The sequence below is a fragment of the Nicotiana attenuata genome, chromosome 3 (genome assembly GCF_001879085.1).
Source record: "Nicotiana attenuata strain UT chromosome 3, NIATTr2, whole genome shotgun sequence".
Classification (NCBI taxonomy): Eukaryota; Viridiplantae; Streptophyta; class Magnoliopsida; order Solanales; family Solanaceae; genus Nicotiana; species Nicotiana attenuata.
Window position 1 is genome coordinate 51,844,763 of NC_031991.1, and position 72,089 is coordinate 51,916,851.

Sequence of the window (72,089 nt, forward strand, 5' to 3'; positions counted from 1 at the left end):
TTTTAAAATTTTATGGTTTTTTCAATTTCTTCTATCTAATAGAAAGCAAAAAACTAGCACGTATACATACAACATACAATTATCCCCCCCACCCCACACTTTAAGTTGTGGCACGTCAGCATGACATACAATTAAAAAGCATAAGGTAGAGAACTAGTGCACACATTCACGCAGACATCTTCTTCTCAGCCTTCTTGGGGTACACCCCATACTTATCTTTCTCAATCACTGCAGTTTTCTCTTTCAAGTTCTTCACCTTCCACTCAACACTTGCAGATAGCTTCTCCTTTTTCACCGTCATTTCTACATTCATCTCGAAAGTCATCGTCTCCTCACCCACTCTAAGTATGAGTTTTCTAGCATGTATATCTAATATTGCTTTACCCGTTACTATGAATGGCCTTCCTAGGATAAGGGGGACCTCCTTGTTATCTTCCATCTTCACCACTATGAAATCTATAGGAAATACAAACTTATCTACCTGCACCAAAACATCTTCCACTATCCCCTCGAATGTTATAGTAATTTGGTCCGCCAGCTGCAAAGATATTGGCACTGACCTTATCTCTCCAATATCCTTCTCTAGTTTCCTGTAAATAGAAAATGGCATTAAATTAATCGAGGCACCAGAATCACATAAATATTTATCAACGTTAAGAGTGCCTAAAGAGCAAGGTATAGTAAAACTCCCTGGATCTCCACACTTTTGTGGGAGCTTGTCTTGCAAGATTGCACTGTAATGCTCTATGAGCTTGACCACTGGTATCTTCTATCTTCCTCTTCTTTGTATGGATATCCTTCAAGAACTTGTCATAAGCTGGCATTTGGGAGAGAACTTCTGTGAATGGCAAATTTACGTTAACCTATTTCAGCATATCCAGAAATCTCTCAAACTGCTTGTCCAGCTTTTCTCTATAGAGCTTTTGGGGAAAAGGTAGAGCAGGCATGTGCTTGCTTTCTTCATTAGATTCCTCCCTTCTCAAAGTTTCCTCCTCCTTCTTTTTCTCTACTCCCTTCTTGCCTTTCTTATTCTTCTTATCATCTTCAATTTTCAGCTCCTTCCTACTTTCTTTTTCAGGTATCACCTCTTTTTGGATTGGAGTGGGATCTTTCAACACTTTTCCGCTTCTTAAGGTCACAGCATTTACCGTTTCTTTGGAATTCTTTTCTGTATTAGCTGGCAGAGTACCTGGGATTCTCTCAGATAATATAGTTGCAATTTGTTCCACTTGTCTCTCAAAGTTACACAAACATGTCCCAAGTTCTTTGATAGCTGCACCATGAGCATCCAGCCTCTCATCTGTCTTGACAATGAATGACTTCATCAAATATTCTAACCAAGACTAAATTGGCTATTGAGGCAAAACTACGGCCTTTGCTGATTTTGTAAGCCTGGGCTCCTTGTCCCTAAAATCTGGGGTTGTTTTGTTGCGGTGTACTTGATGTACCCCAGGTGAACTCCATGAATAACCGGGGTGCTTCTGACCCATTGCATTGAAGTTATAATTCCGGACAGCATTAACTTCCTCAATTAAGGCCTGACACTCATGAGTTAGGTGTCCTCTTCCACATATGTCACATATTGCATGAGGCTCATTATGTATCGAGGCTAAGGTCAGCTTCCTTATTTCTTTGGCCATGGTGTCAAGTTGCACCTGCACAGATGTGTTAGCATCAACTTGGTGAACACCATTTGATCTTTTTCTTTCAGCAATCTCAGAGGGCCACTGATTTTCATCTTCAGATAACTCATCTAGAATTGTGACTATCTCCTCTGGAGTCTTTTTCATCAACAGGCCTCCAGCTGCATTGCTCAACGTTCTCCATGAGGCTGGTGTCAATCCATCCCAAAAATCCTAAAGTTGCATCTAGAGTTCAATTCCACTATGTTGACACTTTCGCACTATCTCCTAAAACCTATCCGATGCTTCAAACATAGTTGCAGTCTCGTTCTGGCAGAAGTTATGGATTTCTCTTCTAAGCTTGACCGTTTGAGCTAAGGAGAAATATTCAGCAAGAAATTTTCTGGTCATCTCCTCCCACGTTCTAATTGATCCCTGGGGCAAGCTTCGAAGCCAGTGCTTTGCATCATCTTTGAGTGTGAAGGGTAATGCCCTTAAATAAACTGCATATTGTGACACACCATTGTATTGAAAGGTGTTCATAATCTCCTCGAAGTCCATCACATAATTGTTTGGATCTTCGTTCAACTTTCCTCTGAAGACACAGCTGTTTTGGAGGGTTTAGAGCAACCCTTGCTTCAGCTCAAAATTATTGGCTGCAACTGAAGGTGGTCTCACACTTGATAAGCCTTGGTTATATACCGGTCTAGCATAATCGCCAAGTGGTCTCCCAGCCGGGAGCTATGTTTCCGAACTGATCTGGAACCAAAGGCTGATTCTGAGAAATTCTCCGAGCCCTCTCCTCTTCGTAGACAATTTATGCATCTCGAAGAGCTGCTTCCTCAGCATCCCGAGCAGCTTTTTCTCTTAGATTCGGCTGCCTCTCTCGCAGCCAAATTGACATTATCATCATCTCCAGCCATATTTTCTTTGGTTGAGGATTGCCCAACCGTCTCTGTATTCTCGGGGAGATTTCTTTTCTTCCTCAACTGCCGCAGTTGTTTCTCGATTTTTGGTTCGTATGGTAGCAATCCTTTCCCAGAAGATAGAGTCATGCACCAATCTAACATGTGCATGCGCACAGTCAAGGAGCACCCAACCGTAAAAAGAGAAAAATAAAATAAAAGAAATAAATTCCTGAATTAGAACTACAAACTATTTCAAAGACTATTAATTTCCAATCACCGGCAACGGCGCCAAAATTTCACGAGCGCAAAACACACACTTAAATATTCTCGCTAGTCGAATATAGCAAAATATAGTATCGTCTCCACAGGGATTGGAGTTAAACAATATTATCGTAGTTTGTAGCTAGATTGCTATCCAAGATGCTCAACAATTTAGAACAATGTGATTTAAAATTAAAATTAACTAAGAGTATAAATTATTGACTAGTGACAATCAACGCAAGTAATGAGCAAAAGAAGATATCAATGGGAGAAAATAGGGTTTTGATAGGACAGGTGGAAGATAATTGGCTGGGACTAACTCTAGATAATTCACTTCAATGTTCAAGTGAGTCTCTCGAATTCACTTGGTTATTACTTCAATTATTTAGTAGAAACTCCTCTCTCGATTAAGTCTCAATCTCACAAGATGAACTAAATTAAGCACGTGAAAATATGCAAGAATTCGTAGTGGAATGGTCTTTAGGAGAACCTCTCTCGATTATCCTCCTAACTAGGTTTAATCAACAATTCAACTAGCCCATTCTGATTACTAAGAAGAATTAATGAATTCAACCAACAAAATAGAATGCAAAGATATCACAAGTTATGCCTCGCTCGATTACATGAACTAGTGAACATAGATGCAACGATGAAAACATCCAAAACGATTCAATACATTAAAACTAGGGTTATAATCCACAAACAAGTATCAATACACCAAATCCATAAAATCGTAAAGAGAACTACTCCATAGATATGGAGCAATTCATCATAAATATGTTTAAGTTAAAGGAAAATATAAAACGATCCAAACTCGTGTCTTGAGTGAGGATTGAATGGTGAAATCCTTGTGCTTTTGCTTTTCCACCTCTTCCTTAGCTTCCTTAGGTCTAAGATATGTCAAAAGTCCCAAAAATAATATTTTTACATATATTTATACTAAGTAGGCTCGGGCTCAAACGAAACCACCTTCTCCTAGCCGAAATTGGATTGCTACTCAGTTAAAAAATGCACAGGCGGGGCGCATGGGGCGATGCGCCATGCGGTGTGGTAGTGGAGTTTATCAGGGTGCATGTAATTTGACTGGCAGCAGCAATTTGGGCAGCCGCGGCACCCCACGCGCCGCGGGTGTGGAAAATTCTCAAAGTCCGGCTTTTTCTTGACTTTTTGATATCCAGATGTGGTTCTCCACCCCCGAACGTGATCCCGGCTTGAACCCCTGGACTTTTACTCAGACTTCAAAGCTCCAAATAGTTTGAATTTGTTCCATAATATTTACATCACTCGAAATCACTCCTACAAGGCATAAAACACATAATTAGTGTACAACACTAGCTATTAAAGTTCAAACTCAATTAAAGTGCCGTAAATTAGAGTGTAATAAGCGACTAAAACTCGAGATTATAACCTAAAACCAATGAACACTAAAAATTTGTTCCGATCAAGCCCTCAAATCGGGCTCTGTCGCAACTAAATCAATAAGCAGCTGAAGAACACTTTGAACAGTAATTAGAGAATAAAAATTGACTTTTATAGATTTGATATGCGTGCCAACAGTGATCTTAAAATTAGAAGGTTCTCCCCTTTATATAGTACGTAGGGGAGTTTCAATCCCTAAATAAGATAAAAATCTTTATCTTCTAGTAAATAGTGATATATAGTTGATATCGGGCGAGATTTGCGCCGTAATATCCGGTTAAGGGCGGATATTTCGGCCCCTCGTTTGTCCTGTCTAACCGTATTTCCCTTAACCTCGGTTCTTTACTTTGCTCGAGCTCAATGATTGGCCACGTAGGATTCTTGGCTCACCATTCGTCCTCTCGGGCTCTGATCTATGGGAGCCCTCGGCTATACCCGAGGCCATATTGGCTGGCGTTGTCCTCTCGTTCCTTTACCGAGAAATCGGGGGTAATTTTATCTTACACGGACACATAGCTAAATATCCCCGTGCTCTTTTTTCCTATTTTCTTTGATCTTTCATGTCTCGCTTTCGAAGCCACTGGGGAGAGAGAATGAACGATCGACTGCTATCTTCAGACTTTAATATCAGGACCACCTTTAAAGTTATTCGGTCTTGTTCCAAATCGGCCATTTATTCAACACTGCTACCACACTCTGCACGCATTTCATCAGCCAGCAGAAGTGTTTTTTCAGTTTATTAGAGAGAGTAGTTGCATCTTAACAAACTCAAAATGGCTTTCTCATTACCAATGGTTTTGCATGGGATACATTAACAGAATATTTGAGGAAAGAAATTAGACAAAAGATCTCAAAATCTATCTTTATGTTGGCTCTAGAATTTGCTCCTTGCGTATGTGCTTTTTTAACTCTGTATATAGGTGTCCGCTCTTTGTTTAATTAGCTTTCATGTGCACTGGATGCTCGAGCTGCAGGTTACCGCTCTTCAGTGCAAGCGACACTGACCTATTATCACAAGTCAACTTGTATATGTGAATTTGGGTCTGAAGCTGTAGAGGTTCTAAAGTTTTACTTCTTGGCCCAAATATTTTAGCGACATAAAAGTAGTGCATAACAGCACTTTGTATGACATGTTAGAGGCCCTGAAATTGTTGGATTCTGGTGAGACGGACTTGTTAACACCAATAGAGCTGATGTCTCGTAATGTCCTAGATATATGGGATATAATTGGCTTTCTAGGAGCTGAGTTACTCTCACAATTTGCCAGGGTCGTTTGGTAGGATATATAAGCAAAAATGATTCTGGGTTAAAAATTTAGTACCGCCTTATCCCTTGTTTGGTTACTCATCCTGTGTCAGTTCTTCCGGAATTAAAAATAGTACGTGATAACTTATACTTGTCAGAAGGTGGAATCGTAATCCCAAGTAAGTTATCCGGGATAAAACAGTAAAATTAACAATCCCAGAATTAATACAATATACCTAACAGTTAATAAAAAAAATATTAGGATAACTTATCTCAACATAACTAATTCCAGTATAACTAATTCTAGCATAACTTACAAGTATCTATGTTTCCAGTACTGCCCCGCATAATTTCTGGGTTTATATATGGTAATCTTGGTGTGAACAGTTGCAATAAATTTCCTCCCTGCTTGTTAAGATTTATTAGAAATGGATTTGAAATGAAAAGACTTAGAAACTAATAACAGCATCCTTAACCAAAAATTGAAAAGGAAACAAACAATTGAAAAAGAGACGGAAGAACAAGAATAGGCACAAAATGGGATAGTTCAACTCGTTAGTGAATATTTTTGCGAGTGATTTGTTCGATTTAGGAGTGACAAACGAGCGGGTCGGGTTGGATATGGTTCGGGTCGAAACCGAAAAATAAAAAATGGATAAATTATCCAATCGACCCATATTTAATACGGATAAAAAAACGGGTTAACCGACGGATAATATGGGTAACCATATTATCCATAAATACTTGCGTATGATCACTTTTAGAAGAATTCTTAGTATCTCTAACTTGAACAACTCTCAATTTAAGACTTTACAAATGTAAAAGTTAGACTCATTGGTTAACCATTGGTAACTCATTGATTATCATTTTCTAAATGAATAAATATGGTTCTTATCCATATTCAACCCGTTTTTAAAAAGTTCATTATCCAATTTATTTTTTAGTGAATGATATATGTGGTTTACTGTTTTCTTTTAACCATTTTGCCACTCGTAGTCTGATTGGAAGTAGAGGGTTAGAGGAGTGGTACAATAGTTTAGTCATAGATCAGTGACAAGAATATTCCCACCTAGCCATTAATACTCATTCATGCTTTCTCTATATAAATAGCTCGTTTGGCCAAGCTGTAAAAATCAGCTTATTTTGAGAAGTGTTTTTTTTAAAAGTGTTTTTCTTAAAAGTACTTTTGGTGAGAAACAGTTTGTATTTGGCTAATTAGTTTGAAAAGCACTTCTGAGCAGCAATTAGTGTTTGGCCAAGCTTTAAAAAACTGCTACTAAGTGTATTTTTCTCATAAGTGCTTCTCAAAAAAGTGCTTTTGAAAATAAGCTACTTTTTTCTACTTCTCCAAACATGATTTTGCTTCTCCTCAAAAACACTTTTTTTCCTTCCAAAATCTCGGCCAAACACCTCAATTTTTGGGCAAAAAAAAAACACTTTTGGCCAAAAAGAAGCTCGGCCAAACATGCTAAAAGCTAATAACACTATAATAAGATTTCCAATTATTTCTAGTAAAATGTCACAAAAATATCGGTAACATCTTTTTCAAGACTACTTCAGTCTTCACCCTTGTTCTTGTCAAATTCAAATTTAAGTAAATGTAAAATATAAAACAAAATTCATTGCATGTGACTAAATTCATTACAACAAATTCCAATTCCGGAATTAACTTAGGTCTAATTGCAATCTTATAGACTAATAGTCCTTCATACTAACCCGAAGGAAAAAGAGAGAAAAGTGAAGGCAAAAGCACAGTGAAACTTGAGAAAAAATTACAGAAAGTAAAATCAACTTTGCATTGCATAAAAGATTCTAGGTACAACAGATTATATCTCTCAGAATGTTTTTTTCCTGCTCTTTTCCTATTCAATCAAGTCAGCTCAACTGTACCTTAAAACTCTTCCTATTTCCCGTCTAAAAACTCTTTCCCCTACCAAGAAAACCAATTTTTTTTATAAAAAAAAACAAGCATATCCAATTAACTTCCTTTTTGCTACATCAAGTAATAGCTCCATACTACTATTGTGCACCAAAGTCCCACAAATGGATAGTGGCACCACTGGAACAAGCTGCTAAATACCTTTCATCTGCAATTATAGCATTTATATCACCAATTCTCTCCCTAATACTGTATAGATATGCTCCATGTTGTATCTCCCACACCCTAATCACATTCCCTATCCACATCAATGCATACCCTCCATTCATGCACCCAACAATTCCCCTTTGGTTTGCTCCTCTAACATTAAACCTGCATATTTCCTCCAAATCGTCCGCCCTACGCACGCTGGCCACGTCCCGGTTGTCCACGGCCACCAGCGTCTCGTTTCGGGCATCAAATGATGCCACTATGTGACCTCTTCGGAATGGTTGTGCTCTTATTATTATGCCCTGGTTTTGCAAGTCAATTACCATGATCTGCAGGCTGGTGCATGCCACGGCCGTCTCTTGGGTTGTCACCCTGATTCGGCCCACGAGCTCGGTCACCTCGGTCAGTAGGTGCCAACCCATTAACGCTTCTGGATCTGTCAATTCACCACCAACAAAGAGTAGCTCTTCTGTTTCCTTATTCCATATGTGAAATGCCCGCCCTGGAACACCTGAAACAAATGCAAAACAAAGTACATTTAAAGTTCTACGAATCTGTTGTAACTAAAATTTGTGCACTAGTGCCACCGAAGTAATTTGCCTACTTAAAGTATCTGTGTAGTTCCTTCGTCACCCACTTAATTTTTATAGTCAGTTGATCAGATTGTTATAGTCTAATTATAAATTCTAATATAAAAGGAGAAATAAAAACATTTATTTACTTCATTTCTGACCGTAAAATATTAGAGTAAATATACTATTACTACTTGCAATACCGTGAAGGGGTTAAAAAATAAAAAAGTAAAAAAAGTTGTAGCTAGTGGGAATACAACCAATGACCTTGCAAAAGTTTTGAACCCCCTTAGACTACTAAATCATGCTTTTAGGTTCAAAACATAATATATAAAGGTGAAAAATAAATTTTGCCTTATAATAACATAACAGTATAATTTTTCGGCCTTCCGCCCCTAAATCGGCCCTTCTTGCAATTGTGACCTTTAAAGTCTACAAGCCTAGGTCAAGAATTTGACCTTTCCTCAAAGGTCTACTAGAAGTGTTGGCCTAATTAATCTTTTCCCGATAGCACACAAATCAAGAAGTTACGATCCTTACCTTTCTTAATTTAAAAAACACTCCACACTTTTATTTTAAAAATTCAAAACATTTAGATCCTCCCTTTTAATTTGCTACTATCCACACTTGACATTTACGTGACCCAAAAAATAGACAAGTTATGAAAATTAGAAGAATTACCTGCATATAAGCCAACCCACCACTGGTCACAGCCAGTGAAATCAACCAAAGCACCATCATTAACTACGTCCCCTAAATGAGCACGTCTAGGTGGTGCAGCATCACCTATGACCACCACATGAATATCACCATCAAGAGAAGCAAACACAAGTTGAACATCAGACAAAATAATCCCAGAAACAGCTCTAGAGAATCGGCCTAGGCGATCACGGTGATGAGGGTGGAAGGTCGACAAATGTAGCCTTGTAGGTAGATAAAATAATTGAACCGAGCCGTCGGAGAACCCGGCGGCTAGATGGTGGTCAGACAAGGCTAAACGTCGACAAAATAGGCTGTCGATGTTGTTGTTATTGTTGTCGTCATTCTCGTTGTTTTCTGGCACGAAATGGAGGGTATTATATGTGTATCTATGGTGAAGGAAATTATTGGCTGTTTGGTGCCAATATATGTACTCCTCCCGCCATGTTTGACGGAGAAGGTTGTGGCGGTTCCATATCCGGCGGGTCAGGTTTTGCCATAGTAGATCGGAGTGTGACACTGCTTGCCATGTTGAACAAACCTGAATTTAGTGGCCATTATAAAATTTATTAGCAATTTCATAATCATACCATATGAAAAAGAAGAAAATAAGAAAAAAGCCCAACAAAAAAAAAATATTTGAAATCTTGATTATGAGTAATGAATGTTAAAGGCTCCATATAATTATACATAATAAAAATATTTCTGTCACTAAATAGTACAAAGTTAGAGTATAAGGCACATGCCACCATAAAGCCAAACTATGGTGTTTGTAAAGAGAAAGGTAAAGAAAAAAATACTAATAAAAAGGAAATAGTGTTTGTAATGCACTTTAGTATAATTAACGAAAGAACTAATTAGTTTGGGTGGATTCCGTCTCGAAAAAGGGCATATCCACCAACTATTTGAGATCAAGGACACATATGGGCCAAAGTCTTAACGAAGGGCAAATATGCTCAATTTCGTATAGCATAAGGGTATATATGGACCAACTATATGACGGTAAGGACATATATGTGCTAAAGTATAAACGAAGGGCAAATATACTCAATTCATATAGTACAAGGACATATTTGGACCTTTTCCAATACATATATATATATATATATATGGAGAGAGACACTCATAGACACACATGTAAAATCACAATTTTGAGGGCACTTTCACACTTTCTCATTGAAGGCATGCCTAACATGCTAGCTCACTTTATTTTCGAAAAGTTTTCACTTTTTTCTGAAATAATTATTTTGCCATAGAATTTTCAATTTTTGAAAAACTCAAAAAGGCTATTTTTAAAAAATTTCACTTAGATCACTCACAAAACTTCAAAAACAACCCAAAACTATATTTATGTCCAAACACAACTCTAATTTAAAATACCATTTTCACTAGAAAAAAAAAACTTTCTTTTGGAATTTTACGGTTCTTATGTCCAAATCTAATGAAGAAGAGAAGTGGGAGGATGGTGATGCATGGGGGAAGTCAGAAAGGGAGTCAGGAAGTAGTAGGGGCAGTAGTAGGCAGAGTAGAGGTAAACATGGTAGTCAGTCTTAGGGTACTACAAGATCTCATCATATGTCTCTCTACTACTGAAGAAGAAATATACTGACAATTTTCCTCCTTTTAATGACACCATCCAGGCTTAAAAACAAAGGTACTGTTAACACACACTAGTACGACCCTTAAATGCCTATTTAATTACCTACATCTCTCTACTTAATATTCTTGAACAATAGAAAGGGAGAAAAAGATTATCTAGTTGAACAAAAAACATTGGAAAAAAGATAAACCTGTGTATTTTAACATGTCATAACATTTTATGATTAAAGAATCCTTACACACATAAAGCTACAATATTTTTTATATTTTAAATAATTCACTGGTTGTCTATCTTAAACATTTATAAATCACATAAAGAATTGAGCTTTTATTAACTTGGAACGTGTGATTCCCCAGCCCAAAGTCTTTTTGGAGCAATAAACAAGGAAGAATACAGAAGGGACAAAGACACTCTTGAGGAGTCAAAACTGACAGAAGAAAAAGAGATTGACTTGTAAAAGAAACTCCAAACATATATATACAAAAAATTAAACAGGACAGTGACTAGTTTCTTGTGCACTTTTGTGGTCCACACATACACGAATACCATAAGCACGAGCATATCAGCCTCATCAAAAATCTTATACTATACTATACATATAAACATCGGATTGATGTTATAACTATTGCTTTCGATATAGAGACGAGACCCCCTTATCCTTTCTTTCTTTCATTTCCAAGAAAGGTAGCCTTATGGCCTTTCTCGTTAGAAGCGTCGAATCTTTATACTCTTTTTTGCATTTGTAACAACTTATATTTGTTTCTTTGACCATGGGTTCTTACTTCTCAAAAATATGGTCTTCTATACATCTTAAATTATATCAACAAGAAGTTAAAGACTACAATTTTAACCTATATTGTGTAGTTAGTGGTACCTATTAATGAGAACCTTTAAGTTAGTCTATCTAAAAATATACAAAAGTGACACAATAAATAGAGAAATGGAGCGACTTCCAATATTTGAATTTAACAGTTTAATTTTAGGATGCCAAAAATAGGGAATAATTCGGGATAACAAAATAGTCCATATATATAACAAAAAGATTTGGAGCATATGAGCTTAAACTTGGCATTAGTACATATTAAAAAAACAGTGTGATCTATTTACTGTCCTTTAGTTGCAATCTTGGTCCCACTTTTAATATACCTGAGAGAATGTGGGAACAAGAAAACATAATATAAAAAACCCAAAGGATTATGAGGAAAGATCAATGTTTTTGTCCCAATGAAAATGAGCAATAATTTCGGAATTTTTCTTCTTCCTGTCTCCACATTTGGTTACCAGGATCATACAATACAGGAATGTTGGAAAATTAAAGAACAAAAGTAAAAACTCTTAAGAGAGAGAGAGAGAGAGTACTCATAAGCAAAACCAAATAGTGAAAATGGTATGAGTACTTGCCCACATCTCTAACTAAATATACACATTCTGTTGGCAGTGTTGAAAAGGATCGTGCAATGAAAGGGAAAGGAAGTTGAAGAAACCAAAAGAACCCTTTTCCCTTATGACTATATGCTAAAAAGAGGGCCATCTAAGTATGGATAATCTAAAGGTGAAAATGATGGCAGCCTTACTATATATTCCCGTCAACAAGCACAAAATGAGAAATTGATGAAAGGAAAAAACAAAATTCAACATAAAGCTTATAAAAATAAGTCTGATCCACAAGTACAACCTTCCTCAGACTTAATAGTTTTAATGCTCAAATTCTTCATCCTGCAGGTCATGATACAGCTACTGCCTAGCTATTTGGACATATTTACATCATCCAGTACTTGCAATATTTCCTTTATGCATCGATATATGATTTCTTTTTACTTTTTCAGAAAATCTTTAATGCAAATCTGCATCTTTGCTATGTAACTACAGCCTATAATTCTCAGGTTCACTGGTCAAAGATATGCACAAAATCATCTTTAAACATGTTATTATGGAAAAATGATTACGCTAAATGTGACCAAGATTTTCATCACATCCTAACAACAACAAAACCTTATGTAATCCGACATGGCGTCTGGAATGTGTATGCGGACCTTACCCGAAAGACTGAGACCCTCAACTCAAGAGAGACGAAAAAGAAATACAGTAGCACCAAACATACCCGAAAGACTGTTTCGGTTAGACCCTCAACTCAAAACAGACGAAAAGAAATACAGTAGCACCAAACATCACAGCCTAACAAGAACCGCAAATAATACCCTAAATTAATTAGTCACCTGAAAAATAACAGATAGGGCTTGAGCAGCAGCCAAACGGCCAATGGAACGAGAAGCATCAGTGGCAACAAGCAAAGCCAAATCCTCCACGAAAGGCTCTGGCCAAACATCATTTCCAGCACGTCTACGGCTCCTAGAGGAAGAAGGTTCTTCTCCTCCTCCAACTCCTCCTAAAGATGAAGGTGGTGATGATGACGACGACATATATAATTAAAGAACGAAAATTTTTGGCTTTGTAACGGAAGAAAAGTACAGAAGTGAAATGTTAGCTAGAGACAAAAGGGTATTACAAGTAAGCCAAAAAAAAAAAACCAAGAAGGGCTAAGAATGTGAGTCTTGAGAAATAAAAGATCCTTCTAACTACTATTTATATAAAGAGAAGGGAGATAAGAAATACACAGAGATATAGGGTTTTCTTGAATGAATGAGTATAGTGTGTGTGTGTGTGTGTTTTGTATGTACAAAAGAGACATAAATTTTTTGGACGTTTCTTGATTTGTCAACACTTGGCCTAGAGCTCTCCCGTCCTGCTAAGACGGCGGAGGAAAACACTCTTCGGACCTCTGAGAAAATTATAACGGAAGGAAGAAGATGAGAAGAAACTGATGGTTTCTTCCATGTTTCATAACTTGAAGTCTTTTTCAGGTGGTAATTCGATACGTCCACTCGCTTTCTTCCTAGAAAAAACCCTTTTTTACTCCTTTGATCAATCGATTCTCTGTACTTTCTTTTTTTCCTTTCACTTAAGTGATTTTTTTGTACTTCTATGTTTACTAGAAAGTAGTGATTTTTTTTCTTGTGTTATTATGGACTAATGGAAAATCCAATTTCTTTCTTCTTTCGGCTCTTTTTTTCCCTCTAGTTTATTGTTTGCTTATGGTACGTGTAACCATTAATTCATAATTAGAAACTCCAAGTTTGTCTTCCAATCACAATAAATTTAAAGCATGCATTCTACTGCCATAAGTAAATACTTTTCTCTTTATAAAAAGAAATAAAGAGTACATCACTCTTTGAGTAAATTGAATATTAAATTCTAAAGTAAACTATAAAAAACATCCTAGTTTATTTACAAAGATAAAATATGGTGTTTATACTTGTAAAAAAAACGGCAACCTGGTGCATTAAACTCCCGCTATGCGTGAGGTCCGCGGAAGAGCATGACCACAAGAGTCTATTGTACGTCTCACCCTGCATTTCTGCAAGAGATTGTTTCTACCTGCTGTTTATTCGAAGAAAATTGATTTAAAGAAAAAAGGAAGCCCAATTCTACTTCGACCCACAAATATGATAGCAATTTCGTTTGGCTATTAGCCATCACCTATAAGTAAGGGTGTTAAACGGGTGGGCCGGGCCAGACTGGGTTGGGATATTTTGGACCCGTACGGGTTATGGTCCGGGCCGGTTACGGGTTGGGGCTTACCGGGTTTTACGGGTTCGGGTTCATCCGGATAAAAATCGAACCGTACGGGTTACGGGTTGAGGGGGCCGGGCCGGGTTTAGTGTATTTTTTAATTTTTTTTTTTTTGTATTTTGTATAACTATTGTAACTTATATTAATACAAAGTATTGGCACTTACATTTGCACTACTGCCGCACCGGCTGCCCTTTATTCGTGTTTATTTGATTGGTGAATGGCAAGTATGAGAAAAATATATATACTAAAAATAGATAATAATATTAACGAAATAGAAGAGTATTTTAATAAAAAATTTTAGTACAGATTAATAAATATATCTGAGTGATAATCTTAATGATTAATACATATAAAGTTAAAAAAATTAGGAGAGCCGTAAGGAAAATTATTTTCGTTCATAAGTGAGAAAAGCATTTTCGTTCTTGAAAATTTTTTGTGGTAACCAAATACAAGAAAAAATAATAGCATATATAAATTATTTTGTTCCCTAAATCTATTAACTATCAGGTTCCCACCAAATTTTGAGGAGGAGAAAGGGCGTTAAAGGGCATCCAATTATCTACTTGAACATAAATATTTTTGTTGTTTGCTTCAATCTCCTATATACGTCAAGCCGTCAGATCTGGCCCATATTAAAAAAAAAAAAAAAAAAATTTACCGTTATACCGGTCCGGGCCGGCTAACCGGTTCACGATCACTGTTCACTTAGCGGGTTGGACTGGTCCGGATAACCGGTATTTCAAACTTAAACGGAGCAACCAGCGCGACCCCCCTAACCCATCCCAACCCAGCCCACTTTAACCGGTCCGGGCCAGTTCCGGTTTTAACCGGTCTGGGCCGGTCCGGAACCGGGCTGGCCCGACCCGTTTAACACCCTTACCTATAAGGGATAGTTTGATTTGAATACGGCTTATGCTGGGATAAGTTATGATGGGATTAGTTAATTCAGGATTAGTTATCCTGGTATTGATTTTTATCCACTGTTTGATATGTTGTATTAGAAATGACAATTGCAAATTTCTAAGAAGAAGGTACAAGTTATCCCGGCACTAATTACCCCACTCCCTACAAGGTATAAGTTATCCTGGTACTAATTTTTATCCCGAGATAACTTATATCAGGTTTGCTAACCAAACAAAGTATTAAGATGGTATTAAAATTTTATATCAGCGCTATATCTACTTATACCTCGTACCAAACGAACCCTAAAGAATCAAAGTGTAACCAGTTAAGAAGATATATGGAAGTCACAATAAAAGAAATAATAAGTGGTGATTAAAGTAAAACAGTATTTGCATTATAAATGTTCAAAGTTCTACATATAATACCTTCCTGGCTTCCTTTATCTTAGTCGGGCCTCTCCCAACCTCAAAAAATAATCTTATAAAGCATAGTCGGAACTGAATTTCATTTTTATGTTGAACATCTAAAGTAGTTTGATGAAAGACTACATTGAAAATCATTATTAAGTGCACACATAATTTGAATAGAAGAGTCAGAAGAATTTTATGTTTGAAAGATGCAACTTATTGTGCTTAATTTTACGTTGATTATTGAAAATGAACATTCAAATCTCGTAACAATTCTCGGTGTATGCAAAAGCAGTATCGAAATTATTTAATTATCTCTAATGAAAATTCCTACTATTTGGTATGGTAATGGATATATACGAGGACCTCGGGTCTTGAAAAAGTCTTGAGCTAATGTCAAGCTTAAGAAAAAAGACAAAAAGAAAGAGAAAATAATATATTTAGTGGGCGTTTGGATATAAGAATTGTAAAATTCCAAAAAAAAAAAAAAGTGAAAAAAAATTCAAGTAAAAATGGTATTTGAAATTAGAGTAGTGTTTGAACATAAATATAATTTGGGTTGTTTTTAAAGTTTTGTGAGTGAACTGAATGAAAATTTTGAAAAACAGCTTTTTAGAGTTTTTTAAATTTTCGAAAAATTCCAAAATTCATATTCAAGTGAAAATTAAAAATTTTATGGCCAAACACTGATTTCGAAAAAAGTAAAAAAATTTCGAAAAAAGTTGAATTTTCTTTTAGATCCATACGGGCTCTTAATTAATGATTCTTCTTCACTCCTCCCTTTGGGAGTTCTTGCACTGTTGTGGGACAATGCTTACTTTTATGAAGTATAATTTTTTCGGTGTTTCTTTTCACCAGTTCAAAGCCTAGAATATTATTGAGAAAATTTCAGAAACCACTATGTTTTAGTGGTTATTAGCTAGTTGTAGCTAATATTTACTATATTATTTCTTATAGCTATGTTTTTAGATTTTTTAGAGTGTATTCGATGTATTTAAGTTACTGCATTCATGAATACAGTAGCATTTTTCGGCGTGAAAAGCGGATTACAGCTAGACAAATTATTGTATTCGACTGTATTCACGGCGTGAAACAGGGAATTACAGCTAGACAGATTATTGTATTCGACTGTATTCACGACGCAATTCATCGTCTATTCAACTGTTTTTAAACTAAAAGTGAATCAATTAACATAATAGACTCCTAATATAACTCAACAAACTCAATTATAAATACAAAATTTGTATTTTCAGTTATTAAAAAGATTCTCAACCGAAAAACACCCCAAAAATATAGCAATCTTCAGAGAAATTATATAATTACATTGAATATAGTTAAATACATAAAAATACATTGAATCATGAAGTATAGCAGGTCATCTAAGTGCAAAAACATATGAATATATACTTCAGATACATTTGACTACATATATACATCTGAATACATAAATTATATTAATTTTAAAAAATATATGAATACAATCATGGAATATAGCGAGACAGTGAATACAATGAAATACAGCGAGATACACTGAAATACAATGGAAAAAAAACGAAATACATGAATACAACGAGATACATTGAAATACACTTTTAAAAAAAGGTAACAGAATCTTCAAGTTGCTCAGCCCCAAACTCCGTCGTCTTATTCAAGAACAACCCTAATATCGCACCTCACGTGTATGTTCCTTGAAGGCACGAATCGGGTTGTTGGTGGGAGGCAAAGAAAGGTCGTAGAGTGGTGGAAATCAGGCAGACTTCAATCCATATTTTTACCATTTCAAGAAAAGCTTTCTGCTTGATTGATACAAATTGTGACAGATTATGTGCTCCTCAAAGGTTCTTTCCTTGACTTTTCCAGTAAAGACTCCAATTTTGCCCATCTTTATCATTGATTCTCCAAAATCCTTGAAGAAAGTAGATGCAAAAAAATTCCTGTTGACTACTCAGAAGAACGATCGGCGGAGGAACTGATGAGAGAGAATCCATGAATTTGTTTCACGGAGAAAACTAGCGTTGAGAGAGAGAGAGAGTTGAGAAAGAGAGGGCAGCGTATTTTATGGCTTAAGGGTTGACCATAAATAGATATTTGGCTATAAAAATCAAAAGGTAGACATGAAATATAATTTTTTAAAATGATATTTATTTAAAATAAATAAGGTATCAACCTTTGCTATAGGTGGTAACTATCAACTTTGCTGCTTTAATTCAGCCAAAAACTAATTTCAAGTTGAAAAGGCACGAAAAATCTTATAGTCCTTTTATCTTTATTCAAGATGTTGCATTTAATTTGACCACAAATGAAATGTATGATGTTTATTTGACAAATAGTCCAGTAATAGTTTGGAAAGACATAAAAATGATAGTTGAAAAGTTATTTCAGTTGAAGAATAAAAAGCTGAAGAGTATATTTTAAAATGATGTCACACATTTGAAACGTATGAACAAATAAAGAGCACAAAATTGAACATGAATATATTGTTTTGGACTCAAATTTTCAGTGTCACGCGATCTCAAATGGTGTCATTAGACGATTAGTGTGGAGAAGGAGAATCTTCTTCTCTTTTATGGATTTCAAGTTTACTCAAAGAACGTTTTCTATACTAGTCGCGAATGGTAGGATTTTTTTTTTTTTTTTTTTTTTTTTCTAAAACATCTATCTTCTACCGCTATGTAAGATTGCATTAGTCAGCAGGCATCTACAAAAAACTAATCTTGACTGACTATGCTATGTGCAAAACTTTACAAAAACAAGGTGTAATTACATAGCCTTTACAATTCTAATAGATTATCAAAAAGCAAACCTCCTGTAGTTGTGCCTGAATGAAACCATTTCAAAGGAGTCCATTCTATATGGACCTTTAGCGTAGTGAGGTAGATCAGAAGAAGAATGAAGGGTAGGGAATTGCACTTAGGTTAACATTGGTTAATTTTAATATTAAAAAGTTGATAAAGAGTGTTGCAGTAAAGTAAGCGAGTAAAGGCCGAAAGCAATAAAAAATGCATGAAATAACTGGATTGAATTGTATTGTTGGTAATAGTATGGCCAACTGCTCACCAATTTGCCATGAAGCAGCAGAGTCATTGCGGTAAAAAGTCGGTATAGCCTCGTTAACTACAGTAATCTTTTCAATTGCACCCATTTTTAACCATGGGCTGAATCATACAACTACATTCTATCACGCCCAATTTTGCTGAAACTCAATATCAGTATTTTAAAAAGCTTAAGCGTAAAACAGGATGTTTTACATAATATAAAGTGAGGTGTATGTATACATGCAACATCGGGGATAACGCACACCCGATTTCCCAGTAAATAAAACGAGGTGAGGGCATGAACACGTGAGATCGAAATCGAAGCTGGGAATTCTTTGTATCGAGGCCCGTGAAAAATGAATGAAGTGCTCACCATTGGACCTGATAAAACGACGCACCTCGGACTCGGAACAAGTTTTAAGACTTCGGGAAGCACAACGAACAGTTATACACGACGGGTAGAGGGCCTTGATATTCGCAACCAACCGGATATCACCGCGCGGATCTCGCTCGATGACGGTTAGGGATCAGCAATTAATGAGAAAGAAAGATTTTTACCTTTTTAAGATTTGTACTAGGGGTGAAACTCTCCTACTATATAAGGGAGGAGCTTTTCTTTGATAACACATGTTGTAACACGCAAACCAAGACAATACAAATTCATTTTTCTGCTTTCCAGCTATTGTAAAGTTCTTACGTCACCGTTTGTTCTTTATTCACAATTGGCTTCTAACTAAGGATGCGATTAAGGGCAAAACCACTGTTCAACCTAAGTTTGAATTGGGCCATAACATTACATTTGGTTTGATTATTCATTTTCTCTTTAACTCATTTATCCAATATTGTTGATTATCTGTGTTGAATCAATCCACATGTCCTTAAAATCGCGTACAAATTTAATTGTTATTCGTTTTAAGGGTAAACAGTTTGGCGCACACCGTGGAGTAAGGATAACAGTGGTGGTTTGATACAAATCTCCATAACACACTCTATTTTATGCTTGTTCTTTAAAGTCTTAATTTCAGGACAACTTAAAAATGTATTCTCAATCTGCCCACTTGAACATTGACGCTGAGTCTGGCCATCATGGCGAAAATAATAATCTGGTGCGTAGCAATAAGGTGCACCCTATTGATACCATTGGAGTCCCGGTTACAGATCCGGTCGATGCCAACTCACAGGTGGCTATCGACGTTAATTTGCTAACTGATCCAAAAATAGTGTTCGCGGAGGACCCCGACCAACAGCTCGAGAAGCGCCTGAAGGCGAAGGTGATGGGTAAGCCTGTGGCTAGTCTTCGAACTGTTGCAGGCTCAATAGGAAGCGATAGCACCGCTACAGAATCAAGGCCACGCCCCTAGCAGGGTCGAGCCCGAACTATCCCGGGAAGCACCAGAAGAAACGAACAAACCACCGAGAGACGGGGTGAAGCTGAGCCCGGGGTCAACCTCGAGATAATGAAAATGCTTGAAGCATTAACGAAGCATGTGGAATCAAGTGAGAAGAAAATTGAGGCCAATGACAAGAAGGTGGAAACGTACAATTCCAGGGTCGATCAAATCCCGGGAACACCCCCGATATTGAAAGGGCCGGATTCCATGAAATTTATCCAAAAGCCTTTCCCTCCGAGCGTGGCACCAAAGCCGATCCCGAAGAGGTCTTGTATGCCCGATATTCCAAAATATAACAAACCACGAATCTGAATGAGCATGTTACCTCCTATACATGTGCCATCAAAGGGAACAACTTGGAGATAATGAAATCGAGTCGGTGTTACTGAAGAAGTTCGGGGAGACTTTGTCCAAATGAGCGATGATATGGTATCACAACTTACCCCCAAATTCAATTGACTCGTTTTCTATGCTTGCAGATACTTTTGTGAAGGCCCATGCCGGGGCTATCAAGGTCGAGATAAGAAAATCTGACCTTTTCAAGGTTAAACAAAGAGATAACGAGATGCTCGAGGAGTTCGTGTCAAGGTTCCAGATGGAACGGATGGACCTGCCTCCGGTTGCAGATGATTGGGCCGTTCAGGCATTCACTCAAGGACTTAATCTCCAAAGCTCCTTGGCTTCATAGTAGCTAAAACAAAATTTAGTAGACTACCCAGCGGTAACTTGGGCCAACTTCTACAATAGGTACCAGTCAAAGATTAGAGTCAAGGACGACCAACTCGGAGCCCCTTCTGGGTCTGTTTATCCCATCAGAGCTGACGACAGATCTAAGAGAGCTGGCGATCATGAGCCAAGGCCGATCCGGGATCGGTACCAACCCTACAACACAGACCGAAGGGGAAATAGGTTCGGGCGTCACCCCACAAGGAACGAAAGAGAGGCGATCGAGGGCCAGTAACTGAGGTCTGATGAGCAAAAATGGTTTCGACAGGCTACTCGGGGGTAGGGAAGCGCAAAGATTATTAGTGTATAACTTCAATGTTGATACTACCAACATCGTATCACCCATCGGGCGCATCAAGGAAACCAAGTGGCCTCGATCATTGTAGTATGAACCTACCCAAAGAGATCCTAACTTGATGTGTAAGTATCATGGCACTCATGGCCACAGGACTAAGGATTGCCGACAATTGAGAGAAGAAGTTGCTCGGTTGTTCAATAACTGTCACCTCCGAGAATTTCTGAGTGATCGAGCCAAAAACTACTTCAGGAACAGGGACGCCAACAAACAAGCCGAATAAAAGGAGCCTCAACACGTCATCAACATGATCATTGGAGGGGTCGATGTCCCCCAAGGCCAATGATAAAGTTCACTAAAGTATCTATCACAAGGAAAAAACACACCCGAGATTATGTCCAGAAGGAACCATTTCGTTCAGTGATGAGGATGCCGAGGGAATCATGCAACCTCACAATGATGCACTGGTAATATCCGTGCTTGTCAATAAATCTCAAATTAAACGTGTGTTGATTGATCTAGGTAGCTCGGCCAGCATCATCAGATCGATGATCGTAGAGCAGTTGGGGTTACAAAACCAAATAGTGCTAGTAGTCTAGGTGGTTAACGGACTTAACATGGCATGTGAAACCACTAAATAGGAGAAACCCTGCCGGTGAACACCACAGGGACGATCCAGAAGACAAAGTTTAACGTGATCGAAGGGGACATGAGGTATAACGCTCTATTCGGAAGGCCGTGGGTTCACAACATGAGGGAGGTGCCCTCGACCTTGCACTAGTCGTTGAAATTCCCTACACCGGGAGAAATCAAGATGATTTACAGAGAGCAGCCAGCTGTAAAGGAGATGTTCCCAGTGACGAGGTAATCCCGGTGCTTGCAGTTTCAACGTCAAGGAATGTGGATCTGGCCAAGGAAGAATCTAAATAGCAATCACTGATGCCAGTCTCGATCGAACCGTAGAAACAAGGAATAGACGAGGAGGAAGACGTATGCAAGTAATCGGACAAGGACGAATGTGTCTATTAGGTCTGAAAGTAGGTGTTGCACTTTTTTTCCCTTGAACCGATTTTGTTGGACCTGGAAAGTTGTGTTGTTAGTCACCACGACTATCTGCTCGTTTTTAGCTTCAAAGACCTTTACATTCTTAACCTGTTTGGCGTGTTCCCGCTTTAGGGTCGAGGTTTCCTTCTGAGCCTTCTCTATCTCAGCTTAGAAAATCGGGAGGTCTTTAAGGGCCTCGTCCTGTTGCTCACTAAGAGCCATGTACATGTCCTTCTTCCGGACCTACTCTTTGAGCTCGAACTCGAGCTGGCTGATTTCCAAGCATAACCAGAGGAAGCTTTGGTGAAGCGCTGAAGCCAGTAAAATGATGAAATTAGTAAGAGGCATCAAAGGAAAACCTAAATGGAATTCATAAAGGGGTATGAAGGTGTTAATGCCTTACTCGGTTCAGCACCTTCTACGCCTCGTTAAAAAGACTTGACGTGCCCACCTCGTTCATCTTTATCTGGCCCCCCCGATCACCAGGCATCGGAGGTAGCTGGCTACATCCACCGAAGCAGACATAACCCGAGCATCTTCCGAGATTGTGAGAACGATTGTTCTCTTGCGCCCGAGTTCTACACTCGGCGCAAGAAATTGCTTCACTAGTTTTGGGATCGAACTCGTCCCGCCAGCTCTCGAGGGGCACGTCCTTCTTCGCGATCTCCAGGTGACTCAGCACGAAAATTCCCTCCAATGTGGGCATGCCCATGCTGTCAAAAATGGAGTTGAGGGGATCATCTGAACCCTGTACTCCTTCAATTGACTTTTCTTTGCCCGCTTGGGCCTCTTCGAGAATGAACTCGGTATAGGAGGGTGTCTCCATGATGTCAATCACATCGGTCGCCTCTTTTAGAATAGGAACGATTTCCTGGGAGGTTGGAGCCTCCATCTCCCCCTCAGTTTCCCGAGTCAGAAAGGGATCGACCTCGTGGCCCCCTTTATCGGTAGTCGCCTGCTCCCCAGTAGGGGTCGATCCATGGGCAACGAAGATGTCATCTTCTTCGGGCTCATCCCTGAGCCGGTAGAGAAAGTCGGGGTCCAGTACTCTGGACTTGGTATTCTTCTTCGGCTTCCGGACCCGGGTGGATGCCTCTTCTTCCTCTTCACCTTGGGATCCGGGGAACCCGAGGAATTTCTTTTCCTCTTATTCTCCTCCTCCATGGTAGCCCCGGGCTGTCCCAAAATGGAGGGCTCGACGAGTAAGGACGTATCCTCGTCCTCATCCAGTGGCCTAAGTTCGGTGGTCATAGGCAGAGCTATAAAATGAGAGAAAAGGTTAGCATTGTGTAAGTTGGGGGTGTAGTGGTAACTATTCAGTGAAGAACCTCACCATAAGAACGGACCTCTCATTTGCCGTTCGAAAGTTTGCGCCACGCGCGCTCGGAGTACGACATCTGCTTACAAATCCTTTCAATCCACTCCTTGAACCGGAGGATTGCATCAGGAACTTGGGCAAACAGCTGCACGACCGTAAATACAGTAAATGAGAGAAGAAATAAAAAGAAGATAATACTTAAGGAAGACGACACTTACGAGATGTGTTCCATTTCTCGAGGAACGGCAGAAATTCGGGAGGGATTAGGTCTTCCCTTACCAACCTCGGTCTCGATCCTCGTCAATGCTCGAGAAAGGGGCTTACTTGACCCTCCGCGTGGGTAGTAATATCGTCATTAGGCCCGAGGACGGCCATGTCTTTACCTTCCCATTTACAGTCCTCCCGGACTCTGGGAAGGGTATCTTCAATGACGGAGAATATGTATCTCCATGCTCCCTCGCCTCTGTCTTGTTGGCTAGTGGCCTTCTTGACTTTGAAATCATCCATGATAGAGCAAACCCCAGGTATGAAGCTCTTCAAAGGAGGCTCGTGAGCCACCTCGGGGGCAGCCACCTCGACGCCTGTGGCCGGATGGGAAGATGAGGGAGCCGCTTGTTGCGGTATAGATTTTGAAGTTTTAGCCATCGTGATCTGGAAAAATATGAAGATTTGAAGAAAGAGATGAAGATATAAAGGTTCAAGAAGCAGGGTATGGAGATTTGAAAAAGTTAATAGCCGTTGAAAAATTTGAAAGTAAAAGCTATGATCAAAAAGTGAAAGAAATGCAAAAGGTCGAAGCTTTTATAGGGGAAAAACAACCAGTGACTGACACGTGTCCAAATTTAGAACGACACGACTGACGGGACATTTCGGCTTATCCGTTACCTCGGTTGTAATGTATGAAAGAAGGAACCGGGGTTCATCTATCGTTTCCCTTTGTTTCAGCAAACCTACGCTCCGAAAAATGAGGGACTATCTGTATATGGGCAAAATCGGGGATAACACACACCTCGATTTCCCAGTGAATAAAATGAGGTGAGAGCATGAACACACGGGATCGAAATCAAAGTTGGATACTCTTTGTATCGAGGCCCGTGAAAAGTTAACGAAGTGCTCGCCATCGGACATGATAAAACGACGCACCCTGGACTCGGAACGAGTTCAGGAAGCACAATGGAATGATTATACACGACGGATAGAGGGTCGTGATATTCGCAACCAACCATATATCACGGCGCAGATCTCGCTCGATGACCGTTATGGATCAGTAATTAATAAGAAAGGAAGATTTAACCTTTTTTAGATATGTAGTAGGGGTGAAACTCTCATACTATATAAAGGGGGATCTTTTCTTTGATAACACACATTGTAACACGCAAACCAAGTCAATACAAATTCATCTTTCTGCTTTCCTGCTATTGTCAAGTTCTTACTTTACTATTTCTTTTTCATTCACAATTGGCTTCGATCTAAGGGTCCGATCGAGGGCAAAATCACTGTTCAACCTAAGTTCGAATTAGGCCGTAACATTACGTTTGGTTTGATTATTCATTTTGTCTTTAACTCATTTATCAAATATTCTTGATTATTTCTGTTAAATCAATCCACATATCCTTAAAACCGCTCATAAATTTAATTGTTATTCATGTTAAGGGTAAAATATGTAATATTCTTAACATGGCAATTAATAAGAAGAGACTGCCGGCTCGGAGCTCCCAGCTTCAAGCTTCTGTATGACAATGACTGTTACAAAAGGTGATATAGATGATGTTTATTTTAAACAAAAAAAAAACAATAGAAGCCTTACTTTTTGACTAAGGAAAAATTTTTATGGACCACATCTACATTTATACTCCTACGAGTACGTCCTAATTCCTATTCTCTTTCTCTAAGAAAAGAGCTGGATCGAGTAGTTCTCTGCTACACTAATGGTGGCAGTGCCATGCACCATGCTAACGTCTTTTCACTCTACAACTTTTGCCTTTAATATAATAATAATCTCTTCAGTCTTTAGTTTAGAATATCACAATTTCGTCTACTCTGGCTCTGTCACTCTTTGAATCTATCTTGTCTCTCCTTTCCTGATGCACCCTGGATAAGTCCAGCTTAATCCTGACTCACTGACTCAATATTGTGTATATTGAATTTGGGGTTCATTTTTAGCCTCAGAGTACAAACCTTTGGGTGCTCAACTGAACTGGCTCTAATATCTATAGTCTTCCTGCAAATTTAAAGAGAGGATTAAAAAAGATTACTGAGAAGCCAGTGAGACCTAGCTACTAAGCTACTCTCTCCAGGCTACACATATGAAACATGCATGGCAAGATTCATAATCATGGCCCGCACAAGCTCCCTACAGGATACGTACGTGATTTTAGATGGAAATGACACTGCGATATTGGGTTATCAAATCTCTCCTAAGATTCACATTTTAAAGGATTCTAGATAAGCATTACTTTTTTAAAAATATTGGTATGTTTTTTCAGGGTGGACTTTCGATCGAATTCATTAATTTTGGTTTAAATTTTATATTTATTTTAAAAGAATTATTAAAATATATATAAATTATTGATTTAAAATTTGTAATTTATAAAAAAGAATAAAATTTCGATCCATAAACTTTAACCCTAGTCTCCACCTCTATGTTTTTTATAGTCCTTCGATCTCATTTGATGTGATATATTTTTTTCTTTAAAAAAAAAATGACATCTTTTATATTAAAAATAATTTAATTTCAAACTTTTTCAACGTACCTTCAGTGATACTGCTATAGTCTTACAATCACAAAAGTATAATGGTATAATTAAAACTACTACTTATAGCCTCTTTGGCCAAGCTTTTCCGATCCTAGAAGTGTTTTTTTTAAAAAATATTGAAGTGTTTGGCCAATCTTTTGGATGAAAAAAAAGTGCTTTTGAGGAAAAGTAGAAGCATTTTTGAAAAAGTAGAAAAAAATTAGCTTCTCTCCAAAAGCACTTTTGAGAAAAATACACTTAGAAGCAATTTTTAAAAGCTTGGTGAAACATTAATTACTACTCAGAAGTTTTTGTTAAATTAATGGCCAAACAGGCTATTAGTAGTTTCAAAATTCTCCTTTTCCTTGATCTTAAACCCTACGACAAACTAAAACACTTATTAAATGGGACGCATGAGTAGCTGATCAGAACGGGACGGAATCCATATGTTCAGCTAATGCGAGTTTACGTCGGGTAAGCCTATTGTTGAGACAAATAATGTAACTTGAGTAAAGGGTAACTTAGTCTATTTAAGAGGTAGCGGATTAGTGAGTTAGTTAGTCGGTTAACAATGCATGCGATTGGTTAGAAAGATAGTTAGATTAGTTAGTAAAGTTGTGTACATATATAGTTAGTAAGATAATGCAAAGACATTGCATTCATTTCCTCTTCCACTGTTACATTCATTCTGATGCTCCTCCTCTCTTATCTCTTCACTTTTCTCTCGCTAATTAGGGCTTAATTCTCTCTCTCAATCTCCATTTCAGCATGGTATCAGAGCTTGAGCTCTGAATAGAAGCTCACAAATCGATCCTCCTCTTCCTCCTCTACTCCGTTTTCTTCTCTGCAGTCTCAAACAATTTAGATCTCACTTCTCTTATTCGAGGCCCAAAATTTTTCAACAATGGCGATTGATGACTTGGATCACGAAAATGCATCAGTCATAGCTGAAAATGTATCACATGCATCCTCCTATGATGAATTTGAGGAAGGTGTTACAGTTGCAATCACTCATCCATTATACTTATCTCCGGGAAACACAAGTGGAATCTCTTTTATTTCATTTCAACTAACTGGTACTGATAATTACTCCTTATGGCATCAATCTATGCGGATTGCATTACTTGGCCGTAATAAACTAGGTATCGTTGGTGGCAGGTGGCCAAAAGAACGATTTAGTGAAAAGTATTGGTATCAATGGGAACGATGCAATGCAATTGTGTTGTCATAGCTGATGAACTCAGTTGCACCAGCCCTAATCAGTGGTATTGCTTATGCCACTAATGCACAGAAGGTGTGGATGGATTTATAAGAAAGGTTTGACAAAGTGAATGACACTCGTTGCTACAATTTACACAAGGATATTGCTACCCTAAGTCAAGGTACTTCCTCTATCTTTGTCTATTATTCGAAGCTCAAGGATTTTTGGGATGAATCTGAATCTATTATACCCACTCCTGATTGTGATTCTGCCAAGACAAAGGAGATTATTGTTCATCCACGAAAGCAAAAGGTGTATCAATTCCTAATGGGATTGAATGATTCTTATTATCAAGCTTGTAGTCAAATACTAATGATGAAGCCATTACCTTCAGTTGATCAAGCATATGCAATGCTTATGAGTGATGAAAGCTAAAGGGATGTAGCTGCTTCTGCTGGTATTTTAGGATCCTCACCAGTTGTAAATGCTACACATTCTTATGATTCAACTGCACTATATAGTGCTAAACCTAGCTTCAATCCAAAATTTAGGAAGAACTACAATATTCAGTGTGAATTTTGCAAAATGAAGGGCCACAGTAAGAGAACTGCTACAAACTAATAGATTATCCATCAGATCATAAATTCAAAAAGAAAGGGGGAGCTGGGGCCTATAATGCAATGGTTAAACCTGGATACACTATGCATGTGTACTCCAACAATGCTTCACACCAGGTTTCTCAGCAATCTTCAATGCCTCCCTTGCCTACATATCAAAAGCCTCAACAAATCATGAATCAAGGAGTTGAGTATCCTCTTGTTGTATCATGCACAGGGTCATCCTAGCACTCGAGCTATAGCAGGATCCTCCTCTATGCAGGCACAGAGACCTTACACAGATTCCTCTCCACATGCTCAAAGAAGTGTTTTTCCTTTCACTAAAGACCAGTATGACCAGATAATGCAGATTCTGAACAATTCAACTTCTACTTCCTATGCTCAAGCAAATGTGGCATGTACTAGCACTACTCTCTTAGCGTCTACTAGTCCATAATTATGGATTATTGATACTGGAGCAACTAATCATATGGTGCCAGATGCTAACTTGCTTGCTAAGACTTCTATAGTTACTCCTTCTAAGCCTAGGACAATTATGTTACCTAATGGAGATGTCACTCCAGTGACTCACACTAGCGACAGCAATATTTCAGATAGAAGCACACTTAAAGATGTATTATGTGTTCCTCAATTCGAGTTCAGCTTATTATCAGTCTCCAAAGTGAAAAGAGACCTTAAATGCTTTGCTTCCTTCTATCCTGACTGCTGTTTCTTTCAGGATCTCTTCAGTGGCAGGGTGAGGGAGATTGGTAGAGAAAGAGATAGTCTATACTTTCTACAGAGATATGGTGGGAAAAGGCTCACTGCAGTATCATTAACTGCTGCTGGAATAAAGTCAAGGTAGGGTGACACTACAATTGATGTTGCCTTGTGGCATAAAAGACTACGGCATGTATCTAGTATTGTTCTTAGAAAATCTTTTGCTGCCAAAACTAGCTAGTATTACTGATACTATCAACTACTGCAGTGTCTTTCCTTGTGCTCGACAAGCTAGACTACCATTTCCTTCTAGTAGTATTAAGATTGTTGTTGCATTTGATGTAATACATCTTGATGTTTGGGGTCCATATAACTGTGCAACTTATGATGGCAATAGATATTTTCTGACAGTGGTTGATGACATTACCGGGATGACTTGGATTTTTTTTTTATTGAAACACAAATATGATGTATGCGTGGTGCTTACTCATCTAATTGTCCTCATTCAAACTCAGTTTAACAAAGTTGTAAACGCAGTCAGATCAGACAATGGCTCTGAGTTTATCAACTCTACCTGCACCTCATTGTTTCAGAAATATGGTATCATTCATCAAAGAACATGTGCCTATACTCCTCAACAAAATGGAGTTTCTGAGAGAATGCACAGTCACATCCTAGAAGTCACACGAGCTTTAAGGTTTTAGGCCCATATTCCTATCAAATATTGGGGGCATTGTGTACTTGCAGCAGTGTATCTCATAAATAATATGCTATCTTCTATTCTTCATGGTCTTTCTCCTTTTGAACTATTGTATGGGAAAGCACCTAATTTGAGTCACTTAAAAATTCTTGGATGTTTGTGCTATGCTAGGAAAGTTCATGAAACATACAAACTTCTTCCCAGGGCCAAGCCAGTTGTTCTCATGGGCTGCTCTGACACTCAGAAGGCCTACATTCTATTGGATCTCAACTCTCATTATTTTTTTGTCAACAGGGATGTATCCTTTAGGGAATATATATTTCCCTTCAAAGACATCACAGATACATCACCACCAATCTTCTTGGCTCCTGAGTTGCCCAGTTCTAGTGAAGAGCAGCAACCTTCACTTCCTCATGTGCCTGCTAGACATGAGTCTACTGACTCTTCTTCTTTGCCTCAGCCTGCAGCAGATGTGCTACCTTCTATTCCTTCGCCTATACGTCAACCTGCAGCAGATGGTCTAAGGAGGTCCTTGAGGACTGTCACGACCTCATAACCAACCCGGTCGTGATGACACCTATCATAAAACTAGGCCAGCCGACACAATCCCAAATCAAACCAATATTTCAAAGTAAAGATGTTTTAAGCTATTAATTAAATAAAATCTCATAACATGAGTCTAAATAACAAGTGCGGAAGAAACACAAGCCCGGCATCGGGCTGTCACAAGTCACGAGCATCTACTAAAGACTGTCTGAATACAACAAAGACTATCACAGTCTGGAAAATACTAAAACAGTCTAAGGAAGATAAGAGGGAGAAGAGCAAGGCTACGATCGCCATGCAGCTACCTTGCCGACTCCGGGTATCCGCGACGGATGATGGATCAGCGCTCGCTATCAAGACCCGCAACTCCTGGATCTGCACACAAGGTGCAGGGAGTAATGTGAGTATGCCAACTCAGTAAGTAATAAAAGTAAATAAAGATTGAGCAGTAATAAACACATAAATCCACGTCATAACACCACAGTAAGTACAGTATGTTTTCAAAACAGTATACAAGTCAAATCATCTCGTTAAAACCCAATTTCAGTAAAAATCCTTTGGAAAGTATCTTTTTAACAGTTTCAATAGAAGTTCAATAAAATTTAGAGTAAAAAAATGATGAAAACCATAAATAGCCCCTCGGGCAACATCATATCACTCACTCAGGGTACCCGCGCTCACTGGGGGTGTACAGACTCCGGAGGGGCTCTTACAACCCAAGCCCTATTATAGGCCATCTCGTGGCATAATGAATCAGGCCCTCGGCCTCTCATATATCATAAATTAGTACAACATGCTGCGGCGCGCAACCCGATCCCATGATATCCTCACAACACAGGCCCTCGGCCTTAATTTGTCAGAAACCTCTCAAGCCACTCGGGCTAACAGTAAAACAGGGTGCTCAGCCCAAAAATATCATTTTATTCATCAAATCAGAGTAAATAAGACTGAGTTATGAAATCAGTAAAAACATAGCATGACTGAGTACAGTAATCCAAACAGTGAGGATTAGTAGTAAAAAGCCCCAGAGGGTCCAAACAGCTTGGCACGAGGCCCAAATATGGCATTCAGCCTACAACATAGTAATACTTTCTAAAATACAAAAATATCAAATAGTTTCCAGTCAAATACGCAACTTAATAATTGCTACAGGACGGACCAAGTCACGATCCCCAACGGTGCACGCCCTCACGCTCGTCATGTAGCGTGTGCATCACCTCAAAGTAGTGAAATCCGGGTTTCATACCCTCAGGACAAGATTTACAGTCATTACTTACCTCAAACCGGACAAAACTTAACCCGCAACGCCGTTGCCTCTCGACTCAGCCTCCAAATGCTCCGAATCTAACCAAAATCAGTATATTATCGTCAATATACGCTAAGGAACGAATTGCACATGAAAATAATCAAATTAAACCAAAAATCCCGAACTGGACTCAAACCCGGCCCCCCGGCCCACGTCTCGGAATCCAACAAAAATTACAAAACTAGAAACTCCTTTCACCCACGAGTCTATACATATGAAAACCATCAAAATCGGACCTCAAATGGCCCCTCAAATCCCCAATCAAAATTTTCCAAAACTCAAGCCCTAGACCTTCAACTTCACCCCAAATTCCCCACTAATTTCATGATTAGGCAGTGGAAAAATTATCACAAACACAAAATACAAGGCCCAAGTAGCTTACTTAACTACAATCCCTCGATTCTCTCTTGAAATCACTGCTTGGATCTCCAAAACCGCTCAAAAATGGTGGAAGAATGACTGAAATTCGCGAAGGGGAACTTATATACTTTCTGCCCAGAACTTCCGCATCTGCGGTCCAAATATCGCACCTGTGCAACCGCTTCTGCGGTCCAACCAACCGCACCTTCGGTTTCTACTTAAACAACCAGGATCGCATCCGCACCCCAGTCACCGCACCTGCGATGCCGCATATGCGTAATTTTTGACCCTCCCCAAGATTTTACACATTTTAGCGTAGATATTTAGTTTAGGTTTAGTATCGCTATTCTAAATAATTTTGACTCTTTTACTTTATTTTATCACAAAATGAAAATTACAAAAATAGTTTCTCTTATTTAGCTAATTAATATTTTTATCTAGTTACTTTTAATTTATCTACCTTACATAAAATTCAAAAATACAAAAATAGTTCCAGGAATATTATCTTAATTTTACAATAATTTTTCTATTTTTTATCTTTTAGTATGATATTTGAAAAATACCAAAAACAAGTTTGTTTTAACGGTTAGTTTTATTTTTTAACAATTATTTTACTTAAGTAGGATTAATTAGTAAATGGTGTAGTATTTTTGGTCTTGTTTAAAAAGAAAGAGTATGAAATTTGAGGCTAATTTTGTTTGGTCTTAATTGAAAAGGCCCAATTTCGGATAGCCCAAAAAATATTGAGCTCATACTTAATGCGCATTTGACCTAACCTAATTCCTACCCCCTATAAAATAATACCTAAATCCTATACCTAGACCTAGACCTAGCTAAGAAAAAAATCCCTAGACAACAAAAAATGGAAGAACATAATTCCAAAGATATCCATTGTCCTCAATTTTTTCCATCGCATAGTTTTCCTTGACATAGACTCCGATTTCCTTTTAACGACATCAGAATCAATTGATAAACCGTGCAGAATAGCACCAAATTTTTCCTCAACCTTTGGCGGATCAACAGGGATGTCAGATTCAGCTTCCACATTTGCTTGTATCCTCCGACCTTGACATGGAAGAAGGAACAAAAGGCATAACAGAAACAGGACGGAAGGGATCGTCCACTTCCTCATTTGTATTCAGTCGATGGATTTCGCTCTCTCAATTCAGTAACCAAAGAAAAAGATTTTGAAAATTTGGATTCCCCAGCAAAACCCAGAGTCCATATATTACTTAAATCAGCAAGAAGCTGCCGAAATTGATGAGATACTTATGGGCCCTATTGGTTTCAGTGTTGATCAACTTATGGAACTGGTTGGCTTGAGTGTTGCCACTGCAATTGCAGAGGGGTTAGTTCGTTGAGGCTTTATGGCAGCGTGTGAGCGAGATTGAATTGGGATTGAAGGAGGAGTTTGATTGGGGTCGCGTTTGGGTTTCGAGTTTTCCGGTGCCGATTCGAGGTTTCGGTTTGTAATTTCGATGTTTCAGTCCAAGGATTGTTGCTTTGTTTAGCCCGATTGGCTTGCAATTTTCAGATTTATTCGTCAATAAAAGGTCCATTTCTCAATTTTATTCTCATGTCATTGTGTTATAATAGCTTGGTGCGCGTGTTGATTTGTGATTCTACGTTGTTTGAGTAGCATGTCTTAGTTTTCCTTTAAATTGTTTTAATTAGTTTTTATTTCGATTGTGATGCATGTAGTCTTGGGTTCTTGACAAAATTCTTTTAATCGGGTAGATGAAAAAATTGGAGTTGTTTCTTTCTTGGCAAGGAATAAGAATGGGCTATAAGGTAGGCCTTGGACCATAAGGAATCTGGGCAAGTAATAGATCATGTTAGCTAGCCTATTTACTCCCCAATAATACCATATCCATACATTTGGCTTCACAATAATCTCAAAGTTTAGGAAGAATTATGAATATGATTAGTACACTTTAGACGCATTTTAAATTTATCATCGTGATTGTGTACACGTTTGCGTGACATAATTATGATTTTTAAAATAAATCGAGGTATGCGTTCGCGCAACTTCGACCAAAATTTCTTAATAATAATAAAGCGTGATTAATTGTGGACACGTACACGTGGCATGATTTTTTACGTGCCAAATGAAATGAGTATACGTACGCGTGACTCGTTTTAGGATAATTTCTTAATTAAAAGAGGTAAATGCACATAGGTTCTAAAATAAGTAATTAAACAATTTAATTGAGCCAGGTATGATTAAAGTGACCGTGCTAAAACCACGGAATCCGGGAATGCCTAACACCTTCTCCCGGTTTAACAGAATTCCTTACCCGGATTTTTGTATTTCGCGGACTGTAAAACAGAGTCAAACTTTCTCGATTCGGAATTTTAAACCGGTGAATTGGGACACCATAAATTATCCCAAGTGGCGACTCTGAATTTGAATAAATAATCTCGTTTCGAGTATTGTCACTTTAATTGGAAAAACTCCCTTATGCCCTTTCCGGGTGTAAAAAAGGAGGTGTGACAGCTCTGGCGACTCTACTGGGGACAGAACCCGGAACTTCTTGTTCAGAGTTGAAGAATTCGAGCTTGTTAATGTGATTTTTACTTGGCTTTATTGTTTGTTGATATTACTGTATTTGTGGACCTAATGTGCTAATTGCCGCTTATTTACCGCTTTGATATTATTTGAACTGTATTAAACTGTCTTCTTATGCCTCCCTTTTGAGTCTTCTAAAAATATGGTGCACACGTACGCGTAGCCCACTTTTTTTGTTAGATGTCATACCAAATAGAACGAGGCTTGGGTGAGAAACAAGGCCGGGTAGACTTTCGTGCTCTCGGTATGTTGCCCCCACCTCGGCTCGAGCTGTCCGCTCGGGTAAGCCAGGTCTAGAACACACCCCTAGGGTTTCAAACCTAGAATAACATAGCCTCATGACGGATCTCTAGTAGGAACGTTTGTTTGCATCACGTGCATTTGACTTAGGGGACTCAACGCAGGGGTTGGGTCCGTCTAGGACAAGTGTACCCGAAATGAAAGACTATCCTGATGCATGTTACGTGCTATTTGTACATTTGTTTGCTTTGGCTTGTATGTTGACCGGCTAAGGAAAGAAAAATAACAGAAAAAACAAGAGTGAGGTAGGATAAAGAATTCACCCGGTTCTGAAAGTCCCGCTATTTGAAAATGCCTCAAAACTCTGCCAAAATTTTTGAAAAAAAAAAGAGAGGAAAATGTATTTCAAAAAATGAAAGTGAGTCAATTTCATATTTTTCCAATTATGTCAAAACTGGACGAACTACGCGGGTTTGATTCTCACCGGATGTGAGATACGTAGGCAAACCTCATCGGTTCCGGCCCCAATTTTCAAAAATCCAAAAATATTTTCGTTTACTTCCTTCTTTAGAAAAGTCTTCTTTGAGACCCCAATTTTTTAAAAAAAATCCAAAAATATTTTCTTTTAATTTCTTCTAAAAATCCAAAAAATAATTCATTTTTTCTTTAGAAGTTTTTCTTTCGAAAATTGAAAAGAAAATTCGGATTCAAAAATATTTCCTTTAGAAGTCTTTCTTTCATAATTTTATCATATAAATCCAAAGATATTTTCTTTTACTTTAGAAGTTTGTCTTTCGAAATTCGAAAAAAAAATCGAAATCAAAAAATATTTTCTTTATTCTTTGTAAGTCTTTCTTTCGAAAATTAGAAAAATAAAAAAGAAGAGAAAAAAAGAAAATTCAAAATCCAAAGAAAAAAAGTGTTAGTTTATTCACTTTATTCCTAATCTTCCCGAACTACGCAAAGATCTGATTCATGCGGCGTCATGATACATAGGCAACCCACATAAGGTTCGATCGAATCATTTTTAAAAATAAAAAAAGAAAAAAAGAGAGAAAGGAGGAAGAAAAAGTGCTTAAAAAAACACGAGAGTGACCATTCTAACTTGTTGTTTGTTTTGAATTGTGAAGAAAGTTTGAGGTGGTCGGTTTGTGGTGAGCTGGAAACACATCCATAATTCACAAGATCCAAGGGAAAAATGCAAATGTCAACTGACATCGAAGCTGTTACTAGTGCTCAAGAGACTCAGGGTCAGAGGGTTCAGCAAAAGTCTACTGTGGTTGAGGAAAATAGGGTACTAAAGCAGCAAATGATTGAAATGTGTCAAGCATGGGTTAATAGCCAAGGACCGCCCTTTTCTTCTCATGGTTTCCCAGAATTCACACCCATCTCGACTACTGCCATTACGGTCTCATTGTCTGATCAATCATATCGACCTGGGTTCAGTCCTTATCCTAACTGTACGACTACAGCTGGAACTTCTGTTGCATGCTCTCAAAGTTTGCCATTGACAACCAATCAGACAACCACTACAGTTATGCCCGTCTTCACCATCCCACAGTCGATGGTGGTGCAGAGGAAAACTCATGAGTCACAATTTGCTACCCAGCAAGAGCAGTACCACTCTCCTGAGTACCACTCGTACTTGTTTGATCTTCCTGCAAATATTGAGAAGCCTTTCCGAAAGATGGCACAGGAAGAAATGACCCAAAGACTGAAAAGCTTAGAACAACAGTTGAAAAACATACAGGGGTGGCAGGTCAGAAGAGTATTGCCTTCAAGGATCTATGTATGTTCCCCGATGTTCGTTTGCCACTTGGTTTCAAGATCCCCAAATTTGAAAATTATGATGGACATGGAGACCCAATAGCCCACCTAAAAAGGTATTGCAATAAGCTAAGAGGTGCAGGAAGAAATGAAGAATTGCTAATAGCTTATTTTGGGGAAAGCCTTACGGGAGTAGCCTCCGAATGGTTTATGGATCAAAACACCTCTCACTAGCATGTCTGGGATGACATGGCCCGGGCCTTTTTCAAACAGTTCCAATACAACATTGACATCGCCCCAGACCGCAATTCCCTTTCAAACCTGAAGAAGAAACCAACTGAAAGTTTCAGGGAATATGCCATTAACTGGAGACAGCAAGCGGCTGGAGTTAAGCCACCCATGGATGACCACGAGCTAATCACTATCTTTCTTCAGGCTCAAGAGCCAGATTATTTTCAAAACATGATGTCCGCAGTGGGTAAATCCTTCTCGGAAGCAATCCAAATGGGGGACATGGTTGAGAATGGTCTTAAGACAGGTAGAATTATAAGTAAAGCAGTTCTCAAAGCTGCAACTCAGGCTGTCCAGATTGAATCTGATAATTTTAGTGACACGAATGAGAAGGACGAAGAAATCATGATGACATCAGGGTTGAGAAGAGGTCCTAGGAGAGCATCTCAAAGGTATGACCAGCCTCGTCTGTTTTCCGATGATGCTCCTGAGCACTACTATCCACCTCAGAACTCACAATACTTTGTTGCTCCACCTCAGTATGTTGTCCAGCCACCAAATCAACCAAGAAGGCGAGCATGAGCATAACAAAATTTCTACCAGCCTCCACAAAATTTTCAAGTGCCCTATAACCCACATCCAAGCCAGAGGTATAAAGGGGAACAAAGGTTGAAAGATAATTTTACTCCAATAGGAGAGTCCTATGCAAGCTTGTTTGAGAAATTAAAGCATTATGACATGATTGCACCTATTCCTCCAAATCATGTGGATCCACGTGCAAGAAGCTTTGACCCTTCTAAAAGGTGTGAATATCATTCCAATGCTCAGGGGCACAATGTTGAAAGCTGTCGGGATTTGAAAAGAGAAGTAGAAAGGATGAACCAGGAAAAACTGATTGTGATCCAAGACAGTGACACCCAGAATATCACGCATAATCCTTTACCTACACATGATGATGCACACTTTGTGGGGATGATGCCTGGTGACATGGAGTATGAGAATCCTCTCGGGAACTTGCCGATTGAAATTGGAGAAGGCCATGGTGATTTTGATAAGCAAATTTGTGTCTAAATGTCAAGCTTAGCAATTGGAAAGTCATTCTATCCTTACTAGGAAGGAATCTTGGTAGCTTGTTTTGATGTTTTTTTCTATTATCTGGGTTATTTCAGGGTTGTGATCTAGATTTTTTTATTGAGTCAAACCCTTCTACCCCTCTATTCTGTTTGTGTGAGTCTTGTCTGCCTGTTTTGTTGCTATTCTCATTAGCCGAGTTGTTTTAGGGCTGTAACTCGGGTTTTAGGTTGTTTGTTTTGGTGTTTACTCAATGAAATGCAGTTTTCCCTTTTGTGTCATTCCATGCTTAGTTCTCTAAACGCTAGCTCTAGTGATATGACATGCATGCGGAATTTTCGGCCAGATCTTCGAAAACTGATTTGAGCTTGAATTGGATAACTGAGAAAAAGACACTTTTGAGGATGAAAAAGAGTTGAAATACTTTGGAATTAAGCCCGAGCAAAATTCAAGTGGAACTAAAATAGTCATACCCGTGGAGGTTAAGAATCTTTACCTTCAAAATCATTGTAAAGATCGGGTTGAGGAAGAATCAATTGAAGTTTGTTGGAAAGTTTGACATTAAGGGATGGAAAGGGTCTTGTGACCACGACACACCAAGATGACAGACATGTTCGTCAATGCTGGGATCGCGAAAAGATACTATGTTGGCATTCTCGAGGCTGGGAGGCCCTTTTTCTGCTATCCAAACACTTTATATCCTTCACTACCCTTTTTGAGCCTGTGTTATTTTCTTTGACCACCCTCTTTTGGAATCATGTTTAGAGTCAAGAGTCAAAAAAGGAAAAGAAAAAAAAAGAAAAGTCCATTCCCCAAGAGTACAAACTGGGGCAACTTTTAGAAAGTTCAAGTGAAAAAAAAAAAGAAGAAAAGAAAAGTCAAAGGTTCATGTCCTCAGAAAATAAAAGCCGGGGCAATTTGTTTTGAAAAAAAAAAGAAAAAAAAGAAAATAAAAGAGAAAAAAACACAACAACAAAAAGGAAGATGAAAAAAGTTAGGTCAGATGTTTGAACTACGTTGGACTTGGTTCCTTTTGAAAAAAAAAGGGATACGTAGGCAGCCTCACGGTTCGGTCCAACCAAATAAGAATTCAAAAAAAAAAAGAAAAGAAAAAAAGAAAAATCCCAAAAAATCCCCAATAGCTGAAACTGGGGCAGAGATTTTATTTCACTTTTGAAAGATTCGATTCCAAGAGTTGTAAGTCTACAACCCCTAATTTTGTGTCTACTTTGAGCCTTCATACTGACCCTTCTTTCCAATCCTGTCCAAAAACCTTCCAACTAAAGACCTCCTGATCAGCCTTCAAGAATGCAAAGGGACGCATGCAATGAGCAACGGTTGTCACGCGACATAGAACACTGTTAAGTTGCTCATACAAGAAAGCAAAAGAAAAAGAAAAATAAAAGAAAATGAGAGAGTCTTACTAGTGAAAACCCTCACGAGCACTGTAAGATAACGGTAAGTAGAGATAAAAAAATGAGAGAGACTCGTTGGTGAAAATCCCTCGGGGCACCACTAGTCGAAAGTGAGTCGTGAAGATGCAAAGGATTGGCACGAACAAGCCCGACTTCAAAGGTCATATGAATGGAAAAGGGGGAAATTGGATTAGTTTGATAGATCAGGCCGTTGAGTCCAAAATGCATGTCATGATCATTAAGGCTAGTTATTGAAAAAAAAAAAGAAAAAAAAACTCTTCCTCCCGTCCTTCCGACAGGAGCATTTCTTGTCAATACCTGTTTCTTTGCATCATTGTGTCCTTCACTCTGAGTCAGTCCTTGTCAAAACAAGCACGAAAAGATTTCAAAATCTGCTACCATCTTTTCAATTTCATAAAGTAAATGTGGCCAGCATACTCAGGTGTTACAGTCAACATGACTTCAGGATTCATGCAAAGGCTTCCCCCCAAAGACTCTTATGAGCCTACTTGGCGCAAGCAAAGATAACTGGTGATTCTCTCTAACAGACAAATTGCTCAAAAAGCAGGAAGTCATTCAAGATATCAGAAAAGGTCACCTAAGAAAAGATCTCCAGTTGGGATAATAGCTGATTGATCCACAAATACAAATGGTACTAGGTGTGAAACAATTAGGGTTGATTAAGAGCAAAAGTCTCTTGAAACCGACTCAAGCTGATTGAAGCAGAAGCCAAGCTGCCCAAGACTCAAGGCCACAAACCGACCACCATTTTCAAAATTGACAAATTTCTCTTTGTATGAAACAGGAACAAAGCAGTGCAAGGAACGTGATTCAAAAAAAAAAATAGAAAGAAAAAAAAAGAAAAAAAAAGAAAAAATAGAGAAGAAAAAGAAGAGCAGAGAAGAGGTGGCAAAGGGAAGTTTCTCAAATCTTTGCCTTTATTTGTCTTGCTATTGTGCATTAAATCTTGCCATTGATCTTCACATTTTTCCTCCTAGAATAAAAAGTCCTAGTCTGATGGATTTTCCTCTCAATAGAAATGTTAGACTGATGAATGTTTCTCTTAAGATAGAAGACCTAGTCTGATGAACTTTCTCCTAGGATCGAAATCTTAGTCTGATGAATCTTTCTCCTAAGATACTACTAAAACAAAAAAGAGACCTAGTCTGATGAACTTTCTCCTAGGATTAAAATCTTAGTCTGATGAATTTTTCTCCTAAGATAGAAGACCTAGTCTGATGAACTTTCTCCTAGGATCAAAATCTTAGTCTGATGAATTTTTCTCCTAAGATAGAAGACCTAGTCTGATGAACTTTCTCCTATGATAGAAATCTTAGTCTGATGAATTTTCTCCTAAGATAGAAAACCTAGTCCGATGAATTTTCTCCTAGGATAGAAATCTTAGTCTGATGAATCTTTCTCCTAAGATAACAAAAAAAACCTAGTCTGATAAGTCTTTCTCCTTAGATGAATAGTCTTAGTCTGATGAATTTTTCTCCTAAGATAGAAGACCTAGTCTGATGAACTTTCTCCTAGGATCGAAATCTTAGTCTGATGAATCTTTCTCCTAAGATACCAAAAAAAAAAGAGAGAAGAAGAAAAGAGACCTAGTTTGATGAACTTTCTCCTAGGATCGAAATCTTAGTCTAATGAATCTTTCTCCTAAGATAGAAAACCTAGTCTGATGAACTTTCTCCTAGGATAAAAATCTTAGTATGATGAATCTTTCTCCTAAGATACAAAACCTAGTCCGATGATTTTTCTCCTAGGATAAACGTCTTAGTCGGATGAATCTTTCTCCTAAGATACCAAAACAAAGAAGAAAAAAGGACCTAGTCTGATGAACTTTCTCCTAGGATCAAAATCTTATTCTGATGAATCTTTCTCCTAAGATAGAAAACCTAGTCTGACGAATTTTCTCCTAGGATAATTTGAAAAAAAAAGGAAGTCTGGGTTTGAAAAAAAAGGGGGTCAATTTTAGTTTTCTTAAGTTATCAATCTTTGGCTGTCCTGAAATCAGGAATCTCCTGGATAATGGGATTTAATTTTAAAAGTTTTTCTGGACCCTCCTGGATAATGGAATGTAGTTTCAAGTTTTCAGGACCCTCTTGGATAATGGGATTTAATTTTAAAGTTTTTCAGGACCCTCCTGGATAATGGGATGTAGTTTTAAGTTTTCAAGATCCTCATAGATAATGAGATTTAGCGTAAGTTTACCTTTAGGAAATAGAATTTTGCTTTCAAATTTTCACTCTTAAGATGAGATTTAGTTTTAGTTTTCAGGACCCTCCTGGATAATGGGATTTAGCTTTTAAATTCATAGAACTCTTTTGGATAACAGGATTCGACTAACACTCACAGATGTTCCCGGTACCAAATTGGGGCAGAAAAGTTTCTTTTGTTTTGTCTGTTTTGTAGTAGTAGCGGGCGCCCACCTGGAGAACAAGGGAATTCGTTTCGAAATTATTTCAAGTTTCAAGTCAGTAGCAGGCGCCCATCTGGAGAACAACGGAAGTTATTTCAGAATTCAATTCAAGTTAGAAGTAGCAGAAGCTCGCGGCAAGAATGCGAGTCAACAATCCGAGATGACCAACAGAAGTAGTCTCAATCCAAAAAAGAAAAAAGAAAAAAAAATAATTAAATCCAAAATGCAGAAGCAGAAAAAGATGTGAACTACACAAGACGTAGTTGAAGTCATGAGCGCTACATGTCCGGTCTTGATCCAAAATGTGAAGAAGAATGAACTAGCACCTGCAGCTAGCAAGCGTCAATGTTCAAATCTAAAGTCCGCATGAAGAACCATTCAAAACTCAAGATCAAGCTTCAGAAGACTCATAGATAGGAATCTTGTAACTCGTAGCTGATAGGCTTAGTTAGCATTTTCAATTTTGATTTTTGATGTAATAATAGGATCGTGGACCGGAAACCTCGACGGAACCTCACTTGGCTCTCCACCTCGGTGTACTCCATCACTGTTCCTACTTCTGAACTACACGTAGCCTGATTCCTTTATAGCCAAGGATATGTAGGTAGCTCAGATACCAGGGCCCGGTCACGTTCTCCTGTCTCTTAGTTTTTGTTCTCCCTAAATAAGGGTCGGGTCAAAAAACCTGTCGCGTCGCTCTTTGTCTGAAAACTCTTCGCGTTTCCAGTCAAAGAGGGGCAGCTGTAGACATGTAATTTTTGACCCTCTCCAAGATTTTACACATTTTAGCGTAGATATTTAGTTTAGGTTTAGTATCGCTATTCTAAATAATTTTGACTCTTTTACTTTATTTTATCACAAAAATGAAAATTACATAAATATTTTCTCTTATTTAGCTAATTAATATTTTTATCTAGTTACTTTTAATTTATCTACCTTACATAAAATTTAAAAATAGAAAAATAGTTCCAGGAATATTATCTTAATTTTACAATGATTTTCCATTTTTTATCTTTTAGTATGATATTTGAAAAATACCAAAAACAGGTTTGTTTTAACGGTTAGTTTTATTTTTTAATTATTATTTTAGTTAAGTAGGATTAGTTAGTAAATGGTGTAGTATTTTTGGTCTCGTTTTAAAAGAAAGAGTATGAAATTTGAGGCTAATTTTGTTTGGCCTTAATTGAAAAGGCCCAATTTCGGATAGCCCAAAAAACATTGAGCTCATACCTATTCCCCATTTGACCTAACCTAATTCCTACCCCCTATAAAATAATGCCTAAATCCTAGACCTAGACCTCGACCTAGCTAAGAAAAAAATCCCTAGATAACAAAAAACGGGAGAACCTAATTCCGAAGATATCCATTGTCCTCAATTTTTTCCATCGCAGAGTTTTCCTTGACATAGACTCCGATTCCCTTTTAACGACATCAGAATCGGTTGATAAACCGTGTGGAATAGCACCAAATTTTTCCTCAACCTTTGGCGGATCAATAGGGATGTCAGATTCAGCTTCCCCATTTGCTTGTATCCTCCGACCTTGATCTGGAAGAAGGAACGAAAGGCATAACAGAAACAGGACGGAAGGGATCGTCCACTTTCTCATTTGTATCCAGTCGATGGATTTCACTCTCTCAATTCAGTAACCAAAGAAAAAGATTTTGAACATTTGGATTCCCCAGCAAAACCCAGAGTCTATATCTTACTTAAATCAGCAAGAAGCTGCCAAAATTGATGAGATACTTATGGCCTTATTGGTTTCTGTGTTGATCAACTTATGGAACTGGTTGGCTTGAGTATTGCCAATGCAATTGCAGAGGAGTTAGTTCGTTGAGGCTTTACGGCAGCTTGTGAGCGAGATTGAATTGGGATTGAAGGAGGACTTTGATTGGGCTCGCGTTTGGGTTTTGAGTTTTCCAGTGTCGATTCGAGGTTTCAGTTTGTAATTTCGGTGTTTCAGTCCAAGGATTGTTGCTTTGTTTAGCCCGATTGGTTTGCAATTTTCAGATTTATTCGTTAATAAAAGGTCCATTTCTCAATTTTTATTCTCATTTCATTGTGTTATAATAGCTTGGTGCGCGTGTTGATTTATGATTCTACGCTGTTTGAGTAGCATGTCTTAGTTTTCCTTTAAATTGTTTTAATTAGTTTTTATTTCGATTGTGGTGCATGTAGTCTTGGGTTCTTGAATAAATGCATCGGGTAGATGGAAAAATTGGAGTTGTTTCTTTCTTTGCAAGGAATAAGAATGGGCCATAAGGTAGGTCTTGGACCATAAGGAATCTGGGCAAGTAATAGATCATGTTAGCTAGCCTATTTACTCCCCAATAATACCTTGTCCATACATTTGGCATCACAATAATCTCAAAGTTTAGGAATAATTATGAATATGATTAGTACGCTTTAGACGCATTTTAAATTTATCATCGTGATTGTGTACACGTTCGTGTGACATAATTATGATTTTTAAAATAAATCGAGGTATGCGCTCCCGCAACTTCGACCAAAATTTCTTAATAATAGTAAAGCGTGATTAATTTTGGACACGTACGTGTGACATGATTTTTGACGCGCCAAATGAAATGAGTACACGTACGCGTGACTCGTTTTAGGATAATTTCTTAATTAAAAGAGGTAAATGCACATAGGTTCTAAAATAAGTAATTAGACAATTTAATTGAGCCAGGTATGATTAAAGAGACCGTGCTAAAACCACGGAACCCGGGAACGCCTAACACCTTCTTCCGGGTTAACAGAATTCCTTACCCAGATTTTTGTGTTTCGCGGACTGTAAAACAGAGTCAAACTTCCTCGATTCGGGATTTTAAACCGGTGACTTGGGACACCATAAATTATCCCAAGTGGCGACTCTGAATTTGAATAAATAATCTCGTTTCGATTATTGTCACTTTAGTTGGATGAACTCCCTTATGCCCCTTCCGGGTGTAAAAAAGAGGTGTGACAGCAGCAAAAATCAGCAGCAACAACTCAAAGCCAAACTTTTCGTCAACCAGCCAAATCCATCCCAAGGCCCTCGGGACCTCAACCAAACATGCCAACAAGTCACATATCGCCATTCAAACTTATTCCAACCTTCGGAACACTCAAAACAACGCCAAAACACCAATTCACCCTCAGGTTCAAGCCTAAGGATTTCCAAACTTCCGAATTTCGCAAACGATGCCAAAACCTATCAGACCTCATCCGAATGACCCGAAATTTTTCACAGACATCACAAATGACACAACGGACCTACTCCAATTTTCGGAAATCCATTCCGACCCCAATATCAAGATTTCCACCGCCGACCGAAAAATGCCAAATTTCAAATTTCGCCAATTCAAGCTTAAATCTACCACGGACCTCCAAATTACATTCCGAACACGCTCCTAAGTCCAAAATCACCTAACAAAGCTATCCGAACCATCAGAATTCACATCCGATACCTTATACACATAAGTCAACATCCGGTTGACTTTTCCAACTTAAGCTTCCGAATAAGAGACTAAGTATCTCATTCCACTCCAAGACCACTCCGAACACAAAAAAACCAACATGATACGATGAAATACAGCTGAGCAACACATAAAGAAGCATAAATGGGGGAAACGGGGCTGTAACTCATGAAACGACCGACCGGGGCGTTACAAGGACAAGGCAGGCTCCCATTTGGATGAAGGATTTTGTGTCACAACCTGGACACAAATCTCTTCCATATACCATTGCTAACTATTTGTCTTATGATTGAATATCTCAAAAATATCAAGCATATTTGACAGCATTGTCCGCTATACAGGAGCCTACTTTTTTGAGCAAGCTGCCCGAGATCCTATGTGTGTTGAAGCTATGCAAGCTGAAATTGCTGCACTAGAATCAAATCACACATGGGATGTGGTGTCATTACCTGAAGGAAAGGTGCCTATTGGTTGTAAGCGGATCTATAAGGTAAAGTACAAAGCTACAGGAGAGGTGTAAAGGTTCAAAGCCAAGCTTGTCGCTAAAGGGTACAACCAACAGGAGGGTATTGACTACCAAGAAACATTTAGTCCAGTTGTAAAGATGGTCATGGTTAGAACTATTCTAGTTGTAGTTGCCTCTGAGCATTAGCACATCCATCAAATGGATGTGTACAATGCTTTTCTTCAGGGATATCTCTATGATGAGATATATATGACTTTACCTCAGGGCTTTCAGAGTCAGGGGGAGACACGACCAGCTTGTAGATTCTTGAAATCCTTGTATGGACTTAAATAGGCACCCAGACAGTGGAATGTTAAAATGTCTGAGGCACTTCTGGGCTTTGGCTTTCTGCAAAGCCAACATGATCACTCATTGTTCATCAAAGGTGATCTAAGTTACGCTATGTCATGTTTTGGTGATGACAAACGTTCTCAAGGAACTGGGTACGGACCAGATGCGATCAGTACATGTAAGGAATCTGATTCTCATGGGGAATATTAATTCTGAGTTTATCATCATCAAAAAGGGGGAAATTGATAAGTTATGGTATATTGAGTTTTGATGATTTGCCAAACAGTCTTGAGGAACCAGTTGTGATCATTTCCTTAGGTTTGGTTCTTAGGGGGGATATGATTCATTCGTAGGGGGAACAATATGGAGATCTGGTTCTTAAGGGGGATATCAATTCTAAGTTTGTCATCATCAAAAAGGGGGAAATTGATAGGTTACAAGTACTTTGGGCATAAGTACTGTTCTTTATGTTTTGATGATCTAATAAACTTACCATCTAGAACCAGATAAGGAACCTGTTATACATTTACAAGACCTTAAGATCACAAAGTTCCAGGTTTGGATGCAGCGTGGGATATATCTCAACTCTTCAGTATGGAAGGAATAGCTAAGGGAACAGGTCCCTACCAGTTTCCGAGGAGACTGTATGAAGGCAACTCTCCAGCTGAAAAGTTGCTGCCTGTACACGCTACTGTACAGGAACATGCAGCAGTCAACTTTCTGTGGAAGGCTTTTTACCTACCTTGCTTACATCATTTTAAGTGATGTAACACATGTATAATTACAATCAAGGAAGGTAAAAACAACTTACTTCATGAGAGAACAAGATAAGGAATCTTATTCAATTAAGTTCCCTTGCATTCAGAATAACTAGTAAGATGTCCGGTTCAATTCTCAATGAAATCAGATAAGGAAACAGCAGAGGGACCAGATAGGGATTAGTTTCCCTCGTCGTTGTACAGTCAACTCTACAGCTGTAAAAGTTGCTGCCATGTATCATCTGACAGGCTACTGCATTGTACCGTCTGGCAGCAGTACAGCAGCACAGCTGTAGCTTGCTAAGGCCAAATTAAAGGGCACTTCATTACATCATCCTTGATGACATCACACACATATATTATCAATATGAGGCAAGGGATTTGATCTATCCAACACTAGCAAAATCAAAAGAAAATATTCTCTCAAGTGCTAGCCACAACCTCTCTCAAGAACAAAGCCGCTGCAACCTCAAGGAGCAGGTCCAAAGATTGAAGATATCTTAAGTCCTTAGGTTTGTTGAGTCTTTGTTATTTGTTATTCATTTGTAACTCCTACTTAGCTTAGTTAGAAGCATTGTGTAGGAAACCCTTTGTAAATCATAAACCCTTGTGTTTGTGTCTTGGCTAGAGTTAGTCGAGTTATAAAGTCTTTGTAATAGAGTTATTACAAAGTGGCTTGTAATAGTGCTGTTACAAGTTAGTGAGTGATTAAGTCTTTGTAATAGAGTTATTACAAAGTGGCTTGTAATAGTGTAGTTACAAGTTAGTGAGGGATCAAGAAGTTAATTCCTAGGTTACAATAGGTTCTAATCTAAAGATTGCTGAGTAGTGAAGTTGAAATCCTACAAGGGTAGGTCGTGGTTTTTAATCCCGTTGAGCTGGGAGTTTTCCACGTAAAATTCCTCTGTGTTCTTTATTTACTGCTGATTTACTGTGGGAACAAATAGAGAACCTGATTCCCTATACTGCTTCATTTTACAGTGTGTTGCTTCCGGTGGGAACAGATAGAGAACCCGGTTCTCTATACAGTTTGGTGGACACTTAGTTTCTATCAATTGGTATCAGAGCAGGTTCTTTCTAAAAGGTTAACACCTAGAAAGGATCTATATGGCTGCTCCACCAAACTTCGAGGAAAGTCAATTAACCGACAAACCACCAAGATTCCGGAAATGGTTCGTAGAAATGGAGGCATTCCCAAGAAGGGAAGCTATAGCAGAAACAGTAAAGGATACGATTGTTGTCATAGGTGCAGTAAACCAGGACATTTCATAAAAGATTGTCCTCTCCACAATCAGGACCATTACAAACACAATGCTGACAAGATGGTTAAGAGGAAACGGTCCCCGACAGAAAGTTTAAGAGAAGAGAGTTCGCTGATAATATTGTAAAGGAAGCTCTAGATGCCTGGGGTGATTCCTCTAGTGAATCTGAGGGTGATGATGAACAGGCAGATACCTCCATGATGGCCGTTGAAAGCAAAGCTGCAAAATATGATTCCATATTTTCATTGATGGCAAAATCTGATGAGGATGAAGAAGATGATGATGATAAGGTAAACTTCTTAGATGTTCAAAGAAATCTAATGTATTATTCTCCGAAAAAACTTATGTCTTTGGCAAATATTTTAATTGATGCGTATCGTAGTCTTATAAATAATAAAGATGCCTTAACTGTGGAACTGGGAGAAGCAGAACAATCGAGAGAAAATCTAGTAGTTGTGGTGGTATACTTAGAGGAAACTATTGAGAGTCTGAAGAAAGAAAATGAGGTTTTAACTGAGAGTAATGCTAACATTGAGCATGAGAGAGATGACCTATTAGTGGTGGTTGTAGACCTAAAGGAAACAATTGGGGAACTTAAAATGAAAAGTAGGCCTGAAAATTCTCAAAAGGGAAAGGAAGTTGCAAGTGAGCCACACATTAAGCTTGAAAGTGAGTTAAATTCAGTGAAGTCTAGTATGTGTTCTTAACTTGAGAAAAACAAACAACTTCAGGAAGAACTAGGAAGAGTGAAGAGTGATCTTGAAAAATAACTTAAGTGGACCTAGTCCTCTGATGCTATCACTGCTATGTACACCAACAATCAGGGAAACAGGCAGGGAATCGGGTTCCAAAAGGCTAAAACCTCCTATAATCCCCATAGCAAGTATGTAATTGTGGCTGATAATATGTTGTGCACTCACTATGGTCAAACTCGTCATTACAAGGACTCTTGTAAAGTTAAAATTTAGTCTCTACAGAAAAATAAAGTTTTTGTTGAAAAGAAGCATACTGTTGAGGAACCTAGTATTCTGAGAGGAAAATATATGTTGCCTGCATGGGCAAAAAAAAGTTTGATCCGCCCGTTCTATAATCATTGATTTAGTGTGCGGGCTGAAGTGAGAGGTAGCAGTAAAAAAACTGGTACATGGATAGTGGCTGCTCTAAGCATAAAATTAGACGAATGAATGATGTCCTCTCACTCTAGGCCTTCAAAGGTAGGAGTTTGTTCTTTGGAAACGACAAGAAGGCTATATTCTTGGTGTTGGAAAAATTTACAAAATGCTCTCCCATGCAATTGAAAATGTGTACTATGTGAATAACTTGAAATGTAGCTTGTTGAGTGTCTCTCAAATCTGTGATAAGGAAAAATGAAGTGAACTTCTTGTCCAAATATTGCATTGTCACCAATCTAAAAACTGGTGAAGTGGTGTTGATAGCCAAAAGGTTCAAGAACATCAATGTTGCAGACCTTGATTCACTTAATGGTAGTGATCTAACATGCCTAGCTGTCATTGATGATGATGCTGAGTTATGGCGTAGATGACTGGGGCATGTGAGTTGTTATATGCTGAACAAGTTGGTTATGGAGGACCTGGTTCATGGGCTGAAGCAGTCAACACTTCCTGCTACTTGATTAACAAGTGCATGATTAGGTCCCTTATCGAGAAGTCTCTCTATGAACTGCTCAATGGGAGAAAACTCAAGCTGACTTACCCGAGAGCCTTTGGATGCAAAATGTTGTGTTCTCAACATGAAGATGGAGAATTCACAAATTCTCCTGGTGAAGCTATGGATATTGCAAATGGAAAGACTGATTTGATGTGTCAAGTCAAGCAGAGCAATGTAGAAGATACGGCAGAATCTCCAAAAGGCACAGAGAGACCTGTTCCCTCGATGATTGGCTATGTTAAGAAGGAAAGGTACAATGCTAAAAAGTGTTTTTCGGTGACATCTAACTCAAAGATATACTGTTACAGGTATATACATATGGCAGTTTCAGGACAAAACAAGTAAGAGTGACATTGCACTTCTAGAAGTTTTGCTCAGATTTTCAAAAACCGTCAAGGAACCTGGTTTTTGCGACTCAGGTTAGTAGTCTCTGCAATACTTATATGCCTTTTTAAGCTGCTTAAGTGTCATGTCATTAATTTATTCCCATCTCTCTCCAAATTTTTGAAGTCCAAAATGCTAAACCTTTTCTAAACTGACCAGTTGCCTCGAAAAACCATTTCCTTCTCTCACACCCAACCAAAATCGATTCTTTTCTTCAAAACCAAAATCAACCTTGTCTCAAAAATAAAATTCCTTCTCTCCAGATATGCCAGAAGTGAACCTGACTCTGTCATCTTCCAAAGTCCTAACTCTATCTAAATCAAACCCCCAAGAAGTCTTTGGTAGATTTTGATGGGAGTTTAACTGAAAGGGAACGGGGTAGATCTAATATTCTAGAGCGTGAGGCTAAAATTGTTGCTGGGTTTGTAGAAGCCTTGAAGGATGGAGGAATTGGTGAATGTGTCGAAAAAAGAAGGGAACTGAATGAGGGACCCGGTCCCTAAAATCCTTCTTAGGATGTTAATTCTGATGATGATCTTTTTCTCTTGGGTTCTGTGCTTAAACGAACCTCTGATCCAGTAAAAAGGATTGAGAAAAGTAGGCTGATTGATGATGAAGTGGTGTGACCTGCTGATTTGGTGATTGTGGAAGATAGAATGAAGTGAAAAAGAAAATCTCCATTTGTGAGAAAGAATTCAAAAACAAAATGGAGAAAAGAAAGCTGGTTGAGAAAGATGCAACAGATGATAAGGGTGAATAGATTGAGAAGAAGAAGAGGGAGACATGGCCGCTTAGGGAATGAAAGGGTAGTGTAAGTGAGGAACCTGGTTCCTTACAGAAGCAAAAGGTTGAGTTATCGGGTTTGGAGAGGTAAAAAGTGCTGTTAGGCAGAGTGTTGACTTTGATATTACTGAAAAATGGAGGAACTTCTTGACATTGTTGAAGAAGAAGTAAAAACTTCTATGTTGTATGTGATACTCTGATGCTATGTGTCCATGGGATTGAGCTTGTTCTTGATAAGGAGAAGCTTGGGGAGATTCTTGGTGATTTGATTGATGGTTCAGCCTGCTCAGATAGGTAGAGAACCAGGTCCTCGTGGACCCTTGGCAGAATAGAATGCTAAGTTGAAGGGTGAGAATGAAAGATTGAGGAAACATGTGGAGGAACTGAGAGAGCAGATGATCATTGATCAAAGGAGAGTGAATGAATGAATGGACAAGCTCATCAAGGCCTTAGCCCCTTACTTTTCTTCCTGCCCAGTGATCCATGTCTTTCACTCCTTCCAAATTCCCTCGAATTCCTATCTTCTTTTGATCCCTATATTTGATGACATGGGTACTTAGTTGTTTAAATTGTCATATTCTGTATTGTTGAAACTACGATGCTTTTGTTATAATTACTCTACTATGGGCAATCACTCTATTTTGTGCAATGACATTCACTTGTTGTTCTAGTTATTGTTTATGCTGTGTTGCCCAAGTGGCATGAGTTAATGTTGCTGAACTTCTTTTTGGCTGTGCTTCTTCTGTTATTCTTTTCAATGATGCCAAAAGGGGGAAGTTATATGTTAAATAGGTGTCAACATGGGGGAGGAACAGAATCGCATTGATATGTTGTGTTGTGCATGAAAGATAGCTCTGCTTCGCAGGGGGAACGTTACTGATAATATGTTGATTATAGGTCTGATCCGCAGGGAAACATGTAAGGAATCTGGTTCTCAAGGAGAATATTCATTTTGGGTTTGTCATCATCAAAAAGGGGGAAATTGCTCTAAGTTATGCTATGTCATGTTTTGGTGATGACAAATGTTCTCAAGGAACTGGGTACGGACCAGATGTGATCAGTACATATAAGGAATCTGATTCTCATGGGGAATATTAATTCTGGGTTTGTCATCATCAAAAAGGGGGAAATTGATAAGTTATGGGTATATTGAGTTTTGATGATTTGCCAAACAGTCTTGAGGAACCAGTTGTGATCAGTTCCTAGATTTGGTTCTTAGGGGAGGGGGGGATATGGTTGATTCGTAGGGGGAACAATGTGGAGATCCGGTTCTTAGAGGGGATATCAGTTCTAAGTTTATCATCATCAAAAAGGGGGAAATTGATAGGTTACAAGTACTTTGGGCATAAGTACTGTTCTTTATGTTTTGATGATCTAATAAACTTACCATCCAGAACCAGATGAGGAACCTGTTATACATTTACAAGACCTTAAGATCATAAAGTTCCAGGTTGGGATCTAGCGTGGGATATATCTCAACTCTTTAGAGTGGAAGGAATAGATGAGGGAACAGGTCCCTACCAGTTCCCGAGGAGACCGTATGAAGTCAACTCTCCAGCTGAAAAGTTGTTGCCTGCTACTGTACAGGAACATTGCCGCAGTCAACTTTCTGTGGAAGGCTTTTTACCTACATTGCTTACATCACTGTAAGTGATGTCACACATGTATAAATACAATCAAGGAAGGTAAAACAACTTACTTCATGAGAGAACAAGATAAGGAATCTTATTCAATTAAGTTCCCTTGTATTCAGAATACCTAGTCAGATGTCTGGTTCAATTCTCAATGAAATCAGATAAGGAAATAGCAGAGGGACCAGATAGGGATTAGTTTCCCTCGTCGTTGTACAGTCAACTCTACAGCTGTAAAAGCTGCTGCCATGTATCGTCTGACAGGCTACTGCATTGTACCGTCTGGCAGCAGCACAGCAGCACAACAGCACAGCTGTAGCTTACTAAGTCCAAACTACTGTGAACTTTATTACATCATCCTTGATGACATCACACACATATATTATCAACATGAGGCAAGGGATTTGATCTCTCCAACACTTGCAAAATCAAAAGAAAATATTCTCTCAAGTGCTAGCCACAACCTCTCTCAAGAACAAAGCTGCTGCAATCTCAAGGACCATATCCAAAGATTGAAGATATCTTAAGTCCTTAGGTTTGTTGAGTCTTTGTTATTTGTTCTTCATTTGTAACTCCTACTTAGCTTAGTTAGAAGCATTGTGTAGGAAACCCTTTGTAAATCATAAACCCTTGTGTTTGTGTCTTGGCTAGAGTTAGTCGAGTTGTGAAGTCTTTGTAATAGAGTTATTACAAAGTGGCTTGTAATAGTGTTGTTACAAGTTAGTGAGTGATTAAGTCTTTGTAATAGAGTTATTACAAAGTGGCTTGTAATAGTGTTGTTACAAGTTAGTGAGGGATTAAGAAGTTAATTCCTATGTTACAATAGGTTGTAATCTAAAGATTGCTGAGTAGTGAAGTTGAAATCCTACAAGGGTAGGTCGTAGTTTTTAATCCTGTTGAGTTGGGAGTTTTCCACGTAAATTCCTCTGTGTTCTTTATTTCGTGCCGATTTACTGTGGGAGCAAATATAGAACCTGATTCCCTATACTGCTTGGTTTTACAGTCTGTCTCTATACAGTTTGGTGGACGCTTAGTTTCTATCAAAAGGGTCAGGGGAACATATCATAATCATCTTAGTGTATGTTGATGACAGGCTAATCACTGGGCCTAATCTGACACTCATAACTGAGATGATGCCAAGCTGCAGTTGGATTTCAAAATGAAAGATCTAGGTGAACTTTAATACTTTCTTGGCATTGAGTTTGCCAGGTCACAGAAAGGTATCCTGATGCACCAAAGGAAGTACACTTAGAGTTGATTTCTGAGCTTGGATTAGGAGCTGCAAAGCCTGCAACAACACCTATTGAAGCCAACATCCAATTGACCACTAAGGAATATGATGAACATACAAGCAGCTCTAATGCAACTGATGATGAAGTGCTAACAGACATTAGCCAATATCAAATGTTACTAGGAAAGCGAGTTTACCTAACTATCACAAGACCAGACATAGCATATAGTCTTGTGACACTAAGCCGGTTTAAGCAGAAACCAAAAAGATCTCATTTGGAAGCTGCTCAAGGATGGTCAAATATGTGAAGAATCAACTAGGTCAAGGCATACTGTTATCTAGCAAGCAAACACACACTATCACTGCATATTGTGATGCAGATGGGCAGTCTGCCCTATCACTAGAAACTCAGTAACAGGCTTCTTCGTCAAATATGGTGGTTCCTTGATATCCTGGAAGTCAAGAAACAAAGAACTATCTCTAGGAGCTCTGCAGAATCTGAGTACAGAAGCATTGCTTTAACTGTAGTTGAATTAGTGTGGATACTTGGTCTATTCAAAGACATTGGTATAAAAGTTGGCCTTCCTGTGAACATCTACATTGACAGTAAAGCAGCAATTCAAATAGCTGCCAATCCTATATTTCACGAACGAGCCAAACACATTGAAATAGACCTTCACTTCATAAGGGAGAAGATACAAAATGGTCTGGTACGAACAGAATATGTAGCTACAAAGGAGCAGTTAGCAGACATTCTAACCAAAGGACTACCACGAGCACAACATAAGTATTTGCTGTCCAAGCTAGGTGTACTTGATGTCTTCCTACCACCTAGCTTGAGGGGGAGTGTTGAGACAAATAATTTAACTTGAGTAACGGGTAGCTTAGTCTATTAAGAGGTAGCAGATTAGTGAGTTAATTAGTCAGTTAACAATGCATGTGATTGGTTAGAAAGGTAGTTAGATTAGTTAGTAAAGTTGTGTATATATAGAGTTAGTTCAGATAATGCAAAGACAATGGTGCATTCATTTTCTCTTCCACTGTTACATTCATTCTGATGCTCCTCCTCTCTTCTCTCTTCTCTTTTCTCTCGCTAGTTAGGGCTTAATTCTCTCTCTCAATCTCAATTTCAGCACCTATTAAAGGAATGAAGTTTCCCTACCAAGATGTTCTTCATGCTCAGGGATTGAATTAGAATTCATTAGTTAATGTAGTAGCAAAAGGCGGAGTTATAATTTGAAACTTATGAATTTTGAACTTGCCACGAAACTCATAGATCGTCTTAGTTACTAAAATTTAGACTCTTTATAACTTGTGGGAATGTCTTTGTTTTTTTAAACTTCTGCCAAATTAGGAAGATCTATAGTGTTTTCACACTTCCCCTCTAGTGTGACTCGAACCCAGGACCTAACGGTCGTAGGTGTGTTAGATCTAATTTTAATGATGAAAATAATATATTTGCTTTTTGTGTAGGAACTCTTGGATTGGCGAAATCAATTAGCAATGATCAAGGAACGTATGGAAACATATGGATTGAGTTACAAGATTGAAGGAATATAGGCGCGGTTAAAGGAAGAAGAAATCAATCGTGAAGATACTGACGGAATCAAGGGACGCGATTAAAGGAAGAAGAAATCACAGAAGATACAGATGGGATCAATTATAACTAAACTCAAGGAATCAGCTAAATCAAGATCTCGCTGAACATTCAATCAAGTGTCTAAATATAGAGGATCAAGATTCCGAGTTCAACAGAGCTGTTACAGAACAACTTTATTCTTGGAAAGAATCAATCTCTTTCCAAGTATCAAATCTCTTGGGTTGGCAAATCTTTCCAGAATTCAAGCCTCTCTCTAAAAGTATTTAAACCTGTAATCACACCTTAGCTAAATATACTTTGACTAGAGAACTCCCTTGCAACCCAAGGGGACTGGACTAGGATTCACATTGAATCCGAACCAGTATAAAAATTCTGGTGTCTTTAATTCCTGCATTTACTTTCAGCATCTTATATTCTGTTATTACAACTGTTAGTTTATTGCATCTAGTCGACTAATTAAAAAACCAGTCAACTAACGGAGATTAAGTTTAAAAATATACAATTCACCCCCCTCTTGTACTTTCAATTGGTATCAGAGCAAGACTCACATTTTTCTTTTGCTTAACAGCTTGTGAGAAAAGATCATGGCAAATCAAGTTATCATAGGAGCTCTCTTCCAGGAAGGAACTTCACAAGTTAGGCCACCATACTTCAATGGACAACATTTCTCTCACTGGAAAGTGCGTATGGAGATCTATGCCAAGGCATATAATGTTAAAGTTTGGAGAGTCATCAAAAAGGGGAACTATCCCCTGCCAGCTTCTGCTCAACCACTTGCAGATCCTGAGGATATAGATTCATATACAAAAGAGCAAATGGAAGTGGTACAAGTTAACAATAAAGCGAGAAACCTGATTTACAATGCCATAAGTGGTGAAGAGTATGAGAAAATCTTTAGCCGTGACATAGCCAAAGAAATGTGGGACAAGCTTGAGGTTACATACGAAGGAACCAACAAAGTAAAGGAAACACATACCAACATGTTGGTTCATGTTTCAATGAAAGAAGGAGAGTCTATTGAAGAGATGTTCGCCAGATTCAGCAAAATAATTAGCGATCTAAAAGCATTTGGCAAACCATATACGAGTGGTGATCAAGTGAGAAAATTCTCTGAAGCCTACCAACCACGTGGCAGACCAAAGTGGTCACACTTGAATCTCAGGATCTAAATAAGTTATCCTATGATGAGCTACGAGGAGAACTCATAGCCTTTGAAAAGACACATCTCAAGAAGACTAGTCAAGAAGAAAAAAGGAAAACAGTCGCATTCAAGGTGTCAACTGAAATAGCTGAAAATGAAATCGATGATGATCCTGAAGCTCTCTAAGAAGAGATTGCTATGCTATCAAATAACATGGATGGCTTAATGAGAAGATTCAGGAATACGAGGAAAGGAAGAATTCCACCTAGGCGATCAACGAAATACAACGAACAGGACAAGAATGATGGAAAATGCTATGAGTACGGAAGATTTGGACACATTCAAGCTGAGTGCTCAGATCTAAAAAGAAAAATTCCAGAGGCTTTAACAAGAACAAATCTTTTGGAAGTTGGAGCGATGAAGACAGTTCAGAACACGAAGAAATAGCAAATCTTTGCTTCACGACGATTCTGGAAAATGAGATGAACAAATCCTCAGGATGCTGGACGGATGAGGACACTTCAGATGACGAATGCAAAGATGACAATGAGAACTGTTTCATGGCACGAAGTGAGGTAAGATCTTATAACTGTGAAAGATGTATGAATTGCAGGATATTCTTGATTTAACTTTGAAAGAGTCTCAAAAAATGATGAATGAGCTTAAGAGACTTAATAAAGAAGTTAAAGACTGGAAACTCAAACATGAAGTATGTGAAATTGAAAAAGAAGTACTTCAAGAAGAATTTGAGGAATTGCAAATGCAACTCAATGGTACGCGCAAATCCACCAGTCATAGTTATGTCAGGTCAAACCAGGCGACCTACAAGTTAACTGGAAAAGGACCAGCTAGAACAAAGTTCACTAATAATGAAAGACCTAAAAGTAGGTCAGGAGTTACGTGTCACTACTATAACAAAAGTGGACATAAATATTCTTTTTGTCGCTTTTGTAAAGCAAATGTTTCAGGATGGGTTTGGAAACCAAAAAACAATTCTGAATCTAGTAATACTAACCCTCCAGGACCCAAGCAAGCTTGGGTACCTCAAAAAAAGTAATCACTATGTTTTGCAGGAACACCATAGAATAAGCCGCAAAGGAAAATGGTACTTAGACAGTGCGTGTTCTAGTCACATGACAGGTGATAAAAACCTGTTCAAAGAAGTTACAAAAATTGATAGAGGAAGCGTTAAGTTTGGAGATGACTCAAAGGGAAAGATAATTGGTACTGGAACCATTCCCTTCAATAACAACTGTGACATCACTGAAGTTTATCTCGTCGATGGACTTAACTACAATCTCCTGAGCATAAGTCAACTATGCGACTCAGGATATGAGGTAAATTCTAAGAAAACAGGCTGTGCTATTGAAGACGAGACAGGTAAAACAGTCCTCCCAGGAAAAAGGTACGAAAATATTTATATTCTTGATGGTCTTGAAAAGATAGATGGTCATATTTGCTTAACATCTATGTCTGATGATCCATGGTTATGGCATAGAAAACTTGGTCATGCAAGCATGCATTTGATAGAAAAATTGTCCACACATGAGTTAGTTATTGGTCTACCCAAACTGAATTTTTCTAGAACTCATATCTGTGATGCATGTCAAATAGGTAAGCAAACCAGAAACTCTTTCAAAAATAAAGATATTGTACCTACTTCTAAACCTTTGCAATTGCTTCATATGGACCTTTGGGCCTACTAGAACTGCTAGTATAGGAGGAAAAAGATATGCTTTTGTTATTGTTGATGATTATTCACGTTTCACTTGGGTAATTTTCTTATCTCATAAAGATGAAGCTTTAAGAAGTTTTGAGATTTCTGCAAAAGGTTGAAAGAGAAAAGGGATATCTGATTTCAACAATTCAAAGTGATCATGGAGGAGAAATTTAAAAGTAGAGCATTTGAAGATTTCTGTAATGATCAGGGATACACTCATAATTTCTCTGCACCGTGGTCACCACAACAAAATGGGGTTGTTGAGAGGAAAAACAGAACCTTCCAAGACATGGCAAGAACCATGTTACTAGATCATTCACTGCCAAATCACTTTTGGGCAGAAGGTGTAAGTACAGCTTGTCACATTCTCAACCGATGTCTCATAAGGCCCATTCTGAAGAAGACTCCTTATGAACAATGGAAAGGTAAATGTCCTAATATCAATTATTTTCATCCCTTCGGAAGTAAGTGTTTCATTCACAATAACGGTAAGGACAACCTTGGAAAATTCGATCCAAGAAGTGATGAAGGTATTTTTCTGGGCTACTCATTAAATAGTAGATCTTTTAGAGTCTATAATAAACGCACATTATGTGTGGAAGAATCTGTACCTTGGTCGAGAAAGGAATTACTGCAGGTGATGAAAATCAAGCTCAAGAAATTCAGGAGACAAGAAAATCTCAAGAGTCAACTAATAAATCTGCTACGATAGAGTCAACTAATGAAATCAGCAGCAGTGTACCAGATCATCCGATCGAGTCGACTACTAATGTAGTGCGTCCAAATGAATGGAGAAGCGAACCTGAATATCCTCAAATATTCTTCATAGGGGATCCGAATGAAGGAATGAAAACCAGGGGAGCTCTCAAAAAGAAAGCAAATTTAGCATTAATCTCTCAGGTTGAACCAAAGAAGATAGAGGAAGCTCTAAAAGACTCAAGTTGGGTACAAGCAATGCAGGAAGAGTTAGATCAGTTTGGTAAAAATCAAGTGTGGAAACTGATACCCAAACCTGAAAATGTTTCTGTAATTGGAACAAAGTGGCTCTTCAGAAATAAATTGAATGAGGATGGAAAGGTCGTAAGGAATAAAGCCAGATTAGTTGCTCAGGGATATTCACAATAGGAAGGAGTCGACTATGACGAAACTTTCGCTCCAGTAGCTCGCTTGGAGTCTATACGAATCCTTCTGGCATATGCATCGTTTAAGGGATTCAGGTTGTTTCAAATGGACGTCAAAAGTGCCTTTTTGAACGGATTTATTGAGGAAGAAGTATACGTGAAACAACCGCCTGGGTTTGTAGATTCAAAGTTTCCCTACCATGTATATAAGCTCACCAAAGCACTATATGGACTAAAGCAAGCTCCACGAGCATGGTATGATAGACTTAGTTCCTTCCTTATTGATCATGGCTTCACAAGAGGTAAAGTAGACACTACCTTGTTTATTAAAAGATCATCAGAAGGTAATCTAATTATTCAGATTTATGTTGATGATATTATATTTGGTAGTGCTAACCCTGTTATGTGCAAGGAATTTTCAAATCTCATGCAAAGTGAATTCGAAATGAGCATGATGGGAGAGCTAACATTCTTCCTTGGACTTCAAATTCAACAATCTAAAGAAGGAACCTTTATATGTCAGACCAAATAAACAAAGGAACTGATTCAAAAATTTGGTATGAGCAATGCTAAATCCATTGGTACACCAATGAGTCCTTCAACGAGTCTAGACAAAGATGAACATGGAATCCCTGTTGATGAAACTAAGTATCGTTGAATGATTGGCTCATTACTGTATCTGACTGCAAGTCGACCAGATATTATGTTCAGTGTGTGTAAATGTGTCAGGTTTCAGTCAGCTCCTAAGGAATCTCATCTGACTGCAGTAAAGAGAATCATTTGATATCTCATTGGAACTGTCTCCCATGGACTATGGTATCCTCGCTCTAACTCTTTTAAATTAGAAGGTTTTTCAGATGCTGACCTTGCAGGTGATAAGGAAGATAGAAAGAGCACAAGTGGTACATGTTAATTACTTGGAAAAGCATTGATATTCTGGAACAGTAAAAAACAAGCATCAGTTGCATTATCTACCACTGAAGCTGAATACATTGCTATTGGACAATGCTGTGCACAATTACTGTGGATGTCCCATCAACTGGGTGACTATGAACTTTCTTTTAAACCTATACAGATTTTTTGTAATAATTCAAGTGCTATTTGTCTTTCTAATAATCATGTTCATCATTCTAGGGCAAAGCATATAGATATCAAGCATCACTTCATTAGAGATCATGTTCTTAAGGGAAATATAGAAATATCCTTTGTAGGAACACCTGATCAACTAGCGGATATCTTTACCAAGCCATTGTTAGAAGAAAGATTCTGTTCACTTAGAAAACTTCTTGGCATTATTTGCATTAATAGCTAACAATAGGACCCTTGTGTCATTATTTAATCTTATATATAGAAAAGTCCACATTTTCTTTATGCATTAATTACGCCTCTCTTTTCCTCCTTTTTCTTCTCTTTTCACATCAGTCACAGAACTCAAAAAGGAAAACCAATCATCGCGTCAGATCAACTGACGCCTTTTCCTTTTCTGTACTCAACCGTCAGAAAACCCTTTTTTATGCTGTCTTCTCATATCAATATCCAATGTCTCTATCGCCCTCATACCACTTCTGCGAAATCTTGCTCCACCTCCAACTTCCTACAATGGCTAAACAATCCAAAACTCCTTCTGTCTCCACTAGAAAGAGCACCCGCACCAAGGGAAAACCCCCTTCTCAATCCCCTGAACAGGTAGACCTAAGGTCCGATAACTCTGAGGGGTTTGCCTCTTCTCAGGTGGATTTCTCCGATCATTCTCAACCCATAGGAGAAAAAGCCCTGGGTATGTCACGACCCGGATTTCCCACCCTCGGGAGTCGTGATGGCGCCTACTAGTAAAAGCTAGGCAAGCCGATCATTTGGATTATTTACCTTTTTCCCATTTTAATCCTTTTACAATTAATAACCAACATTAGAAAAACAACAGAATTTAATAAGCGGAAGACTGAAATGTAATATTTTAATAAAGATGCCAATACAAAATCCATACGTAAACTACCCAAGACTGGTGTCAGAATTTCACAAACTGTCTAAGAGTACTACAAATAAAGGTCCGAAAGAAAAAAATACAAGCTGTTTCAGAATACATAGAAGAAAGAGTATAGGAAGATAGAAGGAGACGCCAAGGCCCACAGACGCCTGCAGGACTACCTCGGATCGCCTGAATGGACTGAAGACAGCACCCTCACTGCGGTCCAAACGCTCCGGTATCAGTATCTGCACACAGTGCAGAGTGTAGTATCAGCACAACCGACCCTATGTGCTGGTAAGTGCCTAGCCTAACCTCGGCGAAGTAGTGACAAGGCTAGGACCAGACTACCAAATAAACCTGTGAAGTTAAATCATATACAGCGGAAAATAAAAACAGATATTCATAGTTAAAGATGGGGAGGGGGAGACATGCTGCGGGGAGTATCGGGTAACAACAAAATACCAAAAAGGAATGTAAAGAACCCATAATTTAGTTGCCAACAATAATGAGGAAAACAAACACAGTATTCACTCTCATTTCTTTCTCGTTGCAAGCGTGCAACCCGCTCTCATTTCATGTATCTCGTTGCAGGCGTGCAGCCCGCTCCCATTTCATATATCTCGTTGCAGGCGTGCAACCCGCTCCCATTTCATATATCTCGTTGCAGGCGTGCAACCCGCTCCTGTTTCATATATTACACCGTTGCAGGCATGCAACCCGCTCCCATTTCATATATTACCATTGCTGGCGTGCAACCCGCTCCCATTTCATATATCTCATTGGAGGCGTGCAACCCGCTCCCATTTCATATATCAACACCAATCATAGAAGAATCTCGGCAAGGGAACAATAATACAACAACAACATCCTATCAAGGGAACAATAATATAACAACAACATCCCGAAAGGGAACAATAATATAACAACAACATCCCGGCAAGGGAACAATAATATAACAACAACATCCCGGCAAGGGAACAATGATATAACAACAACATCCCGGCAAGGGAACAATGATATAACAACAACATCCCGGCAAGAGAACAATAATATAAATCATCATATTAAGCATGAATAAACCACGACGGAGTCACAACAATTACAATACAAGACTCACGGGCATGCTTGACACCGACGTATAGATACTCGTCACCATGCCTATACGTCGTAGTCCACAGCTAACACATAGAAAATAAGACACAACTCCTAATCCCTCAAGCTAAGTTTAGACCAAACACTTACCTCGATGCCACGAACACAATTCAAGCCTCAACTACCGCTTTACCTATTGATTCCACCACCAATTCGCTCGTATCTAGCTCGAACACAACTCAAATATACAATTTATTTTGAAATCGGACCTCAAATCGAGGTCCAAATCACCAAAATTTGAAAAACCTAAGTTCTACCCAAAACACCCAATTTCCCCCATGAAAACCTTTGATTTTGAGTTGAAATCATGAGAAAAGATGTTAAAGATTAATGAAAACGAGTTAGAAATGACTTACAATCGGTTTGGAGAAGAACTTTTCTTTAGAAATCGCCCAAGAGAGTTTAGGTTTTGAAAAAATTGTAAAAATGGTTGAAATCCCGTCTGAAATTTATTTAGCAGGTCTCTAATGTCGCAATTGCGATCAGGGTTCGCATTTGCGAACCCTTAAGGAACCTGCATTCGTCGCATTTACGATAAGGGGTTCGCATTTGCGAACCCTGAGGATTTCTGCTTCCTTCGCATTTGCAAAGGTATTGTCGCATTTGCGACAGCTGGGGAGTTCTGAGTACTTCGCATTTGCGAAGGAATGCTCGCAATTACGAGCAAGGCTGACCAGGGCTTACTTCGCATTTGCGAAGAGCCCCTCGCAATTTCCAAGATCTCAGACCTCGCATTTGCGATCCCTGATCTCGCAATTGCGAGATCAGAGGACAGCACCAGACCTGCAACAATTTTCAAAGTCCAAATTTCACTCCGTGGCCTATCCAAAACTCATCCGAGCCCTCGGGGCTCCAAACCAAACATGCACACCACCCTAAAAACATCATACGGACTTGCTCGTGCAATTAAATCATCAAAATAACATCAACAACTATGAATTAAACCCCAAATTCATGCCATCATCCAAGAACACCAAAATTTCCAATTTCTCAACTTTAAGTCCGTTTTATACCAAACCAATCCCGATCTTTACCGAATTTTACAGGTTCAACCAAATTATTATTTCAAACTTGTACCGGGCTCCGGAACCAAAATACGGGCCCGATACCATCAAATTCAAACATATTTCATTTCCAAAAACTCATATATATTCCAGAAAATAATTTTCTTTAAAAATTTATTTCTCGGGCTTGGGACCTCGGAATGCGATTTCGGGCATACACCCAAGTCCCATATTTTCCTACGGACTCTCCGGGACCGTCAAATCACGGGTCCGCGTCCGTTTACCCAAAATGTTGACCGAAGTCAACCTAAATTCATTTTAAAGGCGAAATTCATCATTTTTTACAGATTTTCACATAATGGGTTTCCAGATACACGCCCGGACTGCGCACGCAAATCGAGGTGAAACAAAAAGGAGGTTTTAAGGCCTCGGAACACAGAACTTACTTTCAAAACGAGTGATGACCTTTTGGGTCATCACATCCTCCACCTCTAAAACAACCGTTCGTCCCCGAACGGACATAGAAAAGAAGTACCTGAGTCGGAGAAAAGATGGGGATATCAGCTCCGCATATCGGACTCGGACTCCCAGGCTGATGCCTCAGCAGGCTGACCTCTCCACTGAACACGAACAGAAGGGAAACTCTTCGACCTCAACCTACAAACCTGCCGGTCTAGGATAGCTACCGGCTCTGCCTCATAGGACAAGTCCTTATCCAACTGGACAGTGCTGAAATCTAACACGTGGGATGGATCGCCGTGATACATCCGAAGCATGGACACATGAAACACTGGATGCACGGCTGATAAACTCGCCGGCAACGCAAGTCTGTAAGCCACCTCTCCCACTCGATCGAGAATCTCAAATGGGCCAATGAACCTAGGGCTAAGCTTGCCCTTCTTTCCAAATCTCATCACGCCCTTCATGGGCGACTCCTGAAGCAACACTCGCTCGCCAACCATGAATGCCACATCACGAACCTTACGGTCGGCATAACTCTTTTGCCTGGACTGAGTTGTACGAAGCCTATCCTGAATGATCCTGACATTGTCCAAGGCATCCTGTACTAGATCCGTACCCAACAACCGAGCCTCTCCCTGCTCAAACCACCAAATCGGCGACCGACACCGCCTACCATATAAGGCCTCATAAGGAGCCATCTGAATGCTCGACTGGTAACTGTTATTGTAGGCAAACTCCGCTAAAGGCAAAAACTGATCCCAAGAGCCTCCAAAATCAATAACACAAGCTCGGAGCATATCCTCCAAAATTTGAATAGTGCGCTCGCACTGCCCGTCCGTCTGAGGATGAAATGTTGTGCTCAACTCGACCCGTGTGCCCAACTCACGCTGAACTGCTCCCCAGAAATGTGAGTTAAACTGCGTACCTCGATCAGAAATGATAGACACGGGCACACCATGAAGACGAACAATCTCCAGGATATAGATCTCAGCTTACCTCTCAGAAGAATAGGAGACTACCACAGGAATGAAATGCGCTGACTTGGTCAGCCTATCAACAATAACCCATACTGCGTCGAACTTCCTCTGAGTCCGTGGGAGTCCAACAACAAAGTCCATAGTGATACGCTCACACTTCCACTCGGGAAGTTCAATCCTCTGAAATAAACCATCGGGTCTCTGATGCTCGTACTTTACCTTCTAACAATTCAAACACCGAGCCACATACGCAACAATATCCTTCTTCATCCTCCTCTACCAATAAGCTGCCGCAAATCTTGATACATCTTAGCGGCGCACAGATGAATAGAGTACCAGAAACTATGGGCCTCCTCTAGAATCAACTCTCGAAGTCCATCCATATTAGGCACTCAAATACGTCCCTGCATCCTCAAAACTCTATCATCTCCCATTGTGACCTGCTTGGCACCACCGTGCTGCATCGTGTCCCTAAGAACACACAAATAAGGATCATCATACTGCCGATCTCGGATACGCTCAAATAATGAAGAACGAGCGACTGTGCAAGCTAAAACACGGCTGGGCTCAGAGACATCCAACCTCACGAACTGATTGGCCAAAGCCTGAACATCCAAAGCAAGCGGTCTCTCACCGACTGGAATATATGCAAGACTGCCCATACTGGATGACTTTCTACTCAAAGCATCGACCACCACATTGGCTTTCCCCGGATGATATAAGATGGTGATATCATAGTCTTTCAGTAGCTCCAACCACCTTCTCTGCCTCAAGTTTAGCTCCTTCTTCTTGAACAAGTATTGCAAACTCTTGTGATCCGTGAACACCTCGCATGACACGCCATATAGATAGTGCCTCCAAATCTTCAGCGCGTGAACAATGGCTGCTAACTCCAAATCATGGACTGGATAGTTCTTCTCATGAATCTTTAACTGACGTGAAGCATATGCAATGACCTTGCCATCCTGCATCAACACCGCACCAAGTCCAATACGAGATGCATCACAATAAACTGTATATGGCCTTGAACCTGTGGGCAAAACCAACACTGGCGCCGTAGTCAAAGCTGTCTTGAGCTTCTGAAAGCTCGCCTCACACTCGTCCGACCACTTGAACTGGGCACCCTTCTGGGTCAACCTGGTCATCGAGGCTGCAATAGATGAAAACCCCTCCACAAACCGACGATAATAGCCTGCCAAACCCAAGAAACTCCGGATCTCTGTAGCTGATGTGGGTCTAGGCCAGTTCTTGACTGCCTCTATCTTCTTTGGATCCACCTGAATGCCCTCTGCTGAAACAACATGACCCAAGAAAGCAACTGAACTCAACCAGAACTCACACTTTGAAAACTTGGCATAGAACTGACTATCTTTCAAAGTCTGAAGAACCACTCTCAAATGCTGCTCATGCTCCTCCCGATTGCAGGAATAAATCAAAATATCATCAATGAAGACGATCACGAAGGAATCCAAATAAGGTCTGAACACTCGGTTCATCAAATCATGAAAGTTGCTGGGGCATTTGTCAATCCGAATGACATTACCAAGAACTCATAATGCCCGTTCCGAGTGCAGAAAGCTGTCTTAGGGACATCGGATGCCCTAATCCTCAACTAATGGTAGCCAGATCTCAAATCGATCTTAGAAAACACTTGGGCTCCCTAAAGCTGGTCGAACAAATCATCAATCCGCGGCAATGGGTACTTATTCTTGATTGTGACCTTGTTCAATTGCCGGTAATCTATACACATTCTCATTGATCCGTCCTTCTTTGTAACAAACAACACCGGCGCACCCCAAGGCGAGACACTAGGCCTAACAAAGCCCTTATCAAGTAAGTCTTCCAACTGCTCCTTCAAATCTTTCAACTCAGGCCGGGCCATACGATACAGCGGAATAGAAATGGGTTGAGTGCCCGGAGCCCAATCAATGCAGAAGTCAATATCCCTATCGGGTGGCATACCCGGCAGGTCTGAAGGGAAAACCTCAGGAAACTCACGAACAACAGGCATAGAATCCATAGAAGGAACCTCAGCACTAGAATCACGAACATATGCCAAATAGGCCAAACACCCCTTCTCGACCATACGCCGAGCCTTCATATATGAGATAACACGACGGGTAGAATGACCAGGAGTCCCTCTCGACTCAAGACGAGGTAAACCCGGTAAGGCTAAGGTCACAGCCTTGGCATGACAGTCTAAGATAGCATGGTAAGATGATAACCAGTCCATCCCCAATATGACATCAAAATCAACCATGTCCAACAATAACAAATCTACTCAGGTCTCAAGACCCCCAATCACAACTACACAAGAATGATGAACACGATCTACCACAATAGAATCACCCACCGGTGTAGACACATAAACAGGAGCTCTTAAGGAATCACTAGGCATGACAAGATACAGTGCAAAATAAGATGACACATAAGAGTGTGTAGACCCTAGATCAAATAGCACTGAAGCATCCCTACTACAAACCAGTACCGTACCTGTGATAACTGTATCGGAAGCCTCAGCCTCAGGCCTGGCTGGAAGAGCATAACATCGGGGCTGGGCCCCACCACTCTGAATCACATCTCTGGGACGGCCTCCTACTGGCTGGCCTCCACCTCTAGTGGCCTGACCTCCACCTCTAATACCTCTACCTCCACCTCTAGCACCCCTACCTCCGCCCCTAGCTGGCTGAGCGGGCGGTGGAACACCTGAACCATGGCACGGGAACCCTGGTGCTGAGAACTGCTCGGTGCTCGAGGGAAAAATCTAGCAATATGCCTCGTGTCGCCACAAGTAAAACAAGCCCTCGGCTGCTGGGGCTGACGACCCTGAAAACTCTGAAGCGGAGGTGCACTGATAGGAGCTGGCGATGTACTATAGGGCTGCTGATCAGAATACTGCATTTGAGAACCACAGCCACCTGGAGCACTGTGAGAAGCCTGAAGTGCTGACTGAAAAGGCCTAAGAGGATGGCCTCTACCAAAAGAATCTCTTCCTCCAGATGAGGCACCACTGAATCTGCCCGAATGACGAGGCCTCTTGTCAGACCCCTGACCACCCTCTGTTATAAAACCATCTCAACCCTCCTGGCCAAATTGGCCACATCCTGAAAGGAAATCTCACTCGTCGTCTCCTTGTCCATCTGAAGTTGAATAGGCTGAATGAGTCCCTCAATGAACCTCCTCACTCTCTCTCTCTCGGTGGGATGTATAAGGAGAGCATGACGGGCCAAATCAATAAACCTGGTCTCGTATTGGGTAACAGTCATAGAACCCTTCTGGAGACGCTTAAACTGCCTCCGGTAGATCTCTCTCTGAGTGATAGGGAGAAACTTCTCCAAGAATAGCTGAGAAAACTGATCCCAAGTCAGAGCTGGTGACCCAGCTGGCCTAGCCAAGCAATAATCTCTCCACCAAGTCTTGGAGGATCCAGACAGTCGAAAAGCAGCAAAGTCGACCCCATTGGTCTCCACTATCCCCATGTTCCTGAGAACCTCATGTCAGCTGTCTACATAATCCTGGGGATCCTCAGAAGATGCACCGCTAAAAGTGGTAGTGAAGAGCTTTGAACCTGTCCAATCTCCACAAGGCATCAATAGACATAGCTGCTCCATCACCGGTTTGAGCTACCACACCCGGGTGAACTGCTCCAACTGGCTGAGCTGCTGGAGTCTGAAACTGGGGAGCCATCTGCTCCGGAGTGCGGGTAGCAGGAGTCTGGGCTCCTCCTCCATCCTGAGAGACGGCTGGTGCCACAGGAAGCAACCCTACCCGGGTGACACTCTCCATAAGGCCCACTAGATGGACCAGAGCATCCTGGAGTATTGGGGTAGCAATGAACCCCTCTGGGACCTAAGCTGGGCCCACCAGAACTGCCTGGGCATGAACCTTATTATCAAACTCAACCTGAGGCTCCGCCGCTGGTGCTGCTGCTCTGGGCTAAGCTCTGCCCCTGCCTCGGCCTCTAGCACGGCCTCAGTCTCGCCCTCTGCCCCTCGTGGGAGCTGCTGCTGGGGGCTCGGGCTGTTGGTCAGTGGATGAGGAAGCGCGTGTTCTCGCCATCTACAAAAGAACAGAGTAGAAATTCGATAAGCATTGAGAAACCAAACCGCACGACAAGAAAAATATATGTGAAGTTTTTCCTAACTCTTTAGCCTCTGGGGATAAATACAGACGTCTCAGTACCGATCCCTTAGACTCTACTAAGCTTGTCCGTGAATTGTGAGACCTAAGTAACCTAGAGCTCTGATACCAACTTGTCACGACCCGAATCCACCCTCGGGAGTCGTGATGGCGCCAACTAGTGAAATCTAGGCAAGCCGATCATTTGGATTATTTACCTTTTTCCCATTTTAATCCTTTTACATTTAGTAACCAACATTAGAAAAACAACGGAATTTAATAAGCGAAAGACTGAAATGTGATATTTTAATAAAGATGCCAATACCAAATCCATACGTAAACTACCCAAGACTGGTGTCACAATTTCACAGACTGTCTAAGAGTACTACAAATAAAGGTCCGAAAGAAAAAAATACAAGTTGTTTCCGAAATACATAGAAGAAACATATAGGAAGATAGAAGGAGACACCAAGGCCCGCGGACGCCTGCAGGACTACCTCGGGTCGCCTGAATGGACTGAAGATAGCACCCTCACTGTGGTCCAAACGCTCCGGTATCAGTATCTGCACACAATGCAGAGTGTAGTATCAACACAACCGACCCCATGTGCTGGTAAGTGCCTAGCCTAACCTCGGCGAAGTAATGACGAGGCTAGGACCAGACTACCAAATAAACCTGCACAGTTAAATCATATACAGCGGAAAATAAAAGCAGATATTCACAGTTAAAGGTGGGGAGGGGGAGACATGCTACGGGGAGTATCGGGTAACAACAAAATACCAAAACAGAATGTAAAGAACCCAAAATTTAGTTTCCAAACAATAATGAGGAAAACAAACACAGTATTCACTTTCATTTCTTTCTCGTTGCAAGCGTGCAACCCGCTCCCATTTCATGTATCTCGTTGCAGGCGTGCAACCCGCTCCCATTTCATATATCTCGTTGCATGCGTGCAACCCGCTCCCATTTCATATATCTCGTTGCAGGCGTGCAACCCGCTCCCATTTTATATATTACCGTTGCAGGAGTGCAACCCGCTCCCATTTTATATATTATTGTTGCAGGAGTGCAACCCGCTCCCATTTCATATATTACCGTTGCAGGTGTGCAACCCGCTCCCATTTCATATATCTCGTTGCAGGCGTGCAACCCGCTCCCATTTCATATATCAACACCAATCATAGAAGAATTCCGGCAAGGGAACAATAATACAACAACAACATCCCGGCAAGGGAACAATAATATAATAACAACATCCCGGCAAGGGAACAATAATATAACAACAACATCCCGGCAAGGGAACAATGATATAACAACAACATCCCGGCAAGGGAACAATAATATAACAACAACATCCCGGCAAGGGAACAATAATATAAATCATCATATTAAGCATGAATAAACCACGACGGAGTCACAACAATTACAATACAAGCCTCACGGGTATGCTTGACACCGACGTATAGGTACTCGTCACCATGCCTATACTTCGTACTCCACAATTAACACATAGCAAATAAGACACAACTCCTAATCCCTCAAGCTAAGGTTAGACCAAACACTTACCTCGATCCACGAACAAAATTCAAGCCTCAACTACCGCTTTACCTCTTGATTCCACCACCAATTCGCTCGTATCTAGCTCCAAGTTACTTAACTATATCAATAAATGCTAAATAAATCAATTCTAATGCATAAAAATAGATTTGCTAAAGTTTTTCCCAAAAAGTCAAAAATCGACCCCGGGCCCACATGGTCAAAACCCAAGGTTAAGAACCAAAACCCGATTACCCATTCACCCACGAACTCAAATATACAATTTGTTTTGAAATCGGACCTCAAATCGAGGTCCAAATCACCAAAATTTGAAAAACCTAAGTTCTACCCAAAACACCCAATTTTCCGCACGAAAACCTTTGATTTTGAGTTGAAATCATGAGAAAAGATGTTAAAGATTAATGACAACGAGTTAGAAATGACTTACAATCGGTTTGGAGAAGAACTTTTCTTTAGAAAATCGCCCAAGAGAGTTTAGGTTTTGAAAAAGTTGTAAAAATGGTTGAAATCCCGTCTGAAATTCATTTAGCAGGTCTCCGATGTCGCAATGGCGACCAGGGTTTGCGATAAGGGGTTCGCATTTGCGAACCCTAAGGATTTCTGCTTCCTTCGCATTTGCGAAGGTATTGTCACATTTGCGACAGCTTGGGAGTTCTGAGTACTTCGCATTTGCGAAGGAATGCTCGCAATTACTAGCAAGGCTGGCCAGGGCATACTTTGCATTTGCGAAGAGCCCCTCGCAATTTCCAAGATCTCAGACCTCGCACTTGCGATCCCTGATCTGCAACCTGCAATAATTTCCTAAGTCCAAATTTCACTCTGTGGCCTATCCAAAACTCATCCGAGCCCTCGGGGCTCCAAACCAAACATGCACATGATGATAGGCTATAATTGCATATTTTAGTCGCTTATTACACTCGAATTTACTGCACTTTAATTGAGTTTGCGCTTTAATCGCTAGTGTTTTGCACTAATTGTGTATTTTATGCCTTGTAGGTGTGATTCCGAGCTATATAGATGTTATGGAATGAATTTAAGTGATTTGAAGCTTTGAAGTCTGAGTAAAAGCTCAAGTAATTAAGCCGGGATCGTGTTCGGGGGTCAAATTTGATAATTAAGTACGAACGAAGACTTGAGGAGGCATTTTGCGCACTGTCTAGTAAAATAGACATAACTTTTTTCTCTAAACTCCATTTGGGCTCCACAATTTATGGTTGGAAAGCTAACTCAAAGGGCTACAACTTTCATGTTTTACGTTTTTCCACATTCCAAACGGAACAGGGTGAAAAACCACGGTTTTGCCGCGACTGCGGCAGAACCGCGGTAGAAGATGGTCGCGGACAACTGAAGAATCAGAGGGCATGTTTGGCCGCGGTTCCACCGCGACCGCGGCAAAACCGCGGCAGGAAGCGAAAATTTCAGGGACTAAAGTGCAAAACATGGGATTTTAAGTCCTAAACCCTATATTAAACAAAGGAGGCTGGCCAAGAACAAGAGGAGGACATATTTTGGATACAAATTAGACCTAAGGAGGCGGAGAGACACTACTTTAAGGTTAGACAACACCCTTGGAGGCAAGAACACATTGGGAGCAAGGCGGAGAATTCTGCTACGAGTTTTTCCTTCCTCTTCCTATTTTTCATTGTTGGTTATGACTTTTAGTATTGTAGTTTTACATACTATTATGAATAGCTAATTTGTTATCTAGAGTTTTGATAGAACCTTTTGTAGGATAAATTCTTGTTATGTTTTTATATAATTGAGCCATAGCTTTTCTCTATTTGTTCAACTACGTTTATATTCTGGTTGATTGAAGAGCTCTCAACTGTGCCTATTTAGTATGTATAACTCGGGAGAGAGTGCATATTTAGGTAATTGTTAAACAACACCACTCCCAGAGTATATGAGGGATCAATAACCGAGGGTTTAAAGGCGGGATTAGGGATAACGAAGCCTTGGGTGCGATCTGAAGTGAGCTGTATTAAAAGCCAGCTAGCGTAGCTCGGGAGAGTGTGTCTAGTAAATTTTCGTAATTACTCGGGAGAGATTTACGATAATAAGAGTGCTCATGATCGGTAGAGAATACTTAGGCGAAATTATAGAAGACATAGCGGGAAGGATTCCGACAATTGGGGAAATCATAACTCTATACCTCCTTAATCTTTTCTCTAACCCTCAGTATCTTTAGTTGTTAATTTACTATTTTAATTTGTTAGTTAATTAGTTAAACAGAAGAATCTTAATATCTATAA

General features: G+C 39.4%; 3 protein-coding genes across 3 annotated transcripts; 1 reads left to right on the plus strand and 2 right to left on the minus strand.

The window, feature by feature from the left end:
• On the minus strand, positions 864–1,325 carry LOC109224372. The gene has a single exon (XM_019388952.1). The coding sequence runs from the start codon at positions 1,323–1,325 to the stop codon at positions 864–866; it is 462 nt and encodes a 153-aa protein (XP_019244497.1).
• LOC109224651 (transcriptional regulator STERILE APETALA-like) lies at positions 7,174–13,383 on the minus strand. The gene is made up of 3 exons (XM_019389188.1): positions 12,632–13,383; positions 8,798–9,356; positions 7,174–8,055 (listed from the first exon to the last, which is right to left on the minus strand). Exons 1-3 carry the CDS (start codon positions 12,833–12,835, stop codon positions 7,475–7,477), a joined length of 1,344 nt encoding a protein of 447 aa, XP_019244733.1. The 5' UTR covers positions 12,836–13,383; the 3' UTR covers positions 7,174–7,474.
• On the plus strand, positions 26,807–27,538 carry LOC109224373. Its single transcript, XM_019388953.1, has 3 exons — positions 26,807–27,049; positions 27,134–27,196; positions 27,317–27,538. Exons 1-3 carry the CDS (start codon positions 26,807–26,809, stop codon positions 27,536–27,538), a joined length of 528 nt encoding a protein of 175 aa, XP_019244498.1.

Excerpts from the sequence above, each read along its gene's own strand:
- LOC109224373 (XM_019388953.1), top strand. The coding sequence starts at position 26,807 with ATGGCGATTGATGACTTGGATCACGAAAATGCATCAGTCATAGCTGAA. Across the intron at positions 27,050-27,133 it reads GCCGTAATAAACTAGGTATC|CTGATGAACTCAGTTGCACC; the intron begins GTTGGTGGCAGG and ends GTGTTGTCATAG. Across the intron at positions 27,197-27,316 it reads ATGCCACTAATGCACAGAAG|CTCAAGGATTTTTGGGATGA; the intron begins GTGTGGATGGAT and ends TATTATTCGAAG.
- LOC109224651 (XM_019389188.1), bottom strand. The coding sequence starts at position 12,835 with ATGTCGTCGTCATCATCACCACCTTCATCTTTAGGAGGAGTTGGAGGA. Across the intron at positions 9,357-12,631 it reads CCCTATCTGTTATTTTTCAG|GTTTGTTCAACATGGCAAGC; the intron begins GTGACTAATTAA and ends CACTAAATTCAG. Across the intron at positions 8,056-8,797 it reads GTGGGTTGGCTTATATGCAG|GTGTTCCAGGGCGGGCATTT; the intron begins GTAATTCTTCTA and ends CATTTGTTTCAG.
- LOC109224372 (XM_019388952.1), bottom strand. The coding sequence starts at position 1,325 with ATGAAGTCATTCATTGTCAAGACAGATGAGAGGCTGGATGCTCATGGT.